Source organism: Solanum verrucosum, unplaced genomic scaffold (assembly GCF_900185275.1).
Source record: "Solanum verrucosum unplaced genomic scaffold, falcon-dt-bn FXZP01000032.1, whole genome shotgun sequence".
Taxonomy (NCBI): domain Eukaryota; kingdom Viridiplantae; phylum Streptophyta; class Magnoliopsida; order Solanales; family Solanaceae; genus Solanum; species Solanum verrucosum.
In genome coordinates this window covers 1,906,840-1,959,689 of record NW_026020569.1, presented here as the reverse complement: position 1 = coordinate 1,959,689, position 52,850 = coordinate 1,906,840, and the positions used below count along the sequence as shown (strand labels likewise).

The following is a 52,850-nucleotide window of genomic DNA, read 5'->3' as shown; positions in this document are numbered from 1 at the left end:
TAAAAAGTTTGACTCTCGAAAGGCGGAGAGAGGGAGCATTAAATTAGGGGTCAGCGTATTCTCTCTCTCACTGAATTGGCAAGTCTTCTTCAATTCTTTCTATATATCCCAGATCAAACAACCTTAGCCCCTTAGACCTTTGTCTCTGCTTTTTCCAAGAAGAGAAGTAAAATATACCTACGAAGAGAGTTGCACCAAGAAACAGAGATGGGTAGACCACCTTGTTGTGATAAAACAGGGGTGAAGAAAGGACCATGGACTCCTGAAGAAGATATTATGCTAGTCTCTTTTGTTCAAGAACACGGTCCAGGGAATTGGAGGACTGTTCCCACTCATACAGGTTCATTTCTTTTTTGCTAGATTCATCGTCTGTCTATGTCAGATATTTCAAAGTGTAATAAGTGTTTGTTTTAATGTGCAGGGTTGCGTAGATGTAGCAAGAGCTGCAGGCTAAGGTGGACTAACTATCTCAGACCAGGAATCAAGAGAGGTAGCTTCTCTGATCAAGATGAGAAGATGATTATCCAGCTTCAGGCTCTTTTAGGCAACAAGTATGTTCCTTTCATTACTATCTTGATCCTCTTTCTTTGTTTCATTTCATATGACGGTATTTGACAAAAAAATGAGTTAGAGTTTTAAAATAGAAATACCAATTTCTGGTATATACTAAAGGTAACTTTATTCCATTTACGGTCTTAAACATGTCATGACATTAAATTACTATATGTAGATCTGGATGGTCACTTGATGTATTAATTTTTCATTATGGAAATTTTTTAAGAGTAATTATTTCCTAAATAATACAGTACCACTAGTAGTAGTCTGTTTTTCCCCTAGCTGTTACTGATTTTCTGTATTCTTTTAACAGATGGGCAGCCATAGCTTCATATCTCCCAGAGAGAACAGATAACGACATTAAAAATTACTGGAATACTCATTTAAAGAAGAAACTGAAGAAGCTTGAAACAAGTGATTTATACTCAAATGATGGACATTGTTTATCAACATATAATTCAACTTCCAGAGGCCAATGGGAAAGGACACTTCAAGCTGATATTAACACAGCCAAACAAGCTTTACAAAATGCACTGTCACTCGATAAATCAAGCCCAGTTCCTGACTATACAATTACTGATATTGGATGTTACCCATACATCAAACAAGAAGCAAAAATGTCTACTACTACTTACGCATCAAATGCTGAAAACATAGCCAAATTACTCAAACAATGGACCAGAAGCGATTCCACATATAATTCCGAGCAATCAAAGGCTTCGTCAAGTACTCAATATTCTTGTAATACTAATAATAATGCCATGACTGAATATTCGTCTTCATTTGAACCGTCGAATTCAGATCAATTTTCTCAAGCTACGACACCTGAAGCTGCTGGTAAGTTTCATGGTGAAAGCAAAAGAGAAATAGATGATGAAATTCAATTGTCAGTAATGCTGGAGAGTTGGCTGTTTGATGAAAATGACGATTTATTAATTTAGAAGGATTTGTTTTTGCTTTTCTATTTGGGGTGTGTTCCATTATCTTTTGTTTTTCTTACTCCCAAATTCCCAATTAGTTACTAGTAGTAGCATTTTAACTAGGGATGGATGTCATCCTCATTCTTATTTTTTGTCTGGTACACAATGCTTTTTAACATTAGTGTATATTTTAACTTTCATAATTAAGCAAAGCAAAAAATTAGCTAGAAGAATTTTGTGCTTTGCTTGATTATGAAAGCTATTTATTCTCTGACGTGTACTGGAATTAAGTCTTACAGAGAATTTTTATATTATTAATGCAATTTATCTTGTTATATTAAGTTTTCTGTCTATTTTCAGCAAGTATATTCGACTTAATATAAGGAGTTACGGCATAAAATATCTTATACAATACTTGATCACTACACCAAAAAATAAATGTTTCACTTTACTGATATATTTTAGCAAATTAAGAAAGTTTTATTATTTTTAGTATTAAATAACAATATAAATCATTAATAATCAAATTTAGAATTCCAAAACATCATTGATAAAATTATATTCTTAATAATTTTTTAAAAATCAGGATACAAGTAACATAAAATGGAGAGTAATGAGTATAAATAGTAATGGACAAAATTTAAATTCATCTCGATTTTGTCTATGTGAGTATAATCTGCATGAAATCGAGGATACACGTAGCTTGGACGAATTGGATGTTTCCTACAATACAAAGGCAACAACAATCTCTTTGACCTAAATCAAAGTCAACGAACATATCTAGAAAACATCAAAGCCAGCCATATCTTCTACATACAATATTACACTCACTATCTTGTCTGCTATACTATAAAAATAAATTCACTTTAGCATTTTTATCCTTAAAATTACTCACTATGAGAGGTGTAAAAGATATTCTGGTCTGTGGACAACTAAAAGTGAATGGAGAAAACAGTACTCCATCCCATAGGCTAGAGCTAAAATGTAACAATTTTTAGGGGAGGATATTTATGGGTACTATCTGAATAAGAAGGTAGTATATACATATATTATTATAAAGCAGAATTATGAGAGTCCGATTTGATATACACCCTGTGACATGCTGGAGTCTCCCATATTATTCACAATTGTAGAAAAGTTTCAATTTGCTTACTAACTTCACATGATACACTCAGGCGTTGCTATCAGACTTTAGCAATGTATGTGGGTAGAATTTGCTTTGGAAATTTGCATCTCTTGGCCTTTAATGCTCACATGCAAAGTGCCCTCTCCAATTTTCAACTAGTAGGATTTTATTTGGTGGAACTGCCCAAGTCAACTTTGTACGTAATTATGATTATTGTCGTCATTAATATAAAGGTAACTTACAGATAACTAGATTTATGCATACTATTAACATAGTAAAAAAAATTCCGTCAAAGTGATCTTATTGCTTCTTCAACCATCAAATACCATCACATAAAATGAGACAAGTACTAGATACAATGACACAAATAATACAGATCGATACTGATAAGAAAAATGATCCGTTTAACTCCGTTGTCATGTATGGCCCCTGCTAAATATGGAGTCTATGTCTCAATAGTTTGTTGCTTTTCTGTTTTTTCTAAATGAAGAGAGTCCAAGTAATAAATGATTTGACAATTTAGGATTATGTAGTCACATGGGGTAGGACCATACACTTACTCAGCCAAGAAATGGACAAGAGTCAATAACACATCATATAATAGGAAACACAGTCATGTGCTACATTGGACAAAGACATTTTTGCTAGTCCTATAGCTCATTTAACTCTTCCATGTGGTTTTATTTAATTACAATTGAACATGACCAGCAACTCATTTTGTAGGCTTTACCATTAAAGCAGGTAGGGGTGTTCTAATTGAAAAATCAAATCAAATCGACTAAATAATTGATATAAAGATTTCAGGGAAAAGATTCAAAATTGGTTTTGTAATTTGAGAAATGGTTTGTTTTTGCTTTATGCTTAGCATTGGGGTCAAATATACTCTCATTGTTATAGAACTGACACACATTTGCTAGTATTGCTAACAAAGTCGCAAAAAATAAAAGATAAACAAAATATTTAAACTTACCCTTGTGGTTTGCGAAATGTGCAAAATTGTCCCTATACTTGTTTGATTCACAAGTTGCTTTTATTCATGAACGTTGGTTTAATGTGAAATGTATACTCATTTGTTTTAAATTTTTATTTGGAAGATTGTAGACATTCCTCTATGGATTGTGAAAAAACTACGCCTCTTTTATGTTTTTATTTGAAATAATATTTTTCTATTTAGTAGTTAGTCAAGTTATCATATTTGGAGTGTGAAGTTGTCTTTTTCTATGAGTATTAAATTGGTGACTACTTCAGGTATTTGGATATGAAGTTAGGTTTGATAGTTCCAAATTTCAGATATGTTTGAAGTTTCGAAATATAGAACAAGAATTTTCGATTCAGTCCTATAAATTTACAGTTGATACTGAGATGGCTAAATATCAAATACTTTATGATTTTTAACTATTTTTTAAACAGTGATGCTCCAAGTAGCTATTAACGTACTGGACCTAACAATTAGCCCACTTGATAAAAAGCGCCCAATAGTACTGCAGATGGTTATTCAGCCCATGTTTTGTTTGCAGACTGAAAATTTGGGCTCTGCAACGGTTTTCAACTCTTCTAATGTTAGCTCAAAAGGAAAAGGAAATTAATGAGAAACACATTTGATGATTTTGTTTGCAAAGACAAATTCTATGTAGTTTTCAATATATTTCCATAATCCTAGGAAAAAGTAAATCTAAAGCATTTACCGTTCATTCGATATTTGGGGTACCCAGGTTGATACTTGATTAAATTCAAATCATGAGTTGTAGGGCTAATTTTTGAGAAATGACACTTCGATGTGATTTTATTTTTTTTAGAAACTCAAACCAGAGAGTTTTTAAGTTAGAAGGATCGTAACTATATCATCATAACTCATGTTGATGATCTATATTGAAGTTGTTGAACTTTATCTTGGTCGGTTCCTATTTTATCAACTTTGACTACTTTCACTATGTGATGACTTTTATATATTGATTTGACTTAAAAAGAAACAGAAGAAGCACTACTACAGCTATAGGGCCAGATGAAATCTTATTTGCCCAACAAGTTGCTTGTATGATACTCCCAATATTTTTTTCACTAAGAAAAATTAAACAAAGAAACAGAAAACTAGCCATGTCGTAAATTAAATAATTAGATACAAAAGAATAGTCAAGAAGTTGACCTTTGCGTTTGGAAGCGTTGACCTTGCCTTTTAATTATTCTTTCATGACATAATTCAAATATTAAAATCTATAGATTAAAAGTCCTCCAGACCATAATTCATATCTATAAAATAAGTGAATCATAGAGATAATGATAAAAAGCTTATGTGGATCCATTATTATCTCTTTATATTAAAAATTTGTAGATCGAAATATAATTGTAATTTTATTTTCTTTCTTAAAGTCCGTGCTAAATCAAACTAATTTATATAAATTGGAACAAAGGGAGTAGTATTTATTTTGTTACTAGTACTATAGTATATGCTTAAAAAATTTATAAGGTAATATGTACTTATCGTGTGAAGAACAACAAATTAATTAAATAAAGAAAGGAAAAATTAAGTAGATCTTCCCGTTAGTTAAAGCAAATATTCTTATATATATTTTGCAATTACAGAAGTATGAGACGGCATCTAACTAGTGTCAAGCTGCATCAATCAACGCCAAATTTCCTAATTTAAGCAAACAATTTCATTATCAGTGTCAATAATTAAACCCGTGCTTAGTTGTCTTATTGATTTGATAATTAGTTACGTCAATAGAGGAAAAGCTAAATTTAGGTGCCTAAGATTCTTTGTTTACTGGTCCCAAAAGCTAATAAAATTCAGAAATCTTTTTATTTTTATTTTTGATGTGGGCATCACAAAGATGGGTCGGGTAGGTGAGAAACAAATTCTGCCTTATGAGTCATAATTCAATTTAACCTTCACTAAAGTACAATCATGTTTCTCTTTAATTAAGGTCCTATCAAACTCAAAATCCCATTAATATTAACATTTACTAACTACCTTCTTTATTAACTTTATTTCAATTACTTTATCTAATGCATAACATAATTATATTTAACTACCTTCCTTCACCCACCCCTCCTCTTTTTGTATCGACATATATACTCACTCGAGCACCTTCCATATTTGTATATCTTATGTATCTATAAAAATGCATTAATGTGCGCATGCAAACAATTTTTGTGATTTTATTAGATCATATCTAAAGTTATCTCGTATAGTAAGTATTTTATCAATTTTTGGTCTTCATATGTCGATTATTTAGCCGCGACACCTTAGACGTAACTATATATTTTTAATAAATGTGGATTATTTTAACATGGAAATTGTAATAAATATATATATATATATATATATAAATAAAATAAAGGAAAATAGTTGGGTAGAAGGATACTTTAATGGCTAATATATACATGCAAGTGCGTAAAGTTTGAAACGTGCATGACCAAAATTAGTGGACAAATCTATAATGTTCATTCAGGTGAATTTAACTCTTATCACCCTTTACCGTAAGCATGGAATGAATGAAAAGCACTTATATAAACTACTATACCGTATAACGCATTTTGTGGCCGGCCTTTAAATTGGAACTTGAACCGATCTATATAAGTGAAACATAAATGGGTGAAAAACTTTTAAGGCTCGTTGAGGTCGTTATCCAACATTGCCAAACACATTGTCTCGATGAATCAAATGTTATTACACGTGAGGCCTAATTTTCTGGTTGTTTATGCGAATAGTTCGGGAGCGAAATTAATAATTTTCGTTATTTCTTTCGATTTTTTATGTATTAAGAATCTAAGATCAGTTCCAAGCTCTTAGTTTGAGACCACTTGCCATGCCATGTAGCAGATCAGAGGTGTACTTAATTTCAATTAGTCAAGTAAAAAAAGGTAGTTCAGGAACGAAACTAATAATTCGCGTCAATTTCAGGAGTGTATAATACAAGTATATAGTAGTCTTGCTTATTCATCATAAATGTGTCTAAATAACTAATCATAGAATTTGATATACGACAATTGGTTTCAATAATAAAAATGATGATGATTTATACACTGGAAAAAAGATGCTGAAAAAGAGAGTTTATTCCTAATAACCAAATGAAGAATATAGAGCTCGTTCATTTTTAATATATGCGTACAGCGTACGTAGGAATTGGAATATTCAATAGTTAGTTAAATTAATGGTATGAACCAAAAAAAGTGTAGTTACTTAAATTTGAATATCAATGGACCATCATATTAATTTGTGTAATTACTACGCTAAACATTTTTTCTTCTTCTTACATCTGCATGGAAATAAACTCGAGGGGAGGACAAAAGGTTTGTCTACGCAATTTTGGTATGTTATACTACAAATAATCAAATTGCATATTTTGATTAATAGACTCTTGAGCTTTCTTGGTAGCCTTTGATAATTAGAAATAGACTATGACTTTAATTATCATCAGTGAGGTCCACACTACTTTAATTAGTCTTAAATAGTAAATAGTAAAAATATATAGCTGCCATTCCATAAAAATCCATCACCATTAACCATAGGTAATTACAATGTAATGAATTATTAGTAATATTTTTCCAAAAAACTAGTGGCGATAAATCCTTTTAAAGCAATCTAGCTAGTTTGATACTACGTGATTAGAAGTTGGCGCAAGCAATTCATTACAAATATAACTATATATAGAAAAAAGATTACCATGACATTAATAAAAGAACGTAACAGTAAAAACACTTTAATAATTAAGATTTACAAAAGAACGTCTTATTTTAATTGCTTAACTACTATTATATGGATACAAAGAAAAAGGTTTATTAGGTTGTTGTATAAATATGCCTTCTAGGGTTAGGGTTTTCCAGATCAGCAAAGGGTGTTTTATTAGTCTCTTCCAGTAACCCATATGCCATATTCAATTTTCTCATTTGGCTGAATTATTAGAAGAGATGAAAAAAGTTTTGAGGAGAAATGACTACTCAAGAAACTCTACAAATTCATCCTTTACCATGAGGACAGTGAGATATGTAGAGTGCCAGAGAAATCATGCTGCTAGCGTCGGTGGATATGTCATCGACGGGTGCCGGGAGTACATGCCCCAGGGCAGTACTTCCGGCACCCTAAATTGTGCAGCCTGTGGCTGCCACCGCAATTTCCACAGAAGGGAAGTGGAAACTGATGTTGCTTCTGAATGTACTTCTGCTTCTTCCACTACTACATGAAGAAGTAAGTTTAATTTTTAATCGGATTTGTCTCTTGTGTGTGTGTGTGTGTTTGTGTTGAAGGAGTGAAGAAATTTATGGGGAGGGATTTCTAATTTCCCTATTTGGAATCTTGTGTTTTATAAATATATATGTGTGTGTGTGTGTGAATAAGGTGTGAAGTCGTTTGTAATGATTTGCATGTTGATGGTCAAGAATGAACCTTTTATTTATATGTAATAAATTAGTAATGAATTTAGGGGAGAAAAAATGTGTTTCTATTTTGATTAGACTTGATGGTCTGTTTCTCAATTTTTTTTATATGTGATGTGTTAAGTATGACATAAGCATTTTGTGTTATCAAAAAATTTGTTTGTGCCAAACAAAATTAAAGTTATTCCAAACTTGTGGATATCAGTTAAAGATTATGATGTTGTTTGAATTGGAACTTTGATTGGGAGGGGAGTAGGACGACGGTGAAAATTTTGTCTCAGCCATTGATTAAGTCCGAATGCTTTTCTTGTAATGGTTATCTTTATTAGGTGATGATAAGAATTCCCCTTACATATATAGTGACTAACTGATTATGTAGAAGTTGCCATGATGGTATCGTGTCATGTTATTGAGTTATTTTTTAATCAGAGATGGATAGAGCAAATGGCATTATAAGTGTCAAGTTTTGCTCAAGTCTCTACATAAATTTGATCTTGTCTTGGAATTCTATCCTTAATGCAGTGGGTAAGCTATTTTAATTTATGTTCGATTGCTTACTAATCTTCTGCATCCCTTGAGTATATGTTATCATGTTTTTTGTTATATAACCCAAATGATTCTTTTACCCAAGTTCTTTCAAGTAAACAAAACTAAGTTATTAAAAGAATATGGCAACAAATTTCTCAACATCATTCTCCATATATCCCAAATTATATGTGGCTGATAATTGTAAGTGCTAGGGAAAATTAACAGAAGGGGGAGATATTGCAAAAAGACTCACGTTTGGTGCGCTCTTATTAAAACGATCACAACAATATATGCCATGTTCTTAAGATTGCATGTGGCTGGATAAGACCAGAACAATTGTGTGATATATACTTCTTAGATAGAGTTAGGTATTATGGAAGGGAACAAAACTTTAGGTAAGTGTTAATTTTTAATCAGGTATGTGTCAAATCTATGAATTTTTGAAGCCTAACAGCCGCATGTTTTTTTTGGGAAATTCCTCTACTTTCTTTAATTCAGCTTGCAGTTCCATTTAACGTCGATGTAAATTTATTTTCTCCATGTGATTTATAGGCTATGAATTCGAGCAGTACAATCAATCATTATGTGTATTAAGATAGACTGTTAATTTGCACTACCTACATCACATCGCCTTTGGAGTGTGACTCAGCTCTTTTCCAAATCTTGTGTGAATGTGGAATACTTTAATTTTGTACCAAATTTCCCCAGTAAAAATTACGGTACAATATGTATAATTAAAGAGTGGTATTCTTTTTTCTCTTTTTTACATGGTCTCTTCACCCAGATCTATTAGGGGTCGTTTGATTGGAAACAAGTTATCCCAGGATTAGTTATCTTGGGGTTAGCTATCCTGGGATAACTTATCCACCATGTATATGGGATAACTTATCCCATCACTATGATATAAATGGTGGGATAAGTTATCTCAAAGATGACAACCAAACAAGATACAAATTTTTTATCCTATCACTATTTATTTTTATCCCTCACACCAAACAATCCCTTATTGTTCATGTTATATGATGAGCTAGCTTGCTAATTAAACTCATTGGAGAAAGTACTATGGCGACATTTAGTGCATTCATTCTTGATCATTCTATGCTCCTGATAGTGATAAATCATTTATCTTAGGCCAAATTTAAGGACTGTCCATTTGAATGAAACTAACAAAAATGTGCAAGAAGTAGAAATAAGGAAAAATTATCTAACTCAATCATATTCAAAATGAAAGAAATAAGGAAAAATGTACTATTTCATTTCATATTTTTCAGTGGTGAAATCTATCTAAAATTTAGAGTTGCAGTTTTTTCTCGATCAGTGGGCCAAACACAATTTTACATTGGCCTGAAAATAATTCGAACACATTATTCTAGGCTTGTTCATGCAGGAGCAGACATAATTTTGAGGTCGCTATTCAAATTATACTCTTAAGTTTGAATTTTTTTCTAAGTTTATTTACTTATTTGAAAATTGAAACAATATCAAGCTAACAAAACACGTCGTTAAGTTTCAACTTTTAACCATATATGTCAGCACTTCAGGTATTTTTGATAATTTGTCCCATTCCGCAAATGCAGTTTCAAACCATTCTGCATGATTTAATTTTTTGTATGGTTGTGGATTCTCATGGCCTCCACATTTGAGGGATGAAAATGATACCTTTAATACCACTCAATTAGCAAATGGTGTGCTTGATAATAAAACACTACGTATTCTATTCTTTATTTTTATCCATCTAAATAATTTAAGATTTTATGTCGTGTTGTATAGTTGGCAAAGAAAAGCAAAAAAAAAAAAAAAAAGAAGTCATAGGCGCCAATTCCTACCAATTTTTTTTGAAGTGTAGACAGATGAGAATTCAATTGCGGTCCAATAGGAACAGATATGTTTGGAAAAATGGAAATTGTAGCCAGATGGGTATCTAGTGAATAGACACGTAATTTTAAGTAAGGTAAAAGAGGCTCATTTTAAGTTATATTAACAAAAATACCCTTCGTCTTACTGTGGAACCACCACTTAAGGCCCATCTGATCATAGATTTCCCAAATAATATTTGAAGAAAAATTTGGCAAATAGCGTTTGTCCATACAATTTGTCATTATTTGACAAATATTTTTGGCAAATATCCCAAATTCCCAAATACTAGTTTTCTCTAGTATTTGGGACAAATCTCATTATTTGGGATCTTTTGAAAATTGAAATTTTACTCCAAACTTTTATATTTTACAAAAACACCCTCTATAGTAGTTGTTTGCGTTGTATTACATAATTTTTTACATGAACACCAAAATAGTGATGAAATATGAAAGTGATGATATGGTTGTTGATGAAAATGATGAACAATTGGCTCAGGGTAACAAAGTCATGTGCTTTGTCTACTTCACGATGCTTGTTGCACTCACTCCAAACTACCACATTGCTCTAGTGTCATGGACACTACTTGTTATTTGTTACAATGAAAATCCAATTGACTTGTAATACAAAATTATGATTAGTTTTGATAGTTTTTAAAACTTATGGGTATAAATCATATTTTTCTAAAAAAATGAAATATATTTCCCAAATATTATGGCCAAACACATGGTGAAATTTATATTTGCCAAGAATATTTGGAAATATATGACGAAATGCTAGCTTATATAGAATGAGATATATATACACCTTGTATTCATAATGGATTAGTATTACGATGCTTACACATATTGAATTATACAGTACCTCAATTGACGTTTAAATAGTTTCTTTGAACCATTTCAAGTGTCTAAGGTATCTTCAAATTGTCACCTTCTCTTTGTTGAACTTGACATAAAGTTCTCAAACAAAGGCCTTCTCAAACAATATATTATCAAAGAGCAAATCATACATCATAGGTATCAAAATATCTCAAGGCATCACATTAATAAATCACATGTTTTCATTTTTATTTTACAAATGGATGTCTGCAACTACATGCTATTACAAAATTTCAAATACACATAGTTATACAAAGATCCACTAATCAATGATAGTACTAATTAGTTAGCTAGTATTCAAAATAATCTTTTCACATGATACAAAGTCATGTTTTAGAGTTCAAAAATTTTGAAATTACAATTTGAATTTTGGAGAATTTAGAATTTAAGCAATTTTCATAAGCATACACTGATTTCAAATAAAAACTATCAAATTGAGATTCCAAACCTTATGGACCTACGCGTACCAAGATTTAGGCCAGGAAAGGATTATTTGGGCATCAGGAAATTAGGCCGACGCGATGCCGTTTACGACGTTCAAACGGTTCAATTTACTGGGCTGGGCTTTGGCTTAGAATAGCCCATTATAGGAGCCTAAATCATACCGGAGTTTCCCGCCCATCTATTCCTAGTTGTTCTTGCCAAAAATTTAAATTCTTACGCTACCACTAAAAAAAAAAAAAAGCAGTTCAAATCTTCTCTCACGCTCCTCTTCTACCCCAGCACTTCGCCGGACTCCTCTTCTACTCCAGCACTTCGCTGGAGTTGACCATCAGTAGCCAGTCTTTCGGTCCTTCTTTTCGGTACAGCCTAAAGCTATTCTCCGGGAGTAAACATGGCCGTAGATAAGGAATTCTCAAACTCCCACGAATCCAAAAATGAGTCATCTCATCCTGGATCTAGACCTCCCAGGCTATTCATTAAAGAGATGGTGATGAGAAACTTCAAATCTTATGCGGGCGAACAGCGCGTTGGCCCATTCCATAAGGTTAGGGTTTGCTTTTACATATTTTCCAGTAATTGAGTATTTCAGGAATTAGGTGGTAATTGAATATTTTAGAAATTAAGTTCATTCCTTTTATGTAATAAAATTCTCCACTGTACAGAGCTTTTCTGCAGTTGTTGGTCCTAATGGTAGTGGAAAGAGTAATGTCATCGACGCAATGCTCTTTGTCTTCGGAAAGCGGGCCAAACAGGTAAGATTATGAGTATTTTTTTTCCGTGTTTTTTGGCACCATGACTGACAAAATTGGAAAATTCATTGTTATAACTTCTAAAATATTATTCTCTTGGTGAATAAAGTAAAAGTTGACTATGCTACAAAATTAGTTGATCACTTGCTTAGTTACCTTTGATGTAAAACTCACTAACCTGTATGATTGTAAACGGCTGTTAGCTCTGCTATGTTGGAGCTTGGGGACAACAAACCTTTTAAAATGGACCGTTCCATCTGTATGCTTATTGAAATTTAAGCTTCAATGATAAACTCTGCAGATGCGTCTAAACAAAGTGTCAGAGCTCATCCACAATTCAACTAACCACCAGAATTTGGAAAGTGCTGGCGTGTCTGTTCATTTTCAGGAGATTATTGATTTGGTAAATGTGTATTTTCCTGTTTCTGAGATAACTATTTAGAATCTCTGTTATATTCTAAGTGTTTCTTTTGTTTAAATAGGATGATGAGACATATGAAGCTGTTCCTGGAAGTGATTTTGTAATTACACGTGTGGCATTTCGAGATAATTCCTCTAAGTACTATATCAATGACCGGACAAGTAACTTCACAGAGGTCACTAAGATGCTAAAAGGGAAAGGGATTGATCTAGATAACAACCGATTTCTGATTCTTCAGGTCTATATTGTTTTTGTCATGTGATCTTTGTTAATTTCACAAATTGGATTCTATTCATATGGAGATGTCCATGGAATTTTGAAAAATCCAAACATCTCATAGATAGATAGAGAGGTAGGAATTTCTTGAACGAAGCACACTAAATAGGTGGTTCTTTTGCAGGGTGAGGTTGAACAAATATCACTGATGAAACCTAGAGGACAAGGACCACATGATGAAGGCTTTCTTGAGTATTTAGAGGATATTATCGGAACCGAAAAATACGTTGAGAAGATTGAGGAATCATTCAAGCAGTTAGTTCTCACTCTGAAATGAAATTCTTTTTGGCACAAAAAATGTTCTTAGTTTCAAACTGAATCTTGTGATATCAAAATAGTTATGCTACTCTTTTCCTTACCAGTATGTTCTTTCCTTCTCCCTTGTGTATGTTTTGCATCCTCAGTGAGAAGATTATGTGCCTAAAAAGATGCACTTGATGCCTCTAGAATCTGCATTCACTATTTTTTGATGCTGTCATAGGCTAGAATCCCTCAATGAAAGAAGGTCTGGTGTTGTTCAAATGGTTAAGTTAGCTGAGAAAGAAAGAGATAACTTGGAGGTAAGGTTAGACCATTACATAATTTATGATTTGCTTGTGCTCTTAGAAATGTGTTCATGTTGTCCATTTCTTCAATAACAGGGAGTAAAAAATGACGCAGAAGCCTACATGCTTAAAGAATTATCACTTCTCAAATGGCAAGAGAAAGCAACAAAATTGGCTTTTGAAGATAATTCAACTCGAATTACGGAGATGCAGGCGAACATTTCTAGACAAGAAGAGAACCTTAAAAGTGAAAGGTGGCTTACTATATTTTGTGAGGGCTATGCAAGAGCATAGTGCTTTATTATTTGTTGTTTACTTAGAATAAATATGGAACTTCCCTCCCTTCTTTGTTTTCCCTTTTTTCCCTTAGTTTCTTTGCAAGAAAAGAGGCGAATTCCTCTATCAGTGCCTGTAGTTACATTTCTTCATTTCAATACAACCCCCCTTCATTACAATAGTGCTTTCATTGAGTGCTGAACTTAATGAATGTTTTAACTTTCCAGGGAGAAAATTAAGGAAAATAGCAAGGCATTGAAGGACCTTGAGTCAAAGCATTCAAAGTTTCTGAAAAGACAAGAGGTATGGAATAAAAAGTGTGTATACCCTTTGCATATTATCATGTAATTAAGAATGAGGTGGTTTCTTTGGGAATCCGTAAGCATTACGATCTTATGGTTTTAAATCTGATAAACCAGAATGAGGTGGATTCTTCTCCTACTTGCTGAGTTGAATTAAGTATCTTGATTAATTGGTTTGAATACTATTACAATGGTCAAAGAATTCAGATTTATTTTGTTCGAAACTTGTAGGAGCTTGATAGCAGTCTAAGGCGCTGCAAGGATGAGTTCAAGGAATTTGAGAGGCAAGATGTAAAGTATCGAGAAGATTTAAATCACTTGAAGCAGAAGATAAAGAAACTGACTGATAAAATTGATAAGGTATGATATGCTGAAAGTTGTACCTTAGATTACAAATAAATACATCTTTGTGAAGAAGAGAATCTTAGTTACTCGTAATCTTACTGTTTTTATTTCATTTTGAAAGGATTCTCGTAAAATTGCTGACACAACTAATGAGTGCGAGGAGTCTGCAAATCTTATTCCAAAATTGGAGAAAGATATTCCAAGCTTGCAACAACTTTTGGTGGGTGAGGAGAAATTTTTAGAGGAAATTAAGGAGAATTCTAAAGGTATTGTACTTGAACCAAGTGCTTGTTTGGAGGTTTGCATGTCAAATACTCTGAATTTGTCCTATTGCCATTATGCAACATTTTACAATTAGTTAATCTTTCAACTACACCTCAATTCCAATTAGTTGGGGTCGGCTATATTCTTATGCTTGTTTCTACATTATTTTGTCCAGTTAGGGATCTCTAGATCTCACACTTATCTCTGCCCAGGCATGTAAGTTCCTGACCAGAGTAAATACCTTTTAAGAACTTAAGATCAGAAGTGAGTGTAACAACAACAACAATTACCATTCCTTTTTCAAAGTAATTGATATCACCGTATCGGTTATAAGGTTATTTTCTCATAACTCTTGATCAGTACATATGGAGTGGCATCACACTCAGAAGCCTTCCTGACTTTAAGCTGCTGGCTCGTTTCTCATTTTAAAGGTCTCCTTTTCTTTTTGACCTCTTTAGAAAATATTTCCTTGGTTTGATAATTAATGGTTGTTCTTATTGGTGGTTTTGGGTAAGAGTTAGATGATTAGCAATTTAAGTTATTAGTTATTACATAAGGTCACTTTTGCATGAAACCATTGGTGCTTATTGCTAATAACAGCCTTATTTATTGGTCTAGCTCTAACTTATCAAAATATATTGGTCTCACTCTTGTACAATTGTTTCCAAATAGTTGAAACCGAGGCTTTCCGCAGTGAGCTTTCTGCTGTTCGATCTGAATTAGAGCCTTGGGAAAAGCACTTAATTGAGCACAAGGGAAAGCTTGAAGTAGCATCAACTGAAAGTAAACTTTTGAGTGAGAAGGTATTTTCTGATTATAACATTTAAGATCTCCTCTCTACTCATACTCCGGCAGCTCATTCCTTACAATATGATTCACTTACCCTATGAGATCTGCACTTTTTAACTGAAGCTGCATGAAGTATTTTAGTCATGACCTGTCTTATTCCAACATTGACGCTTAAAATGCCAAGCGCATTACCTCATGTCAAGTTCCACTAGCAGTTTTTCAGAATAATACACACTTAAAAATTGCTTAGTTGGTCCTTAAGCTAGCTATTTAATCTTTCACTAATGGGGTTTGTCATTAATGCTTTCAGCATGAGGCTGGGCGTGCTGCGTATATTGAAGCACAAGAGCAGATTGTGGAAATACAGAAACGAGTAGAGATGAAATCGGCAAGCACAAAAAACATCGCCAATGAGCTTGAGAAGCACAAGCTTAAAGCACTTGAGGCTCGAGCTGTTGAAAAGGTATGTGTTTTGACTATCTCTACCATTTGTCATTTTAACCAGCTCTTGAATTTGTTCTGGGATGTGATGTACTTGACTGGTTGTAGGAATGCCTTCAAGAGCAAGAAATATTGATACCTCTAGAACAAGCTGCCAGACAAAAGCTTATTGAGCTTTCATCTGTTATGGAATCTGAGAAGAGCCAGGGATCTGTCCTAAAAGCAATAATGCATGCTAAGGAGGCAAATGTGATAGATGGCATTTATGGTCGAATGGGTGACTTGGGTGCGATTGATGGTGAGCATATTCGTGTCACATTTAAAACTAGTTCGTGTTCTTTGCTTTATTATTGTTTCATTTGTTGACAGAGTGAAATTAAGAGCTGAACTATAGCTCACATAATTTGAGCATAAATTACTGAATATTTTATTTTCCCACAGCAAAGTATGATGTTGCCATATCTACCGCATGTGCTGGGCTTGAATATATTGTTGTAGAAACTACAGAAGCAGCTCAAGCTTGCGTGGAGCTTCTTCGAAGCAAAACCCTTGGTGTAGCAACTTTCATGATTTTGGTATGTCTCCTTTATTTTTGTAGCTTCTTAAACTATGCACCATCTTTAGAGAAGCTAACCAACTGGTCTATAATTGGATTGAAATCTTACTGTCTCTGTTGAACATATGAAAGAATATGATTGCTTCAGTGAAAATTAAATAAGAAGCTGGATCATAAATTGATCAGAGTACTTTTGTAGTTGGTAGTATTTTCCTAATGCTAGTTGGCTACAAAAAATGTTGAAATTAAGCAAGTGGATAAAAGTATTGCATTCAAATAGTAGATAAATCTCACATTGATTTTGGAGGTTAAATGTATTTGGTTTGAACTAGAAAGTGTGTTATTACCATTAAAAATTACACTTCCAAAAAACACATTGGGAAGGAGCCCCTGAAAAGTAAAATCATTGGTATTATTTCAAATGTATATTTGATTTTACATATTTTTCGCAGGAAAAACAAGCTCATTATTTGCCTAAAATCAAAGAGAAAGTCAGAACGCCAGAAGGAGTCCCACGCCTTTTTGATTTGGTTAAGGTCCGAGATGAGAGGATGAAACTAGCATTTTTTGCGGCATTAGGAAATACAGTTGTTGCAGAAGATATTGATCAGGTGATGTTTACATAATTCTTTTAATTCTTTCGTGATGAATAAAACTGCATTGACTATTTGGCTTGTCATACCATTTCTTGACCTGCTTGGTAAAATTATCTCTAGTCAACATTTTGACTGATTAGCAAATGCAATGATTATTTTCTCTGTCGCCAAAATGGAAGATTGAGAAATTTAACACTTGGACGTCTTGAAACGAGATTTTAGCTGGGGTTCTCCAGTTATCTATTTTAGGACATACAATAACATGGAGATTTCAAATACTATTTTTGTAAGGATTGCTGATTGCTATAATTGTACGTCAAGACTCGGACAACATGCATTATATGTATTTTCATTGTTAGTCACAATTGCTGGATCAAGAATTTGCAACACTGTTAATTTTGCAGGCATCACGTATTGCATATGGTGGGGACAGAGAGTTTCGCCGTGTTGTAACACTTGAAGGTGCTCTTTTTGAAAAATCTGGAACAATGAGTGGTGGAGGGGGTAAACCTCGTGGTGGTAAAATGGGCACATCTATCCGTGCTGCTAGTGTTTCACCAGAGGCTATATCTGCTGCTGAAAAAGAACTTTCACAGATAGCTGAAAACTTGGATAATGTACGCCAAAGAATTACTGATGCTGTGAAGTGTTACCAGGCCTCAGAGAAGGCTCTTTCTCTTGGCGAGATGGAATTAGCCAAATGCAAAAAAGAGGTCTGACGTGCATGTTTTATTGATGTTATTTGCAATTGTTTTCTATGACTATTTTTAATCTCTCTTAATGTTTGTCTTGCACCATCAGAGCTAAATGCTTTTTTGCTTTCTGTACAGATTGACAGCCTGAAGTCCCAATGCGATGATCTAAAAAAGCAACTGGATTCCTTGAGAAGTGCATCAGAACCTAGTAAGGATGAAGTTAATAGATTGAAGGAACTCAAGAAGATAATTTCTGCTGAAGAAAAAGAAATGGACAGGCTTACACAAGGTTCAAAACAGCTGAAAGAGAAGGTGATATAACATGTCTAGCAGTTTATCCTTTTCTTAAGACCATTCTATTATTATTTTCAAGTGAAGCTAGCTCCAAAGGCTGTTTCAAAATCCAATGTTTTATGTCTTCAGGCTTCAGAACTTCAGAATAAAATAGAGAATGCAGGTGGCGAGCGATTGAAAAATCAAAAGGCAAAGGTTACTAAAATACAATCTGTAAGTGGAAAACTGATCTTTGTGCATGCTAAGCTTATGTGATTTACTGTTTACACACATTTTTTCCCCGCCGTAGGATATCGATAAAAAGAGCACAGAGATCAACCGTCGTAAGGTTCAGATTGAAACAGGACAGAAAATGATTAAAAAACTGACAAAGGGGATTGAGGAATCAAACAAAGAGAAGGAAAGTCTACTTGCTGAGAAGGAGAAGTTACTTTCCATCTTCAAAGAGGTCGAACAGAAAGCTTTTACTGTTCAGGAGGACTATAAAAAGATACAGGAGGTTGTACCATTATTTCATGTTAAGATGTGCATCATATGATTGTGCAAGTTGCTTCGATTATTTCTGCAAATTTCTATTTTTTTTCCTAATGTTTTTGTTTTAATGATTTTCTAGCTCATTGATCAGCACAAAGATGCTCTGAATGGTGCTAAAAATGAATATGAAAATTTGAAGAAGACTATGGATGAGATGCGGTCATCAGAGGTTTTATGGCACTCATTTTGACATTTTTTCTTCCTTTCATTTATAAATGCTTATGTGATCTAATGCAAGTGGAGCTGCAGGTAGATGCGGACTACAAGTTACAAGATATGAAGAAGGTTTATAAAGACTTGGAACTCAAAGGGAAAGGATACAAGAAAAAACTCGATGATTTGCATACTGCTCTGTCAAAGCATATTGAGCAGTAAGTCCGGGAGATTTCTTTCCGAGGCAAAACATGTCATCACATTGTCAGCTTCCAATCTCTTTCTGATACACACAGACCCCCTCATCTGTTATCTTTTTTTTTTGTACTTTATCTGTGTATAGAATTCAAAAAGACTTGGTGGACCCGGAAAAGCTTCAGGCAACTCTAACTGACGAAACTCTTGGTCAGACTAGTGATCTTAAGACAGCTCTTGAGACAGTTTCACTTCTAGAGGCTCAACTGAAAGAGATGAACCCAAATCTTGACTCAATTTCTGAGTAAACACTTGTACTCATTTATAGAGATGCTAGTAGCATGACTATGTTTCTTGATATTAATTGCTAATAGTCTCTACTGTCACTAGGTATCGGAAGAAAGTATCTGTGTACAATGAAAGAGTTCAAGAGCTTAATTCTGTTACTCAAGAGCGTGATGATATTAAAAAACAATATGATGAGTGGAGAAAGAGAAGGTAAGTTCCGTCCATCCTACAAATTAGATTTCTCTCTTCCATTTGCCAATGTTTTCCTTCATTAGCTTAGAACATCTCTGTAGGTTGGATGAGTTTATGGAGGGCTTTAATACCATATCTTTGAAGCTTAAAGAAATGTATCAGGTATTCAGCTCATTTTTGACTTGTTGTTTAATATGAAAGTTTTCCCCATGTAATACTCGAGTTGAATTTCATCTGGATCAGTGATTCTGCCATTCATAATTTTAGGTGTAGAGGAGTAAAGTGTGCTTTAGCAAAGATAGTAGGGTATATATATTTTTGTTTTCTTTTATGACCGTGGTGTACGGGCCAACTTTCGCGCACCTCGACTAATTCCACTGGATACCTGCCACCTCCCATCAGCAATAGGTACCATGTAATTCTGTCCACCAAGGCTAGGACAGATGGGAAAAATCATTTAGTGTTTTTTTGTCTCCCGCTGAGTTTTGAACCTGAGACCTTAGGGTTCTCAACCACTTTATGGACCACTAGGCCACACCCTTGGGTGCAATTGTTTTCCCGTTCTTAATCCTGTAGTTGCATGTATCAGGTATTCAACTCATATTTGACATGTTTTCTTATATTAAAGTTTTCCCCATCTAGTACTTGAGTTGAATTTCTTCTGGGTAAGTGATTATATCACTTAATATTGTACACCATCTTGATTGTTTTCCTTTTATTAATCCTGTAGTTGCAGGGCATCTTCTTCTTATTTTCTTGTTATGTCTGATTTGGATATTTGCTCATTTTTCTGGTGCATGGACTGATTTGTTTAGAAATTGGGATTTATGTTGTGTGCCAAAAAAAAAAAAATTCGCTTCAAATTTCTTTCCATGTTATGGAAAAGCAAGTATGTTGATGGTTATCCTTTTGGGTTTTGGGGACTCTTTTAGTTCATGATATACAACTAGTTAACCATTTATAAGTAAAAGAACCTTTTAAATATAATAGCAAAAATAGCAAATTGTTGTCATCAAAAAATAAAATAAAATAGCAAATTGTAAAGTTATTACCTGCATGAAATATACACCTATATTAATAGTGTATTACTTCTTTTGGTGATCTCCCCAGATGATCACCCTTGGAGGCGACGCAGAACTGGAATTAGTGGATTCTCTTGATCCGTTTTCTGAAGGTGTTGTTTTCAGTGTTAGACCTCCAAAGAAAAGCTGGAAGAATATTGCTAACTTATCAGGTGGTGAAAAGGTGAGTGTCAAGAGTGGCTATGGTGGTTTTTGTATGTTAGTGAAACATTGTATAAAAGCAATCCGGTTTCTAATAGCAATGTTAATTTCAGACCCTCAGCTCATTGGCTCTTGTTTTTGCACTCCACCACTATAAACCCACTCCACTTTATGTGATGGATGAGATTGATGCTGCTTTGGGTATGTTCTTTTTCTGCTTGTTGCATTTGGCTAATAAAGATCAAGCTCCCAATATCTTCATGCTTTCTTTGTGATTTCCTTGTATGTCACAGATTTTAAGAATGTCTCAATCGTGGGGCATTATGTCAAGGACAGAACTAAAGATGCACAGTTCATAATCATAAGGTACTGTATTGGCATTTGTCCGATTCAAAGAAACAAGCACTAAGAAGCTATAGTTATCTAATTTTTATTTTGATGATATGCAGCCTTAGAAACAATATGTTTGAGCTAGCAGATAGGCTAGTTGGAATCTACAAAACGGATAACTGCACCAAGAGCATTACTATCAATCCAGGAAGCTTTGTAGTTTCTCAGAAAGTTGCTTGAGGTTGTTTTAGAATTTCTGATCCCTTTCTTCTATCTTCCCTGTGCTGACAAGAATCTGGTTGATTAACACCTTAAGCTAACATGGTAAGTTCTGTATTTTGTTGCAAGTCATTGTAATATGTATATTTCATCTAATGAGTTACGGAATACTTATTGATATGATTAATGAAAGTTTGTGTTTGTAGTTAATGGCTACTTTCTATTAGAATATATTTTTAAACAGTCAAATTTTGATGTTGCATAACATTAATGGGAGTATTTCCGAGTGTCACGATTTCAATTTTACTTGAAGATTATAGGCACTTGTTCGAAACTTGGATTTGAGTTAGTGGTTGTGAGTACGCTTTACTGTAGTTCCGGTGATCCTACTCTTAGTAACTGGTTCAGATACAACTGACAGGATTAGAACTGCATTTGTAAACGTATTTGATTAATTTAAGTTCTACAATTTAGTAACAACTGTTGTTGAAGGCTATATGGACAGTGGTTTGCGTGTTCCAACACACTTCATATCAATTACTAATTATTAGTTGATGTCGCTGCCATGGGTATAAGACAGTCAGAACAATAATTATTATTTTAGAATTTTTGACGAAAAAGATAATATATATGTGACTTGTGTCCCTAAAGCCGCATGTATGAGATTGTTTTCAGTTATGCGACTTGTGTCCCTAGAGCCACATGTACGGTTTCAGTTTCTGTGCAGGAGCCAGGATGTGTACTCCCAAGTCCCATCACTATTACAGGAACAGTAAGTTAACAACTATCTAAATATAAAGTTTGAATATGCGCCAAAGGTGTAGACGCAATTGACTTGATCCACGATTATCTTTCTTATTCAGCTTTGAGGTTAGACCAGACATGATAATGACATGGCATCCTCCTAGTTTAATTTCATATTTAGGCTCCACATGTTTTCTCATATAAGTTAGTGCCTAGTGGGACGAATACTTAGATTTACCTCCATTAAAAAAGGAGCGGACTCGTGTAAATCGCCTTGCGCCAAACGGCCCCAACCTTAACTGATTGCCTCTTCAAAAGACAATTCTCATTTCTTTATCTTATTATGTTGACATTTATTAAAGTTTTCAGTGTACCTAATCTTATCATAGAGAACTTTCCTTGCAGTTTTCATTATGATTCTTTCAACCTTCCTGTCAATAACCAAGATTCTAGCAAATGAATTTATAATTCATTTGATAATTTAATTAATAACACCTTTGGTATGTGGAGCTTCTCAATAAGATCGACGAGTCACTTCTTAATGGAGGGACATGCTGCATGCAGCCTTTTTTATGAGTTCAACAAAAACAATCACAGAAGTTTCAACGAATATTAAATTCTGAATCCTTAATTTAAAAAAGACAAGGATTCAAGCTAAGATTTGGAAATCTCAGCTATGCATTTGCTTCTTGGTGTGACATGATTCAAACAGTAGCGTCATGACTCATGGTTGTATTATAATATTGACCAAGGAAAACTTCTTAATTTGTAAATATTATAAACTTATGGTTTGTAGTAATGCACAGTTTAAGTATGCTCACCAACTGCATTATGAGCCACGTTTGTTCCGTCCTGCTGAGAAAGTTGAAAACCCCTCAACAAAAAACTATCAATATAGTGACCAACTAACAACTATTGTACGTATCATCTAGTCAACGGAAGCAAGCTCCTTCAATTGGATAACTTCCCTGCACGCATTTCCAGCCTCAAGTTAAGAAAATAATTAATTCCAAAATCATATATCCATCCCAATTTATGTGATTTGACAAGAAGTTTAAGTAAAGAAAAACTGACTTTTGAAACCTATGATCTAAAATAAGTCATAGATGTTTGTATATTTATAAATCATTTTAAAATTATATTGTTGCTAAATATAATTTTTTTTTTTTTTTTTTTAGACGGACTAAAAAGGAAGTAGGGTAATATAAATTGGCACAGAGGGCAGTACTCTCAAACCAATCTTGCTCCTTCATTGTTTCTGGGAGTCTTTAGATTTCTGAAATGACACCGTTATCGACCTGTTGGCTTTTGATTGAACTATACGTGATCCCACATGGATATCTAAAGTGGTATTTTTTGAGTTTCTATATCCACCCTTTTCTTCTTCCTTTCTGCCAACTTTATCTTTTGATCAAAGTGTTACAAAAATATCTATTAACCTTCATTCTTTTTGTTTATAAGTCCTCTTGTTTCTTAATTTCATATGTTCCAAAATTGTGCAAATTCTGCCTTCTCTTCTTCAAGAAGTGTAACTTCATCTTACCAAATAGAAAAACTAATCATATCCCTATTGAAGAAGTTGAGGAGTACTATGATGTTATACCAAATACTGAAAACCAAAATGAAATCATCCTTTATACGAGCTTCAACATGAGACGAAGTTCTAGTGAATCGTATGAAACAGTCCATTATTTTAACATGAAAAATAAATCGTATGATGACATGATCTACGTATATGATTTTCAATCTAGAGTCTCTCAAATGTTCGATAAAGATGACAAGATTAGTTCGTTTGTTGAACCTAATCAAGGTGAGTTTATGGAACTTGATGAAGAACATGAAAAGGATCCTAGTGAAGTACTTATTGACTGTTGTTCAGTCATTTCTTCTGTCGATGAAAAAATGAATTTATTTGATAACTATAATATTGCCCCTTTATCTCCTGGTTCAGTTTTATCTGAAACAGAGCTAGAACTTGAGTTTTCCCTATCGAGTTCTGTTTCCAGTTTGTCACCAGGTATTAATCGTCAGGGGTTTGACGAATATTTTCCATCTCCTATTAGCTCTAATTTTTCATCCCCTTTGGATTATGGCACGATGAACCAAAATTTTCCGTCACTTAATAGCTATACAAATGATAAGGAAATGGATCAACAGCTGGGTCATGAGTACACAAGTTGTGCAGAGGAAGAAGTGGATTTGTTATACAAGAAATATGCTGAAAGAATGAGCTGGTTTGATGTTCTCAATCATGAAAAGCTATGTGCCTTAAGTGAGTTTCTCCTTTTGCTCAATTACTTTTTTTTTTTTTTTAAATTTCTTATATTATAACCATGCTGTTTTGTTCAACTTGTGCGTTGCTCGACTATTTGACCAAATACTTAGTACTTTCTACTAGCACAGCCACAAATATAATGTTACACTATCCACCAAAGTTCGGGGAGATGGAATGAAATGACAAAGTCGTATGGAAAACTGAGCCCTGATCTATCATGATTTTTTTGACCAATGGGCCACATCCTGGTTGCAATATTTTTCTTCATATTTTTTTATATGTGTTTCTTGAACTATAGGTCCCTCTATGTATATTATAGTATGCTTAACAATGTTATTAATTGTTGGTTATAATTTAATTAGGTGCAGTATTGAGGAAGCACTTGTCAAGTCCAAATTCATTTGAGTATGAAATGGAGCCTACAGTTGGTTTGCCTGTTGAATATATTTCACTGAGCAAAGTGGATAGAAAAAAATCTGTGAGAAGCTTAGAGAGTGATTTAGAGTTGGTTTATGTGGCACAATCATGTTTGTCATGGGAAGCACTTCATCATCAGTATAAAAAAGTAAAGGCTCTTTGTTGTTCAACTTCAAAAAATGGGGTCTTTTATGGTAATGTAGCAGCAACATTTCAGAAATTCCAAGTACTGCTAGAAAGATTTGTGGAAGATGATAGCTGTGGAGGCAAAAGACATTTGAATTATGTTCATACAAGATTTTCCCAAAAGAATCTCCTCCAAGTTCCAGAGATTTCTGGTAATCTTTTGCCACTTTAACATTTTTTGAAGAATTCAATTTCTATGTGAAATCACTATTGCCTGGAAAAGATACAGTGCACATAGACCTTATATAGGTAAAAAAGATAGACTGTTTCCCAAATCCCCCGGCTCATGACAGACCTTATATAGGTAAAAAAGACAGACTGTTTCCCAAAACCCCCGGCTCATGACGTGACACAAATTGTTACATTTCCAAGTCACCTAAATTAAATATCAATTACAAGCTCTCATTCATGTAAAAATAGTAACCTCAAAAATGATAAATTACCTGCTAAATATATTGAGTGTTGTTGTATACTTTCAATATATATAAATTAGGGGTTGAGCTGAAAGATTACCTAAAAATCTAATAGCTAAGATCCAAACTTTCTGTTTGTATTAAATAATCAACTAGATATATATATATATATATATATATATATAAAGAAGTAAATCCAAAATCTAGTTACTAATTTCTGATATTATTATTCTTAAATTTAATTGGACCCTCTAATTTTGACTTACATGGCAAGTTGAGATTCATTAGTACGTCGCTTATCTAGTTCCTACGTGTAACGACTAGATCTCCATTTCTTGTAGGAGTATTAATTAACACTTAGATAGAACTTCTTTCATTAAATAATTACCAGTACTTATATGTAAAAACTTTATTATCGAAGTTGAATAGACCCACTGTCTTCTAGCTTAGCTTATACAACTTTTTTTTTTATTACAAGCTTATACGAAATAGTATTTTATTTTGGGTACATGCAATTTCAGTAATTACAAATTAGTATTAAGAAGATCTCAGTCGCCATTGGTTTATTCTGCTGCTAAAAGGGGAGTAATTAAAACTAATCACTCCCCCACCTAATACCTAAATAGTTTATTTCGTACGTTGCGTTCCTATATACCCAAGAAATTACTACTTAATTATCTTCAAGTATTTTATAAGAGCTCTCTTATTCTAGCATCTTAAGATTACAAGTCCTACACGTTACTAAAGAAAAATATTGTTAGTGTTGAAAAAAAGATAGAACATGGCAAAGTCAGAAATTTCTTCAAGGATATTTAACACTATATGCAATACTAATATCTTTTTGACCTTTTTATGTAATATTTTATTCATAATTCAATAAATTACATGTCGATTTTAAAATTCAGAACTCATAAACTTAAAATTTTGAATATACGTACTTCTATTTTGTAGGATATGTAGAATCAAATGAAAGACTGGATGGAGAAATAACCAAGCCAATAGAAGTGCTAAAGGCCATAGAGAAATGCATATATGCTTTCTGGTTTTATGTAAGAACAGATTGCAAGAAAAAGAAGAAATTTTTGTGGAGTCAATCTCGTGTTGAAGACCCCAGAGACATACTGCTCTTGCCTGACTTAACTAGGAAACTTCAAATGGTACGCCTCTCACAAGGTTCTATAAAAGAAAATATTTTTAACAACATAAGTCATGTTCTGGTGTATGCTTTTATGAGGAATAAACATTTTTTCGCGAAAAGAGGAAAAATGACTTTGTATATATATATCATTGTTTTTTTTCTTATATAAATATTTTTCGCTCTCCAATCAAACATGGGAGAATATTTTCTAACTAAAGATGATTTATTTTTTGTTGGTTATCCTGAAGAAAGAGTTATGGATGAAGGACGTGAAAGGTAAGAGAAAATGTTGGCTGAGAAGAGCAATAAAGCCTCAACAAGAAGACTTGAGCAAAATAGAGTTTGTGTTAACATTGATAGACATGAAGCTGGTATCAAGGATTCTCTATATGTCCATTATTTCTACTTCTCATTTCAAATGGTGCCGACAAAAGCTAGATAATATAGAGTTCAAAAATGGTCAGATTTTAAGGAGCCCTACTACCCTACCGCTGTTCCCATCTTGATCAGATCACATTTTCTTACTAGTTTGTAAATTGTACTCTAGCTAGCTTTTCTGTGATGTATATAATATAATATCTATACGGTTCTGAATGGCATTCTTTACGACAAAAATAATTTTTAGCGGTAACTTTTTTTTGGCTAGCAACTTTAAGAAGAGTAAAAATTTAACGAGTAAAAAGGGACAAAAGGAGTAACAAAACAGTTTATTAGCATGGGAAAAGGCATAAATTCCCCCTCAAACTTGTACCGAAAAGTCAGTTTCACACTTCAACTATTATGACGATCTATTATACACTCTTACTAATTAAAAGTGAATTTAATACCACCTTGAGATACATAACACCACTCTCACAGTATGTGGTGTATTACACTCGCTGCCACGTCAGCACCACGTCAACACCACATTATAAATTATAATTTTTTATTTTCTTTTCTTTATTAATTAACTTTTTTTTGTTAACTCTATTTTACACTAATTAATCCCTAACAAATGAGATGAATTGAATGTTTGTTTGGACATGCGATATGAAATTTTTGTGTTGTATATTTTCTCATAAACATAAAAATTCCATAAGTTGTAAAACTATTAAAATAGCCCCAATTGTTTATTCAATCTTATCAAATAAACAAAAAATTATACAATCACATAATAAATTATTACAAAGCTATTTGTTCTCCACTTAAGTAATTGTTTCATCTAACTTTAATTTAATAAAAAAAATTGAACATAAAGTGTACTTTATATGCTCATATCTCTCAACTACTCTTACAAATAACCTATAAAGTAGAAAAAAAATATACATTAGTAAGTAAATATTAACTTAGAAGTTAAATACACTAAGATAAAAATTAACAAACATCACTGACTTCTAACTATTTACAAGAAAAATCAATAGTTAAATATTATAGAATAACGAAATTTTAAAAAGTTACCACAAGTTTGAGTCAAAAACACTTCTAAAAAAATTTAATAAAAAAAATGTCCACTTGACTAAATATTAATAACTAATTGATCAAAATTTTCCCAAGTCCTCAATCCATTGGACTTGATATTCTTCAGTTATGTGAACGAACATTTTGCGAATACTAAGATTAAGAAAGTGTGGCACCGCCAATGAAAATTGTTTTTTATCAATATTATGCTTAGTCATAAGATTAAGACATTTTTTTTATTATGAAAAATCAAAAAAGTATTACTCCCTTCGTTCTTATTTATATTCACCAAATGAATTTCTACTTTATCATTTATATTCATCAAATTTAAAGTAATAATAAAATTTTATATTGGTGAGAATAATAAAATTTTAAAAGTAATGATGTGATTATAAATTTTATTTACATATGAAACAAATGGTTAGTAGATATAAATGTGAGGTTGTTTTAACAAAATATAAACTCATGGATCAATTATTATATTAAAATATCTCAAATCATGATATGGAATCACATGGTGATTCCATATCATGGTTTTTAGAGAATATGGTATCATCTCTCATGATATGGAATCATGAGATGGAATCAGCGTAAAATCACATGTCCAAACGCTGATTGCATCTCACGACACCATATCATGATATGGTATCGCATGGCCAAACGCCTACTAAATGTAAAGCATAATCATTGCTCAACTGAAATGCAAAATCATACTCACAATTCTATTTGTCCTCCCAATTCAGAAAACAATACTATCTTCGTTCATTTTTAATTATCATAGTTTCCTTTTTTAGAATCAAATGATAATAACTTTGACTAATATTTTATGATGTATTTTATCATCATATTCATATACAAAAAAATGGAATGTATGATACTTTTTGTATAGTTTTTAATATCTAATTTTTTGTTTAAAATATCAAAATCCTCTTTGACAGAGTGGCACAAAATTTGGATTGGGTAGAGCGATACCAGGGGCGGCTCTATGCTTTGGAAAATAAGGCCTTTGCCTTAGGTCCCCAAATTTCGGGGGCCCCAAATTTTTGTCAAGAATGAATTATGTGTTAAATTTTTTATAGAAAAATTAATTATTTATGATAAAAAAATAAATATTTTTTTAAAATAAATTATTTTATCCACTTTAACATCTTTTGTACTTTGTTAAAAATAAGAATTAATAGTGAAAAGTGTTGAACAAAGTGAATTACAATTTTTTTTATTTCTTTTTAAATTTTAGTTTCAAGCATTACTATAAGCATATTAAAATGAGGTATACCAAGTCATCAACTTCTTGAGTCAAATTTTATGGTTCTAACTCTTACCTTTATTTAATATTTATCAACTTATTACTTGTAGCATTATGTTAACAATACATATAATAATTGCCTCACTTAAAAGATGTTTTTCAATGTTGAGTTCATAAAATCTTACCTAAAACTAGTAACTGAAAAAATAATATTAATTACTAATAATTTTCATCTAAATAGTATAAAAAAATTATGAATAAATACGTATATGAAGTGTATTTATATTTTAGACCACGAATTGAAATTTCGCTTTAGGCCCCTAATTTCGTTGAGCCGCCCCTGAGCGATACATTAGGATGTAGTGAGTAGCAAGTGGGTTGGCGAGTGACAAAGCCATAATTTACACGTGATATTCCCAATACAATTACAATTAAATAGAGATCATAAGAGGGCCCTAGCTTAAATTCCATCGTCCAAAAACTCAAAGTTTCTGGTTTCTACTCAGAGGCTGAGCTTGCTTCCATGATTTTCCTCTCTTCGGGGACCCATTTTTCACCAAACGTTTTTGACATTGACCTCCATTGTCGTTAGTTTCTCTTTCAATATTGCTTCACAATCCCTAATTCTCTGTACTAGTCTCTATCTCAATTGGGTTTTATTTACTTGTCAATTATCTCTATTGGGTCGGCTTCTATTTCCACTAGGTCACTCTGTTTCTTGAAATCTTGGATTCCTATTATCCCTGTGAACTTCATCTTTTGTGATTTCTACTGTAATGGAGAATTCCATTCTTCTTCATAGTGGAAATCAGTTCCACCCCAACTTACCCCTTTTCGCACTTAGGCCCAAAAAATTATCTCTAATTCATGGCTCCAGTAGAGAGCAAATGTGGAGGATCAAGCGCGTTAAAGCAACAGGTGAAAATTCTGGGGAAGCTGCAAGTGCTGATGAATCGAATGATGCCTTACAGGTTACAATTGAAAAGAGCAAAAAGGTTTTAGCCATGCAACAGGACCTACTTCAACAGGTAATCCTTTTTGTACTCAATCATAAAGTGAAAAGAAATATTTCTTTTTCCTAGTCAGAAAGATAAAGAAGTAAAAGATGTACTTGTTTTCAGTGTTATCAAAGGTGAAAAGCGCAAAAAAGCTCTAAGGTCCATGGGGTTTTAAGCGCAAAGCGTAAATAAAGCGTGGGCTTTAATGAAAAAAGGTGGAGAAAAAAATACAAACATATATGTTTAGTCCAAGACTAATAATTATAAACATGAATGACAAATATATGTCCAAAGAAATTGAATTTTTTTTATGATAAAGTGAAATATCAATTGTTTAGTGTCACTTCTTCATAAGAGGCTCGTTGGCAAGGAAAAGTTTGTCTTAGAATCTTGATGACGACGCTGAATCGCGCAGAAAGCGGAGCGAAGCGCTCAACATGTTTTGAGCCTCACTTCAGGGCTTAAGTGCGCTTAAAGCGCGCCTTTGATAACATTGCTTGTTTTAGGGTCTTTTGACTGTTTTTCCTCAAATGCGGATAGAAGCGATATAGTTATCATCGTATATGCTAATAATGAATAGAAAACTTCTGATTTAAGATATTACACATGTTCTAATATCTGTAAATGAAACAATCACCTCTTGTTTACAGAGATTTATTTTCAAGAATGTCAATTTTGAAAATAATTCTATGTTTAAATAACTTAGAAATCTGTATGATATGACTGTTGTCTGAGAATTTGTTTCAGTATGTTGTGGATAAAGATTGTAACCGTGTTCTGATTTAGAAGAGGAGAAGTTCGCCTGTAGGATAATTTGTTACTGTAGTTCATATGGTTTTTTGTTGGTTTAATTGTCTTCCTGAGCATTGCATATGTTTTGGTTTGCAATTTATTATAGTGGGTTTAGAAACACTATTTACATTCTTGAAGTGTCTTCATCCTTGAATTCTTTGCATATCAGATTGCAGAAAGAAGAAAAGTAGTCTCTTCAATAAAAAGCAGTCTTGCCAATGCCAAAGGTACTTATGATGGTGGGAGTGGTAGCTTATCAGATGTTGATATCCCTGACGTGGATAAAGATTATAATGTTACTGTACCTAGTACTGCTGCTACTCCAATTACTGATGTCGATAAAAATACACCGCCTGCTATAAGCCAAGATTTTATTGAAAGTAAAAGAAAAATCAAAAGGGACCTGGCCGATGAAAGGGCACCCCCACTGTCAAGATCATCTATCACAGCCAGTAGCCAGATTTCCTCTACTGTAAGTTCCAAAAGAACGTTGAATGTCCCTCCAGAAACTCCGAAGTCCAGTCAAGAGACACTTTTGGATGTGAATTCACACAAAAGTTTAGTCGATGTTCCTGGAAAGAAGATCCAGTCTTATATGCCTTCATTACGTAAAGAATCCTCAGCATCCCATGTGGAACAGAGGAATGAAAATCTTGAAGGATCAAGTGCTGAGGCAAACGAAGAGACTGAAGATCCTGTGAATATAGATGAGAAACCCCCTCCATTGGCAGGAACAAATGTTATGAACATTATTTTGGTGGCTTCAGAATGCGCTCCATGGTCTAAAACAGGTATATTTTACACTAGATATGTATCTTCTGTCCAGGGACAAGTGCGTAAGTTGGTGCATTATCCACAGTTGAGTTTTCTATGACAGTTTGTATCCTAATATAGTTGATGATACTTCAAATTCGTAGGAACTGCAAAAGAGTAGGACCAGCATTAAGATATTGAAAATGAGGTGCTTGTTGTTTCTTTTCACCTACTTATAGTGTTCATGAAGTTTTCAGTATTCCATCATCTCTAGATAAACAAGATAACTAATTAGTAGAAGGATTAACATATTATCATACCTATCAAAAGTATTATGTGACATTTTCTTAGTAATGTGATAAAAGGCATTTAAGAAAAATGAAAAACCATCACTGATCGTCCAAAGTGAAATGAGAAGGTGAACGTCAAAAGAAAAAGGATCTATTATTATCATACCTATCAAAAGTATTATGTGACATTTTCTTAATAATGTGATAAAAGGCATTTAAGAAAAATGAAAAACCATCACTGATCGTCCAAAGTGAAATGAATAGGTGATTGTCAAAAGAAAAAAGATCTATATTTATTCTGCCTTTCTTCACTACTGTAGTATTGTTGCTTTCTGAATAGTTGAGGATGGGTGGTGGATTTGTTGGTTTCTCAAACTTTGATTTTGTTTGTTAACTTTTCTGTTATCTTCATTTAAAAACTAATGAGCTCTGTGCACGTATATATAATCATGACTCGTACACATTTTTCGCACTTCGATGTTGCATGAATTCTATTGTGTTTATGTCTCTCGATACATATCAGTGCAAGCATATCTTTTACTTGTGAAGAGTTTTTTAGGCGGGCTTGGAGATGTTGCTGGAGCATTACCCAAAGCTTTGGCTCGACGTGGCCACAGAGTTATGGTAACTAGTTTAATCCTTCACCTTGTGAATTGCTGGGTTCATAAGAATGATGTATCAAGTAGAATGTAGCACAGAGAGAAATTGTCTATGAAGTCTCAGAATGTTCTGCACGAGGTGTTATATTCTCTATCCATCGTCTTTCTAACCATTGGACTAGTTAGTCTGTGATATAAATTCACAAGCTTTCCGAAACATATGCTCTCTAACCAGATTATCGACACCATATGAACCTCTTGATAGATCATATCATATAATAAAAATTTTGTGACAATATTTGTTTCTTTTTGACACATCAAACAGGCAACTCTATAGATTGCTTAGTACTTAGATTTTGCCTTCCCATTCCAAACACATGGGATGTAAAGTTATCTGACGATGGAGTTTCCTTTTTCTCCCCCCATTTCCCTGAAACTTAGGTTGTGGCACCTCGTTATGACAACTATCCTGAACCTCAAGATTCTGGTGTAAGAAAAATTTATAAAGTTGATGGTCAGGTATGCTTGACTGCATTAATAAGATGCAGTTTTTAATTTATGCTTGTGATTTCATGGCCACAAGACTATCCATATCTAAGCATTTAAGTTTTGAACTGTGCAGGATGTGGAAGTGACTTACTTCCACGCTTTTATTGATGGTGTGGATTTTGTTTTCATTGACAGTCATATGTTTAGACACATTGGGAACAACATTTACGGAGGGAACCGTGTGGTAAATCCCCGCGCTCACTGTTCTTCTGAATTTTTAGTTTCATTTTAATCCTGGAATTTCAGACTCCTTGATTTACATTGAAATCTATTAATGAGTCCTCTGTATAATTGCCTGACATAATGTTTTCCCTTGTCACCAAAATCTGGGCCTTGTGGGATTGGAATGTCTTAGATGATTGTGTCTTCACTTTTCCTTTCTCTTTCTGGGTTGGGGAGTTTAAGAGAGAGGTTTAAAATGATGTTCTGTACAAACAGGGAGATTGTGATAACGATCCCTTTGGTGAGCACTGGTATTGACTTTGAGCTACCGTCTTTGCATTGTACATCATTCATTGATGTATCAGTCTTGAAGCTTTATTTGATTGTTTATCCCCTTCTCATAAATAGTTTTGGCTGTACCTATCTGGCTGTTTTTAACTTCTTTATTTCTCTTCCTGTTGCAGGATATTTTAAAACGCATGGTTTTATTTTGCAAAGCAACGATTGAGGTATGACTTCTGATGTTTAAGGAACCTTGCACTAATTATTGACCAATTGCTCCCTACACTATTTGTCTACGATACGCCACAATGGCCAGAAAAAAGACACTGCAAACCTTTAATCAATCTTTGTAACCAACACTGCAAAATAAACCTAGCCATTCTATTTGGGCATGATTATCCATGTTTACTTCACACCTGCACACCCTGTCATAACATTTGGCCCACTACTATTGCTTTGATTTCAAAATACATTTTGCTGATTTGCAATTTCAGGTTCCTTGGCATGTTCCATGTGGTGGGGTCTGCTATGGAGATGGAAATTTAGTGTTCATTGCTAATGATTGGCATACTGCTTTATTGCCAGTATATCTGAAAGCTTATTATCGTGACAATGGAATTATGAACTATACAAGATCTGTCCTGGTGATTCATAACATCGCTCATCAGGTCAGTTTCATCAGCAACTATAGCAGTTTTCTAATCCACCTGTGCATTTTTATTTCCAATGGTTTAATAGTATAGCCATTTTTTAAGTTCCAATGGAGGTTGGTCATATATCATGATTTCTATGACTACTAAGCATAAGGTTTAAACAAATGATTACCTTGATAGGAAAACCGATGGGTGGGCCCATTATCCACTGAATTTTGAACTGTGGAAGGCCTCGAGGATTTCTCGGTTATCAAAATAAAATAATAACGATGACTAGTTTGATATTATATATCTACTAGGTGTTCTTGGGACATAATTATTACTTCCGCACAGTGTTATCAAAGGCGCGCTTTAAGCGCGCTTAAGCCCTAAAGCGAGGCTCAAAATGCATTGAGCGCTTCGCCTCGCTTAATGTGCGCTTCAGTGCCGTCATCAAAGTTCTAAGACAAATTTTTCCTTGTCAATGAGCCTCTTATGAAGAAGTGACACTAAACAATTGATATTTCACTTTATCATTAAAAAAATTCAATTTCTTTGGTCATATATTTGTCATTCATGTTTATAATTATTAGTTTTGGACTAAACATACACATTTTATTTTTTTTCTCCCTTTGCGCCTTTTTTCATTAAAGCCCACGCTTTATTTGCACTTTGCGCTTAAAGCCCCCACGGACCTTAGAGCTTTTTTGCGCTTTTCGCTTTTAATAACACTGCTTCCGCATCACTAAGTTCCAATTGCTTAGGTACCCACTGGGAGTTACCGTATCAGGCTATCAATGAATTTAGTTACAGGTAAAGCATTTTTTATCATGCACAGACCATCCTTAGACTTGTTTAGGAGTATTGCCTGATATGTGAAATTCCTTGAAAAGTTGTTCTCTCATCTCTGGGCGTGAGCCGGTAGACGAAGATGCCTTTAAGCTTCATACTGGATTATGCTTTGATTTGTAATGATCTACAACAATATGAGATCAATCCGACAAAGAACAAAAGAAAATCTCGCAGAAGTTACCAAAATATATGTCGTACATGATGTCTTATATTAACAAAGTACAACTCTACCTTTTCCTCACGTGCTTAGGTTAAGACACTGATGCATTTTGCTTCTACTACTAGTTATCATCTTTTTATTTTATTTTCCTTTCCTCCTTTGATATGCATTTGAATACAACTTTCATTTTATAATGAATTTTCTTCATGAAAGTTACAAAGAGCAGTTATGGAGTGAGCAAGATTTTACACATGTAATATAAGCAGCAGAGAACTAGAAATACTCTGTTCGTCCAATTAAACATGACCTACTTTGACCTGTGCAATTGTTTTGAAATGTCTGGTAGATTATAACTTTAAGTATAACGTGAAGAGTGTAAAATAATAATTTGGAATATAAAACAGTAGAGTAGTTGGAGTTATCTCTATCCAAGTTCTGGATTTTGTTAGTATTTTCTGATTTGTGTCATTTATTTTATCTTTCTGTAACGTGAATAAGGGTTATATAGCAATCTTAGCCAGCTTTCTATCATTTTCAGCTCTATAATTTGTTCCATTTCATGCAGGGTCGTGGTCCTTTGGAGGATTTTTCATATGTAGATCTTCCACCACACTATATGGACCCTTTCAAGTTGTATGACCCAGTAGGAGGTGAGCATTTCAACATTTTTGCGGCTGGTCTAAAGACAGCAGATCGTGTAGTTACAGTTAGTCATGGATATTCATGGGAACTAAAGACTTCCCAAGGTGGTTGGGGATTGCATCAGATAATTAATGAGAACGACTGGAAATTACGGGGTATTGTGAATGGGATTGATACAAAAGAGTGGAACCCTGAGTTGGATGTTCACTTACAGTCAGATGGTTACGTGAACTACTCCTTGGACACACTGCAGACTGGCAAGCCTCAATGTAAAGCTGCATTGCAGAAGGAACTTGGTTTACCAGTTCGTGATGATGTCCCACTGATCGGTTTCATTGGGAGGCTTGACCCACAAAAGGGTGTTGATCTGATTGCTGAGGCAGTGCCTTGGATGATGGGTCAGGATGTACAACTGGTCATGTTGGGGACGGGGAGGCGTGACCTTGAACAGATGCTAAGGCAATTTGAGTGTCAACACAATGATAAAATTAGAGGATGGGTTGGTTTCTCTGTGAAGACTTCTCATCGTATAACTGCTGGTGCAGACATTCTGCTCATGCCTTCTAGATTTGAGCCTTGCGGACTGAACCAGCTTTATGCAATGAAATATGGGACTATTCCTGTTGTTCATGCAGTAGGAGGACTCAGAGATACTGTGCAGCCCTTTGATCCTTTTAATGAGTCAGGACTGGGGTGGACCTTCAGTAAGGCTGAAGCTAGCCAGCTGATCCACGCATTAGGAAATTGCTTACTGACTTATCGTGAGTACAAAAAGAGTTGGGAGGGGATTCAGACACGTTGTATGACACAAGACTTAAGTTGGGATAATGCTGCTCAGAACTATGAAGAAGTTCTCATCGCTGCTAAGTATCAGTGGTGAGGTTCATTACTTGTAGATATTTGGGGATTTTGGCCATTGTATCAAGTTCTAATGATGGGATTTCAGAGATATGTTTCTGGTATCGACACGAGAGGATGCATGCAACAAGTTGGCTAACTATCATACTACTACCACGTCAGGAATGATTGCCGCACTTGATCATATAATCATGTATATACTCTATTTTGTTAGCAAATGTAGCTACATGTTGCTATTTCTACTCTATATTTGTTGAAAGTTTTAGTGTCAAATAATCAGCGACCTCAATTTTAGTTTCAAGATGTATTCTCTCTGGTAAGTTAGGCTCATGACATTGCACTTGTTTCCTGGAATGAGCCTGATGCATGAGAGTTTGTACATCGATTTATTCCCAGTTACCATTCGAAGCACTTAAAACCGTAGAGCACATTTCTGTTGGATACACACATCAGAAACATCACACGTCTAGACGGATGGATACACGCACACACACACACACACCTGGGGATTAAACGAAGCAACAGAAAGTCATTAGTTTTTGCCGAAAAAAGTGTAATCTAACACCACTGACAGATACATTATTACCTCTGTGCTGATAAATTATTACAGTTCGAATTCCAATTGCAAAAATCTTACAATTAGGAGATCAGGAATGCATCTGAAAGTACTTCAAGAGCAAAACTGTTCCAGTCAACCATCTCTTCAGTCAATTGCAAGACGTTTGAGTTACAGGGACGATGCCTCGTTGCATGATTATAAACCTTCTGATTTTCCTAAATCCTCAGCAATAATATACACTCACTCCCCTGCCAAGAAAATTGACCAATGACGAGCAACTTTTACCTATAGCAAACTGACCCTCAACTTTGACATTTAGAGCTCATATACCTCGTTATGAAAGTGATTCATATATACCCTATTGTTATACAAATGACTTATATATACCCTTTTCCTTTAACGAAAGTGAAAAAAATAATATTTTTTTAAAAATAATATAATTCATATGGGTATATTTAACCCTCCTCATGTGTATTTTTTTTATTTTAATGACTAATTTAAATGTATTATTTTGATGGTCAAATTTATTTGTGTTTCACTAATTTTCTTGTAAATTTATTATAGATGACCATTTTTTTTTCAAATGCAAAAACTAAATTACAATATAGCCGAAAAATAGTTTTAAATTATAATTAGCCACAAAAAAAACCAGTTTTAAATTTTTTTCTTTACATCAAAGAATGAAAGAAAAAAATAAAATAAGAATAAGTAACTCAAATAATGATAATTAAAGAAGTCAAAATTTTTTTTTATGTATGAAAAAGATTAAAATATAACTTGAACTTTGCTAGAAGAATCATATATATCCCTACATGAATTTTTTAAAAATTAAAAGTACAAAATATAAATTTAAAACTAATTTTTTTCATTTCCGTTAAATGAAGGGCATATGTGAGCTCATTTTGAAACGGTAGGAGTATATATGAGTTGTTTGTATAACGATAACGGTATATATGAGCCACTTTCATAATGAGGGCATATCAGCTCTATATGACAAAGTTGAGAAGTATATCAAGTTCATTTCCCTTATTATAATATAAAACATATTTTAAATCAAAACAGGTAAACCTATTCATATATAATTTCGTATTGTGAATCCTATTTAGACATGAATAGATTATCAAATCCTACCTAACTAATCATGGTTTCCTACACAATGTTCACTTGCGCCTTTAGCTCAGCTTATTAGCCTCCGAAACAATTCGAATTCCCTAGTAATTGAATATTTATCAACTAATAAAATTTACAATTCCACTTGCAAATTCCAGAATATTTAGCAGTAATCATCATGAAAGCAATAGTTAGGGATAGGTCTTATAACATAGCTTATATATATCAAACTATTTTTCTAAATCATATACTTTTTTTTATTACCAGAGAGCACCTCTCGATTTGCTCCACAAATCCTAGACACGTGTACACACACCCAAGAGGATTAAAATAAGCATCAGAAAGATTGTTACCGAAAAAGAGACTGTAATTCATTACCCACTGGCAGATACAATATTACAGTTCGAATTGATTTTTTTCAAAAATAAAAAATACTTCCTCATGTCACACCTACATACATATTCCCTCCGGAAATCAAAGATGCCACTTTCTGATTGTGCTCTGTTGATACCAAACCTACATATTCCCAGTTCTACTTCACTTCAAGCTTATCCATCTGCATGAAATAGAATTTGGGAGATCACCAATGGCAATTAACACTCTTTCCAGATCACCGGACGTTCTGCGACAACAAGCACAGAATTAGTTACCAGAGAGCAGATTTGAACACGTGGAAAACTAGTTGAACAACAAGAAAAAGAATGACACATAACACAGTTTCATGTAACCCCCCGAAATTTTTTACATAATGGTTCCTGCTTCCTACCCCTGATATATTTTGCAGTAATGAACAAGATCAAAAACCTTCTATGTATAGGAAGTTCTCCTTTCTTTATCAAACTGCAAACATGAAGGGCCTGACAACAGTCCCGCAAAACCCTTGGACAAACAACCTTCAACAGCGCATGGAGATGCAGAATGATTTAATGGGCTATTTGCTTTAACCATTTCCAAGCAACCATGTGATTGGTTTTCTGTCCAGTCAACATTTTGGTTGCCAAAATTAATGTTCCTCCTCTTGGAATTGACAATCACATCCATGTCTGGATGTCCATGAGATGATTCTTCTACTCTTTGTAAATTGCCACAAGATTTTTTCCTCTTCATACCAGGAAAATTTTTCAATCCTGCACCAAGAACACAGATAAGTAATAATAGTGTAGATAATTCACTGTGATCTAAGACAGTATCTTCAGCCGCAATTACCAGGGAAAGAATCCTCAAATGGCTGGGCTCCCGAATCACCACAGCTACAACAAAATGAGTTAGAAATAGCATCGACTCCTCCAATCCTGCATAACAAATCTGCCTCGTCAAATCTAGTTTAAAAAAGTGCAGTGCAAATTGTTTGGCTTTCTAAAGATAGCTAAAGCAAGGCCAAGATTTCTCTATTAGTTTATGCTGCAGTCTGAATCTGAATCTAAATCTAGACACATCCTCCATGTAAAAGAAAAATAGACCATGTAATGAAATTCCATGGAAGGAACCAACCACAAGTTGTATAGCCATGAGCTACCCAACCATGACGGTCCAACACAGACTCCAAATCCACAAAGTTCTATACATCAGTCACCTGAGTTAGTCCCCCGAACTTATTCATCCAATAAGATGAATATCTTAAATGATACAAGTGAATGATGAAGATCAATCTCCTGAATCATATCATACCATGCTTATCTTCTCTAAGCATGAGCAATAGGGGGTAATTACATCTCTAAGATACACATGCCAGACATGGTCTAACCTCTTCGTGCCCCAAAAGTGAAGATAAAAGGGAAGAGAACCCATTACTGTTCCAAGTAAATATTTCTAAACAGGACCAATATAATCTAGATGAAAGAAGCAGCAACACATTGGAATTAATTTCCACGAGAAAAATTGGTTAGTAGCCAACCTGTACATGTGCTCAACAAAGTCATCAATCAAAACAGGCCAAGCTCCTATAGAGAACATCACCACAAAAAAACATAACGATTAAAGGAGTGGGGTTAGTAAGATCGAAACACAAAATATGCGAAAAAGGAAGCAGCTATTCTAAACATAATCATCTTTCCACAATACCAAAGAAGTGCAAATTCATTCCAATATTATATATCGTAAAGGACTAATTACTCAACAGAAAAGAATGACAAGGCAAAACAGAAAATAATTGTGGCAGCGGAAAACAACATTAACCTTCCTACTTCTGGGACCTGAAAAATGTTTCTCCTTCCTACCCTATTTTTATATGATAGTCTTTCATTCTTAGGACTTCTCAACAAGTTTGACACATTTCAAGCAAATAATAAAATTCTATACGACTCTTCATACAAAAATTCAGACTCAGTTAAACAATGAAGTGATGTTTTTGCATCATTAACTATGCTTGCATGATCTTACCAATTTAATACACAAATCAAACTTTCAAATTAAACTTTGATGATCAGACTACCACGAAATAGAGTAACTTTTAACTTCCTTTCTTTCAAAACTAAGAACCTACATTTTGCTGCTATCTACTTGCAAATAACTTATGTTTAAATCTCTGATAATAGCATAAATAGAACATCACAGAAGTAAAGGATGCATAGATGATACCAACTAGGAAAAGATTGGAAAAAAAAAGAGAAGATACTTCTTAAATAGAAAAAATATAAAATACCAAATTCAGGAACCAAACTACAATACGTCTCTATTAATTAAGTATGATTTAAGGGTAACAATGACATGTCCTGGATGGTGATTTAAGGGTAACATTGGCACGTCCTGGATGGTGATAATTGAAAGCTGCAACTGCATAAATTTAATACCTTCCCGATCATATCCTTCAAGATTTTCATGCACAGAACGGCTGAAGGCCAAAACTTGCTGCCAAGTATCCTCAGATATATTGTATCGCTGGTTTATCTGGAGATTTCAGTAAAAAATAATCACTATATAGAAAAATTGCCAGTTACCAACATTCTGCAGTCACCCAACCACAAAGTAGAACATCATTCTTTGTAAAGTAAGGTACCACCATGGAGTTAAGTTGACAAATACAAGCCTAAATAATGCATTGGCTGCCAATCCAACTACAACTGAAAACCTCAATGCCCAAACCAAAAACACAAGACAACTAAAACAACCATAATCACAAAGAACACAAAGAAGAAAATCTACCAGATGGAAAAACCTTTTTTTCTTTTGCAAATTTTATTTAATAATCGGAAAATCAGATGTATAACTCCAGCAGTCCAGCTGGTAAAGCTTGCTCACATTGCCGGTCCTAAAGTTGGATAAAAGGAGCGGAGTTGCAGTAGGCAACCAGCCAACCAAAAACTAGACAATTTCATGATGAATCCTCACATGTTTGGAACTCAAGCTTAATTATTGTTGCTGCTATGAAAATCTCACGTATACAAGCAGTACATGTATTAGCAGAGAATCTACAACTAATAGGATTCTCTACTAATAACTCCTAACGTTTTATACAAACAAGAATTTCATGGATCAAAGAAGAAACTACAAATGAGAGGATGTTCCTCAATATACATAGACGTGTTCTATCCCATCAAAACTTCTCCGGTTCCTTCCTTCCATAAGCCTATGACTCACATGGGTGCTAATGACGTGACATCCCACGATCTTCGACGTCTATTCATCAGCTGACAAAACCTTATTGTTTCTATTCCATTGACCCTTAAGACAAACTTGATAAAGTAGACTTAATTGTCTACTCAAATAACCTTAACGAAGCAAAGTTACAAGCAAGCACATGGCTCCTCTGTAATCGATGAATTTATTGAGTCTTAAAATTCCATAATTCGAACACATACAAACAGATGAACAATGCAATTTGAAGTTTGAACACATGACAACAAATCAATTAGGGCCACTGACACTTACCTCAACAAAGTCGCACCAGTGATCAAGTAGCCGAAACCTACCAGCTAAAACTATTTTCCAACCAGTAACAGCTTTGCTTATAGCTGAAAATATTTTAAACTCAAAATAAGTTGAAAATAGAACTAACTGCACTACGAATGCTTTATGAAGAATAAGCACACTGCTGCAAAATCATCTACAAGTAATCAACTTACTGATGTTCTTTTGTCCATTTTCTCTGAAAACGAAGAAGACAAAATCATAGAAACGCGAGAACTCAGAGAAGTCTGCCTACAAAAGGAAATACAATGTAAGTTCCTTTTTTGATGATTAAAATACTTTGTAATGTTTTATGGCCAACTGTAAAAGAGATGGACGTGGATATGAATATGAAACAGAACCCACAATCTTCACCCCTCCACCCAAAACACAAGCGTACACAGAAGAAACAGAAAAGCAGGAAAAGAAATCCCCCCTTCTCCAACCCAAGCTCCTATATTTATTAACAAATATAAGATAGTTCAAACTAAAGAAAATCCAGTCATCATAACATCATCTAATCAACAAACCTCCAAATTCAACCGCAACTTAAGCTTGTACACTTCTTCAAAGATAGTTGCCCTGCCATGGTTGAAAACAAATTTGTCAATATTGTCAACCTCTAATGACCTATCTATGACCTATCTATTTCCCCCCACATAATGAAAGGTAATCTAAGACTAACACAAGTAAGCGACATGATCACATAAGAATTTAGACAGAAAGCACCGATAAAAATGTAACGGCAGAACAAGGATATCAGCATTGGTCTTGAGAATCACTTGGTACACCTGGTAAATGTATCAGTCTTTCCAATGTAATATCAAACACATATCCCTACTCAAAGCAGAAGTGACATGAAAATTTCTTTTTGAAAGGACCTAAGTATCAAAACTAATAAAATCAACCAAAAATCTGTTAGATACCGTTCAAGAAAATCCATTTGAGTTACTGTTATTCTCTCTACTGTTAGACATTTGTCTTTGCAAGACAGAAAGAGCAATCGCCGTAAGTATTTTTTATTTTTAAAAGGTAGTATGCATACAGAAGTCCCAACTTTTCTTTGATATGGGTCAAGCATTTGCAAGTTTGCATGTCGGTGTTTCAAGGGGAAAGCAGAAATTGAAACTCTTGGTTCAACTCTCGTAGATATAGTTTTGGACTCTTGGAATCCTTACATACATAAAGGATTTAAGTCTAGCAAACTCTTTTACCCCAGTAATCCCTAGTTCTACAGTTTTTTTGTGAATCTATTTCTACTCTTTAAAGAAGACCCAAAAGATGCTGCTAGTTCCATGTCCTACCAAATACATGCCTTATATGCAAACTTGAATCCACTAATTTCGTAAGCTGGTTCAATGCCTCTCTTGTAAATCTCGCTTTCTGCAATTCATCTACTAGGTTCCTGGTAGCATATGCCCCTGACATGATATCTGCAAAGCAAATCCATCAGTAAGCAGAGCAACATAAGTTAAAAAACACCAATTAATTACATAAACCTGACTTGTTTATGTATAATAAACATAAAGTGTTCGAAAAAATTCAAACAAATTACGAAAAGTTAAATAAGTGCAAAACAAGAACATCAAGGCCTTCACATAAAAACATGGAGACCTAAGTAATTAAAGGGACAACCGAACTTCCAGATCAAAAACAAAAGTATGAAACCTTGCATGATTTCTTGAAAGAAATCGGTTCAATTCATATAAACAACTCAACTAGTTTGGAATTCAGTAGTAGCATTAAATTAATGATAATCCATAAAGAGAAACAAAAATTACGAAATTAAAACTACAAGAAATGGAATCTTGATTAAAATACCACAGTATCGGCTATAGATATCGAATATATCCAAGTGATTTGCAGCGGGAGAGTCCATGGCTACAAGAATTAGGAACAAACTGGAATTTTAGGGTTCGCAATATAGAACCCTAATTCAAAGATAGAAACACAAAGCTTTATTTCCAGTTATCGATTGATTTTGCTTCTTTTGAATTGGGACACAATTTATCTGCACCGTTATCGGAATATTCTGATACTAATATTTGTAGTTCGAAGTGACACCATCATGAGTCATGATCCTTCGCTTCATTGGGTTTATTATTTATATATATTTAAACAAAATATTCATTCAATTTAGCGGAACTATTATTGTGGCTCTTGGGGAGAAAGATATTCTTCTAAAAACTACATAATACTAATGAAATTATGTTATTAATAGTAAAATAAAAAAATTAAAGTTAAATTATTTTTCAAATGAAGTTAATTTTAATAATTTAATACTCCTTTTAACCCAAAAAAATAAAATATTTCAACACTTCAAATATCCTTGTTTGTCCTTTAATTGCTCTTTTATTTTTTAATAATAATAATAATAACTAGATGGATTCAATATTTTATATTTTCATATGGTGAATGTTTTGTATAGTTATTTGGTGATGAAGGATATATGATTATATGATGTCATGATTGATACGAATAGAAATAATATGTGAAATGTCAGGGAAGTGCAAATACCAATCTTCAAAAACTTCATTTATAAATGGTATAAATTATCAACTAAATAGTAAAATTTCTCTTATGCTTTCCCACAAATTAATTTACTGTATAAATTCTCAAAATTTCTTTAGCTTCTTAGATAAACCGATCCAAACTTCTTTATCTAGAAATATGATACATAAATCTTTCTTCTATAATTTAACCATATGGTATACAATTACACAACATAGAAACTATCTTTCACAATTGATTACTTACCACTTTGCTCATTTGTGTGCATGACTTTAATGAATATATATTTATTTCAAATCCAAACCAAAATTAGGTTTTTCATTACAATAGATACACACATAAATGACATGTCTTCTTCAAAAGTATTTGCAACAATAAATCATGTCATCGCTTACCACTAGATCTACCTTATTTAATTTAGTAGGTATTAAATTCAAACAATGAATTGTATTAATATGATTATAAGAAATCCATCATCGATAAATTTTAAAAACGTTGAAAACGAGGGTCTTTACCTACAACAGAGGCTTCAATGGAGGCACTGCCAATTATTGAAATTCTTCGAGAGGAGAGTGAATGTGCAATTTGTTTGTTGGAGTTTCAGGTTAAGGACAAACCTAAGAGGATGTCTTGTAAGCGTCTTCATCATTACAATTGTATTAACAAGTAGCTGGTAAAAACTTGTTGCTCCCGCTTGCACATGTAAGTGTATGCGGTCGCGCAAGTAATATAGTGACTCTTAAAAGAACCATATTATCGAACTCAAATGACTTGTCAATTAACTATTTTTACTAAATTATACTGATCTAATTATTTATTTAAGAGAGCCAAAAGAGAAGAATGCAAGAACAAATTAATAAAATTACTTACAATAGTTGGAAAATCCCAGGGTTGTAGCATGTATTGGATTTCATGTATCATATTTTTGGCTTAAATTCTTCAGTTGTCAAGTTACTGGTTTATAGGGTTGATGATATGATCCGAGTTATACGCCTCTCGTCGCCTACCCCAATTAGCTATCTAACTACATCGTTGAGCGGGGATAAATAGACTAACTGACGAGCATTTATATTTCATCCTATTTTGTAACCAAGCAAGGTGTTCGTCTAGGCGTCACTCTGGAACACTTATCACCTCAATCTAATGGGTGGACCGAGTTCTCTATATTCTCTGATCTATCTAATCCCTCCTCTCTCGATTTTAAGATTAGACAATGTATTTATCTTATGGTGTGCAAGCATAAAATACTAAAACAAGAATACAGAAGTAACTTGTAATGACAACCAAGAATTAATTCAAAAACCTTAAATAATCAACATTGAATCCGTAGTTACAGCCCCAGAATAAGAGCTTTAGGTACTAATGTCTAAAAAAAACAAGAAGAAAAGAACCCTAAAAAGTATTGACGGTTTTCTCTTCAAAAGTGCCTCCTAACTCTATATTGGTTTTTCCTCCAACAATTATTTCTATGGACTATTTATAGATGTTGAAAACCCTAAATTAAATAATTGAGTCCAAAATAAATTGGAAAACCAAAACCAAGCGGAGTAAGAATTCCTCTCCGCGTGAACGGCCTCAAAAGTTCACTGTAGCTTCCGTCGTGAGTGACACGTGGCAGGACTTTATTCGCTGAATCGCCATTAGCAATTTGAAATATTTGCACTTTATATATTATATATTATTATATTAAATTTAATCTATTAAGCTTCTTGCTTGATTTCCTTTTTCAACCTTTCATTGTTAATTTGTTTTAGCTTCAAACTTCTTCATCTTTCCACCAATTCAATCCTACAAATAAAATATATTATTTAACACAATTTATAAAATTCAGGCTCAAAAAGAACAAATATAAATAATAAATATGAGACAAATAATGATTAAAAATATGTATTTTGACCTCATATCAAGATACATGGTTCGGTCATGTCCAATTTGTAGATATCAAATGCCTGTGATTGATTCGTATTTGGATTTTGACTAGAATTAAGTGTGCCTATGTTTAGGGCACATGAGCACAAGATACGTTCTCAAATGGATTATATAAATATATGTTTCATTTTACATGATTATGATTTGTTAATGCCTGTTTTCTCAAAGACTTATCGCATCATTTGAATGAGAGATTTATAAGAATGAGATAAGTTTCAAAAACACATATAAATTATATCATTTTTTTGAGTTTCATATCTAAACTATTGAGAGTGTGAGTTTCATACCTAAACTGTCACTTTTTAGTTTGAGAAACACACCGCTCTCTTTTATATCACTCTCATCATGATATGTGTAATACACTCTCTCTTTTATTTTAAAAAACTGTCATATCACACTCCACATGAAAAAAATATTCAACCTTGACAAAAATTAAATAAATTATTAGTATTAGTTAAAATTAAAAGTTGAAAAATTATTATCCAAAAAAATAATATTTCTTTATAAAATAAAATGTAAAATATTTTTCCTACCCCACTCCATCACTTCCTCTCACCCCCCCCCCTCCTCCCCCCCCGGTCATTTTTTAAAGTTTTTACTTTGTTTAAATTTCTTTTATAAAAGAATTTAATTCTTTTTACTTCATCTCCCCCCCCCTCAAATACTAATTTAGATATTATTTTATATTTTTTTTTAAAAATCCTACCCACCCCACCTAACCTCCGCTTCCAAATTTTTTTCTCATTTTGTGTTAGATATATATATATATATATCAAAAATATTTTTTACTTGCCGCCGCAAGACATCTTTTAATTTTTTACTTATTTATGTTATATTCGATACACTGGTAGAAAAAAATTTCTAAAAAATATGTACGTACATATCTACACAAAATGAAAAAAATGAAAATAAAAATAAAATTAGGAACGGAGGATTAAATAGGATGGGGTAAAATTTTTATTTTTTTAAAAGTAAAATAATATCAATTTTTTTTGGGGGGGGGGGGGGGGAGGGAGGGATGAGTGGGTGGTTTTTTTGGGAGGAAGGAGGGTGAAGTATGAATTTCTTTAGAAGATTTTATAAAAGACTTTTTTTTAAAAAGGATGGGGGATTGTCGGCGGGGTGGGGGTACGTGGAGGAGGTGGTGGAGTGGGGTAAGAAAAATAATTTAAATTTTATTTTTTAAATTTTATGGATAGTAATACTTTATTTTTAATTAATATTAATAGTTTATTATTTAATTTTTGTCAATGTGGAATAGTTTATCCATGTGGAATGTCATTTGTCAATGTTTTTTTCAAATAAAAGAGAGAGTGTATTACACACACCATCGATGTGTGTTTCTCAAACTAAAAAGTGATAGTTTAGGTATGAAACTCACACTCTCAATAGTAGAGGTATGAAACTAAAAAAAAGAGAAGATAATTTATGTGTGTTTTTTACACGTGTCTCTTATAATAATTGAATAAATAAGTAGATGCATGGATTAAAATGTTAGAAATAAGCAGTTGATGTGTTTGATTATTTTTTTTTATAAAAAAACTAAAGAAATAGATATTGAAAACAGTGTTAAACTTGACGTGAATTATTATTTAGTCCCCCCCCCCCCCCCAATTATTGACGAGCAACTTTCACATATAACAAATATAAAAATCATATTTGTATGTTATAGTTATAGTTTGCATAATTGTGCTTCATAGCAAATTTTATGTTTGCTATGGAGCTTTTGATTTGTATAATTCGCTAGAAACATCCAATTTTATACAAATTGTTCAGTTTTGTATAAATTTATTTATATATTGTAATTTGTATAATAAGATCTGTATTTGTATAATTACAAGTGTATAGAACGAAAATATATGTATTTGTATTTGTATATACACTTTTCTCTCGCTTAATACAAACACAAACACATTTTATACCGAAATGTAAAAATGGCTAATTGTATACTGAAAATGACTAATTGTATACCGAATCAGATGACAAAAAAATGGGATGTTTGCTACGAATTACAATTAAAACAAACTAACATTTAATTTGAATTAATAGTTTGTTATTTCATACAATTTTTTCATTATTGACAGCCTTAAAAACACGCATTTACTTAATTAAGTGAATTTAAAAACACTCTTCGTATGCCACATGTCATCTGTATAAGCATATATGTAGAATTTTATGTTGATTTGGCGTACACATAGATATATAATAAAAGATACATTTTAAAAATATTTATATAATTAATTTTTAAGAATTAAGCCATTAAAAAAGAAAAGAAGAATTTTTTTTTGTTTTAAAAATATTAAAACTTTTTAGCACGCCACCTCACCCCTATCCAGTACCCCAATCCCACCTCACTACCTACCCAACCCCAAAAAAAAATCTTTTAAACTTTTTTTTTTGGGGGAGGGGGGTAGGGATGTGTGTGGATAGGGTAAGAATTTTTTTAATTTTATTTTAAAAGTAATCCTTTTTTTTGGGTACCCTCGGTAAGGGGATGGGGTGGAATAAGAAAAAAAATTAATTTTTTTTAAAAGATCTTCTTTACTAAACTTTAGCATTTAATTCTTTAATATTTGTTTTTAATATATATATTATGTGTACCCCACATTAGCAAAAAAAAAAATTCACATATACATGGGAGGATGACATGTGATATAAGAGGAGTGTTTTTAAATTACTTAATCAAATAAATGTATATTTTCAAGACTATCAATAATTGGAGGAATAAATTAATAATTCATATCAAGTTTGAGAGTGTTTTGAAAACTTATTTCTATACTAAAAGGAACCAATTATTACAAAATTGTAAAAATATTAAACTATGCATATACAAACTAACTTATATATCACTAATTATCTAGTTCTTATGATTGAGTATAATTATTTTTAATGAATACAAATTATTTATTTAAATAGTAACATGTAAAAGTTAATAAGTTGAAAATGGATATTATTAAATTTTAATTAATGAATAAATTATTGGTAGAGAGCAATCAAAGTTAATGGGCTTCAATATGAATACTCAACCTTGAATGGGAACCCAAAACGTACCATAAAAACAACACAATGTCTTACTTCGGCTTTAGTGCATGTATTCTGTGTGTTTAAAATTTATTTCCTGTTACAGGTTGGTTTATAATTACTCCGGTTAGTGAATTGAAGGTATAGTATTCCAAATCCAACCAAAATTAGGTTTGAGAATACTATGTATATATACCCAGCCGGCCCAGCCTATGGACAATTAAGAACTTCGACCCCGACAATTGATTCATCAAGTTTCATGGATTCGAGAGGAGTCCCTTTGGATCCATTCCTAGAGCGGCAGCGGCGGCGGAGATCTAGAACCCGGCATGAAAACCGCCCGAACCTGATAAGCAGAGAAGTTTTGGAGCAGGTCCGGATAGGCAGAGAAGTTTTGGAGCAGATCCTACTCCTGATGAGACGTAGGATAGGGCAAAGCCGGCCTTCACCACCACAAGAATTGCCAGATGTTGAAATCGTACAAGAAGAACAAATGAGTGAATGTGCAATTTGTTTGGTGGAATTTCAAGTTGGGGAAAAAGCAAAAGAGACGCCATGTAAGCATCGATATCATTCCAAATGTATTAAGAGGTGGTTAGAGATACGGGGATCCTGTCCAATTTGTAGGTATAAGATGCCGTCTGATCTGTCGACCTTGTAGAAGGAGCCAGAGGCCAGAATTAATTGACAATTTATACTTGTATTAACCAACAAATTTTGACACTATTGCTTCTTAATAGAGTTTTCTTTTTCAAGTTTACATGAAATCTTCACAAGACAATCAACTCGCCTACCTCCATCATTCTAGTCTTAGTCACCTTTTTGTAGAAATTTGAACAAATTTAACTGCAAATTAAGCACACTATTAACCAAGTAAAATAGCTTCTTGGGCCTTAAACCCACATGCAAAAACATAAGAAAACAACATAGGAAGAAAAACACGATACTATAAGTGGAGAATATAGTCAAGAGGATTAATTAAGCTGTTGTATGTATAAAGTTGAAGTGCTGCGCAGTTTAGGACATTAGTGTTGCAAAAAGAAAATTTAATGTGGAAACAAGTGAGCTAAAAAACTTTCATGAACGATGTTGGCTAATAAAGAGGTTAATAATCATGAGGTTTCAAGACGTGTACGCAAGCTGACCGGTAGGGGTGTACATGATCCGATTGGTTTGAGTTTTCCAAATATCAAATCAAATTATTTGTGTAAAATTTTTAAATATATAAACCAAATTAAATTAATAAAATTCGGGTTTTTTTTCTAGTTTTCCAACCTCGGATTGGTTCGAATTTTTCAAATACCAAACCAAACCATGTGTTGAATTTTTAAAATTTTAAATCAAACCAAACTAATAAACCTTGGATTTTTTTTTCCAGGTTTTTGGATTTTTCCGGTAAAGTATGCATACAAACATATAATTAACTTGTGCTCTAAATATTTCTTTATTTCAACCAAAATACAACTATCTAAAGTGTTTTTTAAGAAAATAACACAAAATATGAGATGAGTGGTGACACTAAAATATTCAATAAAAAATAATAAAGAAATCATCATATAAAATAAATATTGCAAAGTCATAATGAAAATGAACGTAATTTAAAAGTACTAAATTATAGTAAAATAAGTCTAATAGTAAGTATTAGTTATATGATTAAATATTAAAGAAAAATTAAAATTAGATTATGTATTTTAAATGTCTAAACCAATGTAAAACTAAAGAACAAATATTCAACATTAGCGCCATTCTTAGTGTTGAATTAATTTATTTTGTTAGCAATATAGTATTGATTTGATTTCGAATTGAGCTTTATTAGAGTTACTAATATCTATGGACTATAACATTTTTTGGACCATTCAAAATTTTAAGTCTCAAAAAACTTGAAAAAATATGTTAAAAAATAAAAATTATGAAAACGTATAAAGTAATATTTAGAAATTTCATCAAAGTAAATTCTTTTATTTATAAAATAAATTTTAAAAATTACATATATAATTTCGGGTTGGTTTAGTCTCGAGTTGACTTTTGTTAGTTAAAACCAAACCAACCCAAGTATAGTTGTTTTTTTTTTTCTAATACCAAACCAAGTCAAACCAAACCATTAGTCGGGTTTTTTTTTTGTTTGACTCGATTTTCGATTTTGTACACCCTTACTACTGACCGGGATACCAAAATTATAAAAATCAGAATCATTGTTATTGAATATCAACCCTAGGTTCTTCATGACACTATTTATACACACACATAAAGGGCCTGTCTTCTTCATACGTATTTGAAACTATAGACCATGTCGTTACTTATAACATGCCACAACCATAACCACCTTATTTGATTTTGTAGGTATCAAATTCAAACAATGGATTGATAGTAATGGACTCTTCAATGTGGTTATTTGTTTATTTAATACGTGCATTCTCACCATTACCACGAAATTTCGAATACATTGAAAAGGAGGGACTTTTAACTGCCACATAGGTTTCGATAAAGGCGCAAGATCTGAATGACCAGAGTGATCAGCTTAAGGGGAACTTTCGTAGGTTTAAGTAAAGACAAATTCTCGTCACTCAGTTTTTAGAGCTGAGCCAACAAAATCAGTGGTCTCCCTCTCTCCCCTTTTTGTTAGGCATTGAAACCCACCCCACGGAGCGGGTGCTGAGTGGTGTCTTCCCCTGCCAATTGTTGAAATTATAGAACAGGAAAGTGAATGTGTGATTTGCTTGTTGGAGTTTCAAGAAGGGGATAAAGCTAAAGAGATGCCATGTAAGCATCGCCATCATTCCAATTGTATTAACATGTGATTAGAGATATGTGAATGCTGTGCATTTTGCGGGTATAAGAGAGGCCAGCATTAGTGGACAATTTTGACTTGGATTAACCAAGAAATTTTGACACTATTCGCTTCTTTGACTAGCCGCTGACTTCCAATTTTTCCATATTTTCTTTTCGAAGTGTTTTTGTTTAGAAAGTTACTTTCAATTCTATGATTGGTTGCGCATTCTTGTGCTTTAAGATTTGAGAGAATCTAACTTCTAAGTCCTTTTTACTT

At 33.2% G+C, this 52,850-nt stretch overlaps 5 protein-coding genes across 5 annotated transcripts; 4 read left to right on the top strand and 1 right to left on the bottom strand.

Annotated features, from left to right (window-relative positions):
* The first annotated feature begins 89 nt into the window (after window positions 1-89).
* LOC125811185 (transcription factor MYB94-like) lies at window positions 90-1,519 on the top strand. Its single transcript, XM_049490708.1, has 3 exons — window positions 90-340; window positions 422-551; window positions 869-1,519. The coding sequence occupies exons 1-3, from the start codon at window positions 208-210 to the stop codon at window positions 1,494-1,496; spliced, it is 891 nt and encodes a 296-aa protein (XP_049346665.1). The 5' UTR covers window positions 90-207; the 3' UTR covers window positions 1,497-1,519.
* Window positions 1,520-11,926: 10,407 nt separating this feature from the next.
* On the top strand, window positions 11,927-21,574 carry LOC125811156 (structural maintenance of chromosomes protein 4). Its single transcript, XM_049490674.1, has 28 exons — window positions 11,927-12,225; window positions 12,344-12,433; window positions 12,732-12,833; window positions 12,913-13,089; window positions 13,252-13,382; window positions 13,609-13,687; window positions 13,769-13,926; window positions 14,176-14,251; window positions 14,482-14,610; window positions 14,717-14,861; window positions 15,532-15,662; window positions 15,959-16,111; window positions 16,198-16,387; window positions 16,531-16,664; window positions 17,098-17,256; window positions 17,646-17,954; window positions 18,072-18,248; window positions 18,360-18,443; window positions 18,520-18,729; window positions 18,844-18,933; window positions 19,014-19,135; window positions 19,261-19,416; window positions 19,503-19,610; window positions 19,694-19,754; window positions 20,703-20,837; window positions 20,929-21,016; window positions 21,109-21,181; window positions 21,265-21,574. The coding sequence occupies exons 1-28, from the start codon at window positions 12,073-12,075 to the stop codon at window positions 21,383-21,385; spliced, it is 3,741 nt and encodes a 1,246-aa protein (XP_049346631.1). The 5' UTR covers window positions 11,927-12,072; the 3' UTR covers window positions 21,386-21,574.
* Window positions 21,575-23,361: 1,787 nt separating this feature from the next.
* On the top strand, window positions 23,362-27,043 carry LOC125811163 (uncharacterized). Its single transcript, XM_049490685.1, has 4 exons — window positions 23,362-24,380; window positions 24,746-25,138; window positions 26,351-26,556; window positions 26,786-27,043. Exons 1-4 carry the CDS (start codon window positions 23,390-23,392, stop codon window positions 27,041-27,043), a joined length of 1,848 nt encoding a protein of 615 aa, XP_049346642.1. The 5' UTR covers window positions 23,362-23,389.
* A 2,665-nt stretch (window positions 27,044-29,708) lies between these two features.
* Window positions 29,709-37,070, top strand: LOC125811160 (granule-bound starch synthase 2, chloroplastic/amyloplastic). The gene is made up of 8 exons (XM_049490680.1): window positions 29,709-30,248; window positions 31,180-31,801; window positions 32,613-32,677; window positions 33,094-33,171; window positions 33,275-33,385; window positions 33,828-33,872; window positions 34,140-34,313; window positions 35,855-37,070. Exons 1-8 carry the CDS (start codon window positions 29,997-29,999, stop codon window positions 36,809-36,811), a joined length of 2,304 nt encoding a protein of 767 aa, XP_049346637.1. The 5' UTR covers window positions 29,709-29,996; the 3' UTR covers window positions 36,812-37,070.
* Window positions 37,071-39,185: 2,115 nt separating this feature from the next.
* On the bottom strand, window positions 39,186-44,381 carry LOC125811199 (defective in cullin neddylation protein AAR3). Its single transcript, XM_049490726.1, has 9 exons — window positions 44,165-44,381; window positions 43,659-43,776; window positions 42,874-42,925; window positions 42,520-42,595; window positions 42,326-42,408; window positions 41,248-41,344; window positions 40,353-40,398; window positions 39,665-39,750; window positions 39,186-39,585 (listed from the first exon to the last, which is right to left on the bottom strand). The coding sequence occupies exons 1-9, from the start codon at window positions 44,220-44,222 to the stop codon at window positions 39,266-39,268; spliced, it is 936 nt and encodes a 311-aa protein (XP_049346683.1). The 5' UTR covers window positions 44,223-44,381; the 3' UTR covers window positions 39,186-39,265.
* Between the last annotated feature and the right edge of the window lie 8,469 nt (window positions 44,382-52,850).

Excerpts from the sequence above, each read along its gene's own strand:
- LOC125811163 (XM_049490685.1), top strand. The coding sequence starts at position 23,390 with ATGACACCGTTATCGACCTGTTGGCTTTTGATTGAACTATACGTGATC. Across the intron at positions 24,381-24,745 it reads TGAAAAGCTATGTGCCTTAA|GTGCAGTATTGAGGAAGCAC; the intron begins GTGAGTTTCTCC and ends TAATTTAATTAG. Across the intron at positions 25,139-26,350 it reads CCAAGTTCCAGAGATTTCTG|GATATGTAGAATCAAATGAA; the intron begins GTAATCTTTTGC and ends TCTATTTTGTAG.
- LOC125811199 (XM_049490726.1), bottom strand. The coding sequence starts at position 44,222 with ATGGACTCTCCCGCTGCAAATCACTTGGATATATTCGATATCTATAGC. Across the intron at positions 42,926-43,658 it reads GATTCAAGTTTGCATATAAG|GGCAACTATCTTTGAAGAAG; the intron begins GCATGTATTTGG and ends CAACCATGGCAG. Across the intron at positions 40,399-41,247 it reads TGAAGGATATGATCGGGAAG|GAGCTTGGCCTGTTTTGATT; the intron begins GTATTAAATTTA and ends TGTTCTCTATAG.
- LOC125811160 (XM_049490680.1), top strand. The coding sequence starts at position 29,997 with ATGGAGAATTCCATTCTTCTTCATAGTGGAAATCAGTTCCACCCCAAC. Across the intron at positions 33,172-33,274 it reads TTTATAAAGTTGATGGTCAG|GATGTGGAAGTGACTTACTT; the intron begins GTATGCTTGACT and ends TGAACTGTGCAG. Across the intron at positions 34,314-35,854 it reads TTCATAACATCGCTCATCAG|GGTCGTGGTCCTTTGGAGGA; the intron begins GTCAGTTTCATC and ends CATTTCATGCAG.
- LOC125811156 (XM_049490674.1), top strand. The coding sequence starts at position 12,073 with ATGGCCGTAGATAAGGAATTCTCAAACTCCCACGAATCCAAAAATGAG. Across the intron at positions 13,090-13,251 it reads ACCGATTTCTGATTCTTCAG|GGTGAGGTTGAACAAATATC; the intron begins GTCTATATTGTT and ends GTTCTTTTGCAG. Across the intron at positions 17,955-18,071 it reads TAGCCAAATGCAAAAAAGAG|ATTGACAGCCTGAAGTCCCA; the intron begins GTCTGACGTGCA and ends CTTTCTGTACAG.
- LOC125811185 (XM_049490708.1), top strand. The coding sequence starts at position 208 with ATGGGTAGACCACCTTGTTGTGATAAAACAGGGGTGAAGAAAGGACCA. Across the intron at positions 341-421 it reads GACTGTTCCCACTCATACAG|GGTTGCGTAGATGTAGCAAG; the intron begins GTTCATTTCTTT and ends TTTAATGTGCAG. Across the intron at positions 552-868 it reads CAGGCTCTTTTAGGCAACAA|ATGGGCAGCCATAGCTTCAT; the intron begins GTATGTTCCTTT and ends TTCTTTTAACAG.